The 72,089-nt window shown below is 42.9% G+C and overlaps 2 protein-coding genes across 6 annotated transcripts in view; both read left to right on the forward strand.

The window, feature by feature from the left end:
- Positions 1-9,733: 9,733 nt before the first annotated feature.
- Positions 9,734-22,442, forward strand: krt18a.1 (keratin 18a, tandem duplicate 1; the record flags this gene model as incomplete). Its single annotated transcript, XM_083919311.1, has 15 exons — positions 9,734-10,256; positions 12,380-12,462; positions 12,887-13,043; positions 14,683-14,847; positions 14,956-15,081; positions 15,268-15,488; positions 15,605-15,713; positions 17,183-17,190; positions 18,888-19,242; positions 19,878-19,960; positions 20,044-20,200; positions 20,750-20,914; positions 21,009-21,134; positions 21,295-21,518; positions 22,316-22,442. Exons 1-15 carry the CDS (start codon positions 9,816-9,818, stop codon positions 22,440-22,442), a joined length of 2,547 nt encoding a protein of 848 aa, XP_083775437.1. The 5' UTR covers positions 9,734-9,815.
- Positions 22,443-50,430: 27,988 nt separating this feature from the next.
- tns2a (tensin 2a) overlaps positions 50,431-72,089 on the forward strand; it is a 63,229-nt gene continuing 41,570 nt past the window's right edge. For 4 of the 5 annotated variants that reach the window (XM_083920067.1, XM_083920069.1, XM_083920068.1 and 1 more), the window contains exons 1-3: positions 50,431-50,643; positions 70,670-70,775; positions 71,946-71,983. In XM_083920067.1, coding sequence (XP_083776193.1) covers positions 50,515-50,643; positions 70,670-70,775; positions 71,946-71,983 — 273 coding nt within the window. In that variant the 5' untranslated portion in view covers positions 50,431-50,514. Of the gene's footprint in view, positions 50,644-58,507; positions 58,619-70,669; positions 70,776-71,945; positions 71,984-72,089 lie in introns of those variants that run through there. The other variant, XM_083920071.1, reaches the window with a different exon arrangement.

Below are 72,089 nucleotides of genomic sequence, written 5' to 3' on the forward strand. Positions count from 1 at the left end.
CGTCGCTTTGTTTACAAATTTTTCCGTAGACCTCAGAGTTTTTGTGCGTCTTGTCGACTGTTTTTGAATCTTTTCATCGACCAAATCTCCAGTAAACACTCCTCCTCCGCATCACACCAACGTGAACATTTCGCCGCCATTGTTTTAAATGTCCACGCATGGTCCCTCCTTCTTTTTTCTATGTCCCAACAGGCGCACATAATGACGTCGGAACCGCTGTAGGCCTCGTGCTCGTGCTTGTACACGTGCGCACGCTTGTGCTCATAAATGTGTATGTTGCACTCACACTGGTCAAACGAACTAGACTTTACCCGTGGAACCTGTTTGGGCACGGTACGGATGGACAGTGTGAGTGCGCCCATAGTGCTTTTGTTGGGCAAGATACTGATCCCTAAATTACTTCCAAAGGTGTATAAATAAGAATTGATCCATTACCATGGTCTTGTTGTGCATCAGTTGTGATTGTGACATTTGTGCACACAAGTCTGGCTTTTGCAATCAATGAAGATTCCCTCGCTTCTTTGTGTCAGTGGTTCTATGACTGGATCTCAGTTGCAGAAAACAAAACAAGTGATATTTCCTCTGCAGTTGGCTGAAAAACACACAGGGAACATTTTCACAACAGTCTTCCTGATAGAGCATCCCTTTCCGAACCAAGTCCCTCATTCATAGTTATAACCTCCTGTCTCAATCTTTCAGATTTAAGATGTTAAAGATTTGACGTTAAATCCTGATGTTTATGCCATAAAATTGTTTTTCTTTTACCTTTATTTACTTCTATAAAACATTCCATTCAACTGTGACATACACAACTGTGTTACACACAACATATTTGCAACTTCCCCTTGTTATTTTTTCCAGTGCTCCACCCTAAAGACCACATACCTAATTTCTGATCTCACCCCACCCAGACCAGTGACCTCTGGCCTCACCTTACTGCATCTGTCCACCCCTCCTGTCCATAAACCTAGAGCCTTTCAGCGATGATGACAACCTGACTTAACCTGTGGCCATGGTTCTTTTTAGAAACATTGAAATTGTGGAGCAAGAGTGGGGCATAGTTACAAAAAAGGAGGGCATATTTGAAAATAAAAATACCAATATAGGTGTTATTTATAATGCCAACATTCATGGACAGATTATACGGCCACTGGACACTAGGAGGACACATACATCTCTTTTTCTGTTGTTTTTTGTCTCTTTTTTTAGTTGTGTTGTGTCTCTTTGTAGTTGTTTTGTGTCTCTTTGTAGTGGTTTTGTATCTCGTTTTGGTTGTTTTTGGTCTCTGTGTAGTTGTGTTGCATCTCTTTGTAGTTGTTTTGTATCTCGTTTTGGCCGTTTTTCATCTCTTTGTAGTTGTTTTTCTTCTCTTTGTAGTTTTTTGTGTCTCTGTGTAGTTATGTTGCATCTCTTTTTGGTTGTTTTCCATCTCTTTGTAGTTGTTTTGTATGTCGTTTTGGTTGTTTTTCGTCTCTTTGTAGTTGTTTTGCTTCTCTTTGTAGTTTTTTGCGTCTCTTTGTAGTTGTTTTGAGTGTCTTTTTAGTTGACTTTGTGGTTGGGATTGACTTTCCAACGTGCAATTTTAACAGCTACTTCAGAAGTTTAGTCCAGGGCCCTGGTAAGCCTGTTCCGTAATCCACATATGATACTAAGTTAGCCAATCATGCCCTTTTGACTGTGGTAGGGAGGCACCAGGGGGCTCTGCCACCCCTGACTCCCCCTCTGGTCCCACCTGTACCTGTGGCACTAATGTGCTTATTTGAGTTAACTGTCATACTACTCATATGTCCATAAGAAAAACAATGACTGATTAAAACTCTTTTCTGCCTCTTCTTGGCCCCCTACTGCCTTATCCGCCTCCTGCAGACCTAAACAATTACATGTCTGGCTTCCTGGCATGGAGCAGCAGACATTCCTTTAATCATGAGGACACTTATCCACATTGTTTTGGTTTTACTGGTACAGAAGAAAAACAACCTCGGACAGAACATCTGTTCGTGTCATTTTCTCACACACACACGGGAGCACAGACATTTTCCGATAGTATGATATCAGATCAGTGATTCAGCAGTGTCTGTAATAGGCCACTGCACCTGCAGGAATGTTCCACACACCTGTAAATTGTCTGCACACAAGTGTTTCCCATCTGTGTCCCCAGTGAGTCATTATGAGCTTCTTCATGATGTTACAACCTCTCAACGGCATTGTGAGCTATACGGACAGCTCTGCACGTTCTCACATTCACTCAGAGGTGTCACATAGATACAATGCTGTCAGCTTATATCTTTACACTGAGAGTAAGTGAGTGAGTAGGTTGTGACTGACGGCCTTGTGTCAGTGGGAGTTTTAATGGGAACACCATTGAAATGCTCTATGGTGGTTTGTCCTCCTACTGAATGAGTGATAAACAGCCAAGGGCTTGGTCACTATCTGAACCGAGGTCAGATACTGAACGATCCCTTGGCCGGGCCCGTAAAAGAGACTTCTCAGTGGTCGTTCTCCGCTTCTGTCAGGGTGGCTCTAATTTAGCACTTTCCGTGGGTGTTCTGACCCCTGAGGTTAGCACAGAGAAAGGATGGTCCGCCTGAACAAGAACTCTACAGTCCCGATGAACGGCCTGAGCCAACTGAAGTTTACTTCTTTATTCCAGTAAAGAAGAGTTTCGACACATAATCAGATAATGTCAGTGTATCATCTGATGCAGAACAAACAGAACCCTTGTAACCAGAGCACTGTTCAAACACAGAAATGAGAACCTTGCAGGTGGCGTTCACACTGACAGCATAAATACCATATACAGACGTACACATCTGACCCTTTTGCCCACCCACATATTTACCAAAAGAGAGAGCATTGCCTGGTAGAAACACTGTCATACTGCAGGTGGGACTGTCTTGTGACTTCCCAGACTCAGCGTGCATCACGCTCAATGGCATTATTACACATGGCTGATAAGGGCGGTGACGTAGAGTCAACAGAGGCTTAGCTCGTACCTCCCATGCCCAGCACTACACACACAGACTGGCACGCATATTGAGGTTTCTAATCGGTGTAAAAGGTGCTCTTCCATCTAGAAATCCCTATATCTACAAAATAGATGATTAGTTAAACATTCATACTGTTTCATTTTTCAAACATTGAACTCAATAATATATTTTTTTTCCTTTGTAAATATTTAAAACTCATGGTTTCAGTCTTCATTTTCTATGTAAAAGAACCCTGGTTATTCAGTTTGAGCTGATTTCCCCACACAACTGAAAGTAGTTGTTTTTTTATGCTGTTCATCATAGTTAAGAGAAATGAAGTGTTCTCACAGTACAGTCTGCTGGGAAAATGTTTGCAGTAAACAAAAGAGAAAATGAAAATGAATCAGTGATTATTCGCAACAGTCCCTCAAAGTAAGTTTTAAAAAGGAAAACAATAGATGTAGCATATGAAGAGCTCTTTTCCAAAACGAGATAAAAGCCAAATTCTTAAAAAATTAGTGTGTCATGCCACTTTGCTGTATCCAGAACCTTTTCACTGCTTCATCAGTGTTTCTGCCAAATCTCTATATTTCCTTGTTTAAAATGGTCTCAAGATGCAGTTCCTTTCCAAACCGCGACCAGCGACAAACCTATTTTTAGCCTAAATGCGATACGTCCTCTCGACCAATCAGAATTCAGTGAGCGTTCTATGCGATCCAACATGGCGGCGCTCTGAAGCTGGACAGTTTTTTGTTTCGTCCGTCCGTTCGACATGCTCAGACTGAGCCAATAAACCATTTTGACAAGATACATTAAATATTAACCAAATGTGTGGGTCTGGGTAAAAAATGTAATTTTCCTGAAAACTATTAAAATGGATTTGTAGCGTTTTGGAAAAGAGCTCCTCATATGTTTGTAGTATGTTTATGAACTAGTTTTTACTTATTTTTCCATTTGAAATAAATCACACAATGATAATAACTTCAAAACACAGTAATTATATTTGAAGCCATCCACAGTTTGGTATTATGTGTGGTAACAGGAGCAAACTGAGTTTTGCCCCTTGAAGGAAAAGGGATTAGTGGAGCTGGGAGGGGAACCATTCACGGCGGGTGATGACTATCACTGTAATGACAGACAAGAATTCTTGTTATTGGGCCAAAACCTTTGAGGTAAGTCCTAGGTGGCGTTGCTGCCTGCCAAAACTTGTGACAAAGGTCAGTTTCACATCAAACATTTCTGGAGGGTGTCTGCAAACATATCCTTTAACCCCATAATTTAAAAGCCTTACAGAAATATGGATATGCAATGATAATTCAGGTAAATATGCACATCTTAGGCCGTACATGTCAAAACATTTGTTGTCTTCCTAACACTGTGACCATGTTGATTTTATGTGGAATTAATGCTTCACCAACGTCTGAAATACAATACCATTGAAGTGCTGCCAAGAGGCATCATTAGCAAGGAGGGGAAAAACTGTTTTTCACACACCTGGATGAACGGTGTTCGAGATGTTATTGGATCTTCTGGAACAAAGGCCCATAAGCAAATTATGTTATGTGAAATACTTTTATTCTTTTTTTTCTGAGAGCGAGATGAGAAAATGGAAACCAATATGTGAAGCACTGAGCTGGAGTAAAAATGTGGTTAGCTTAGCAATTAGCATAAATGACTAGAAGAAGAAGAAGAAGAAGAAGAAGAAGAAGAAGAAGAAGAAGAAGGAGAAGAAGAAGAAGAAGAAGAAGAATTATTACTTTATTAATCCCGCAAGGGGAAATTACATTTTTTTCCCACTCTATTATTATTATTATTCAGGTTACACACACACAGGTCCGAAATACACACACATGCACAAACAGGACCTATAAACATGCAATTAATGGAGAGATGTCAGAGCGAGGGGGCTGCCAATGGATCGGGGCCCCAAGCAGTTGGCGGTCCGGTGCCTTGCTCAATAGCACCTCAGCAGTGCCCATGAGATGAATTGGCACCTATCCAGTCCACACTTCATTTATGGTCCACACAGGGACTCGAACGGATGACCCTGCGGTTCCCAGCCGAGTCACCTATGGACTGAGCCGCCCCAAACGCCTAGAAGTAGGGGAACGTTCAAAAGAATGACTACAAATGAAATACCCACCAATTAAAACAGCTGGTTTCCCAAAGTATTTGGTGAGCACAGATTTAAGTATAGGACTCTGCATAATGACTCCATACCAACCTCACCATGTTAGCATGACTTTGTGTTGACACATGGTCACAGAAATGCAAAAAATGTTTGTGGTTTTTAGGTTTTCAGTTTGTACACAAGATCAACTAGCAAGAAATGTGTTAACTGGTGTCCTTAAATCACCTTTACTTATTGTTTCACATTGGGAGCCAGGCTAGCTTTTTTCACCTGCCTCCAGTCCCAAAGCTAAGCTAAGCTAACCACTTCCGGGCTACGGCTCCGTAATGCACAGGTATGATGATGATATATTCTTTTTTTCTGTTCCCAAATTCTGTTTACTAAAAATATTGTTTGGAATAAAATGCTAAACTGGGTGGTCTTTATTTTCTACTTGCTTGCAATTTTAATATTACCCAATTGCCCGATAAATTGTCCAAATTGTATAAACGGGTCCTCCTAGTGTGGAAACTTTGCTACATACATAACTTTCCCCATACATTAATTATAAACCTGTTGATTTTATATAGTATATTTTACTTGCATAAATAAAAAGTAACAAAAGTTCACACCAACTTCATTGCTTTCTCATGTGAATTTTAAAACTACATCAAGTCTCTCACATTCATAACTAACAATAAATAATACCACTGTTGAACTAATAGAATACAATAAATACTATTAGGAATAATATGTAATTTGTTGCCACAGCATAAATGTGTATTATTTAGATGTATTTATCCACATTCTAAGTTTATTATTCATCTTTCTTTTAAATGTAATATATATATATATAATTTAAAAGTCAGATCCCTGGCTCTTTGTATCATTATGTATACAAGTCTGAAATGTACATCTGAATGTTTGTTCAATCATTTCTGTTACCCTTACCAAAATTATAACTTTTCATTTAAAATAATTACTTAATAACCTTGTGTTAGCATTAAAAACAAAGGCTGGCGTCTTCGTTGTTGGGAAAGCATGGGAAAGCCCTGAGACTGAAGCCTACAGTAATCTCCATCATTTATCTCACTCTTGAGTTTGAAACCCCGTACCTTTATCTGCTCTGTGCGGCCATCATCTTTGTAAGGTAATCTTTGTTTTCTTTGCCGGGCGTGGCAGTCATCAGACCAGACAAAACACCGCAGTCATCACTGCCACTGCTATACACACAAAGCCCCTAAAACTCAGCAACCGTGAAAAGACCCTGTGTGTTCGGTGCTGGTTTTGTCTGTATTTGGGATTAGTCACTTTTGGGAAAAAGACTCAGGATGTCTGATAATGATCTGTTTATCAAAAATACATCTTTTTTGTCTTTTGGGACTTGACGTCGATGCTCATGTCTCCTCTGTCATCCCTTTCCCTATTGCTTTTTTCTTTGTTTAGATTACCAGAAATAACTGCCTTGTGCATACAACACAAACTTACAAATTGGCCTAGGTTTATTTATTGGCTTTTGTATCATTAGTATTATTATCGTACATTTTTTGAGGCAGCCTCTTATGAAGCCACTTTATTGCTATGATTAGCAGGAATCCCCTTTGTTTGCCCGCTCAATGACAGTACAAGAGTTGTTTTTTTCATTGGGAGCTCTTTATACTTTAATATCCTGCTGCTTGTTCCTTCCTGGAAAACAAACAAAACCGTGGAGCACGGATGAGACTGAACATGACTACAGACAAACGGAAAAACATTTCGCAGGAATCCTATCTGAGAACAAGGTGACGCTGATACAGACGCCCTGTGGATGGGAATACATAAGATTTCATTGTTGTTGCTTTATGGTTTTAACCCTGGTACACAGGATTTCAAGCTTTGACAGCTTTTTCTTAACTTTAAATGACCAACAAAGGAAAACATTGGATTATTTTCCTTGTTTTAAGCCAAGTAGCTTTAAAGGTACCGTGTGTGGAATGTGCTTGTGTTAAAAACCAGCAAGGGGGCTTCTGGAATATGTTTACTAGTTTAGAGAAGTCATTGTTCCTACATACCTACTGAGGAGTTGCTCCTTTGTTTGACCATATCCTTTATGGGAGGGGGACAATCAGACACATCCGGCTAAGTAGGATAGATAACATGCTGTACTGTACATAATATCTGGAGCTACCTTACACCTTAAAAACCTGCAGCTGATTAGATTTTTTTGTCCAGGTTACTCTCCTTAACTATCATGTATTTTACATGTTTGCTAATCATTCTTTTTAAATACATGCTGTAATGTACTTTGCTGTAATCTTTAGATGTATTTTACCTAGAGTTCCAGGAATCCATTCAAGGTGTCCTCACACAACAGTTCATATAATATGTTATGAAAGGTTATGCACAATTTTCACGTGTAATCCTACATAGATCCAGCAACACGAGTGACCTGAGCAGGTCCCTGCAGTGCAGGACCTGTTTAGGCAACAAAACTACTTAGTTAGGTTTAGAAAAATATTTGGGTTCAAATAAATACACTGCAGAACGTATGTACATGGCATCAAGTTACGCCAAAAACCCAACAAGCAACGGCGATGTGCAAAATGTTAAATGTTGTGGTGAGTGGCAACGAGCCTCGTGAGACCATCCTGATCTCGCAAGCTTCATTATGCTTTACTTGCAGATCAGTCTTGTAACATGCGACGGAGAAAATTTGAAGAACCAATCAGCGTTGGTTTTGAGTTACGAAACGAGAAGTGACTGTTCAGTGTAAACAATATGGCGGCTTTCACAGATGAGATCAGCTCAGCTTTTGGGAAAGCCGCTCGCTAACGCTTTATCCTCTTGGATCCTTCTGTTGGAATATGGACCGGCACCTGGAATTGGGCCTTTTATTTGTGTATTCGCATTTCACAAATGGCAGATATATTTTACCGACATATTGTTTACTTTTTGAGCTTTGCCTCTACACTGTTAGCACGTCATACATTTCATTGATCTGATTGGTTCATTTGGCTCACTAGACAGATGGTTTATCCAATCAGCAACCGGTATCTTCGCCCCTTGCCAAAAGATCTCCAAACGAGAGTCAGGTTACTTCGCAACTGCATGGTGCGTTTTCCGCATTATGTAACAAAAGTATGTTTTGATGCCTAAACCTAACCGTCACCTTTTTTAAATAAACTTAACCATCACAATCCACTTCTGGTCGCAGTTTCACAACTTTAAATATCTCATGTTTGTAAGATATCATACAAATCTGTTCCCGTCCCATTTTGTAAGATATAAGAACCTGTTTGATGGCAATGAAAAGAACGTCATATTTCAAAAGATATCATTTGAATGTTTGTGCATAGGTTTTCAAAAGACATCATACAATACAGATTTTCATAATATACAATTAGAGGAAACCAATACATGCCTGGGCTAAAATATGTTAATCCCCTGGAAAAGCCAATTATTTGTGAGTGTGGGTGTTTCTTTTTCATAAAATGTGTATCTACAATGTGTGTCATCCATAGTTAATCTTTCTATGCAGATACACTTATAAGTTGAAATGTAATGTCACAAGACTACCAGAGTACGCTGATGACGCAATTCCTTCTTTTATTAAATGACCACATGGGAATGAGATGTTTTGACATGACCTGATCTCACACACTGACAAAAGACACTGGTGAAATCATTTGAGCAACCTGACTCAACTGATCCCGAGGCATTCTCGAAAAGTGATGATGCCTTGCTGATACGTTTAAAGGGTGTGGAGTGTGGTGCAACCAATTAAGTGTTTTGACGAGTCCAATGTGGGTAGCAAAATTTGGAATACTTGTTTATGCAACAACTTTTGTTGGATTTTATCGGTATTGTTATCTGTTTCTATTGTCACAGTTAAGCTTCCTACCCAGGTAACAATCTTGAAAGATCAGAATCATCCTAATTGGCCAAGAAGCCTATGTATAGACATACAAGGAATTTGACTCTGGGGCAAGTACAAATAATTCCTTTCCACAGTGTCCTGGGGTTTGAATCTGACCCGGGGTCCCTTGTCTACATGTCATCCCCTCTCTCCCTCCCTTTCATCTCTACCTGTTGTAGCCTATCATAAAGGCATAAAAGCACCAGCAATAAGGAGATACTGTCATACTTTCACTTTCGTCATAGAGCCTTCATTCTTTAATGAATTTATCCTAAAAGCTATTGTCTGTGTAGCTGATATGATTTATGCTTCAGTGCCACACAACTCCATTGTTGTCCAAAAAGTATTAAAACCACATAGAAGACAGGATGTGTTTTTAGCCTGTGTATGTTCTCAAAAAAGTTATTTGGGGATAGATGTGTTGTTGTTTTTAATACTTTTAATACCTTTGTTTGGAATTGTTTAAAGATTTAATGGTGTTCTTGGACTGTACTGAAGAAATGTTTTGTATCAATTAAAAAAAAGTCTATTTTTATTTTACAAAATGCTGCAAATCTCAAAGAAATTGAATTCCTTGAGTCCTTAACTGACCAACTTAGGAAGGTTGTGAGGACAAAGGCATGCTGTGAGTTGTGCGGTTTAGGCTTATGGAAAAGGAGGAGGTGACTCGTGGTGAGGGGGGAGTGGTTTGAGGGGCGGACCTGAGGGCCCACAAGGTTTATATAGTTTAACAGCTTTCCCTCTCGTCCTGCCTGTCTGTGAGCTCCCATTTCAGCCTACCCAGCCCGTGCCGCTCTCTCTTCCTCACAGTCTCTCTCACTGAGCCTTACACTCTCCAGCCACAATGAAAACCTCCCGGCAAAGTACATACTCTGTGCGCTCTTCCACTAGTAGCAGGCCTCCTTCTGCATCACTCACCCGTACCAGTGCTCCTGTCTACAGGGCCTCATCTATCCATGGTGGGGCCGGTGGGTCCCGCATCAGCATCTCCTCTGGCTTCCGCAGTGGGCTGGGAGCCGGGATGGGAATGGGCTCAGGAGCAGGGGGCTTCTCCAACAGCGTCCAGGTGAGCAGCAGTGGGAACAGCGCAGACATCATGGGCAATGAGAAGTTTGCCATGCAGAACCTGAACGACCGCCTGGCCAGCTACCTGGAGACAGTGAGGACCCTGGAGCAGGCCAACCTCAAGCTGGAGATTAAGATCAAGGAGGCCCTGGAGAAGAGCGGACCTGACTTCAGAGACTACAGCAAGTACCAGGCCATCCTGGACGACCTGAGGAGAAAGGTGAGCAAGGGGCTGGGGGGAGTATGGTGAGAGCTGACGGGGGAATGAGCATGTGTTGATGTATTAACTGTTGAGAAAAAGCATATGATGCGGGAGTTGAATCGGAAGAGGGAGGTAATGTAGCTGGGTGAACTGAAAGATAAAACCCAGGGGGAGTTTTGAGATGATACATGTTTTGAGAAGATGTGATGTAAGTGTGATTGAGAAAGAAATCTGTCACAGGCACAATATATAATGAGGGTATTTTCAAAGCAATATATCCTTTACCCCCTGGCCTCACTGAAACCCCATCAGCACTCAGGGTCACTGCTTGGATCCGTGCCTGCTGCTACTCCGGGGGGGCTGGGGGCCAATGGCTGGACCGGAAACAGTATGGTGGAGGAATGTCGGAGCGTCAGGGGTCAGAGAGACAGGAAAGAAGAGAAAAACAAAAAAAAACAAGAATCCAGGGACTTCACAGGCTGTTAAGGGTCAACGTACAGGCCCATACAAGATGAGTTTATTTTGTTTAGCCTAACACAAACACAGTGTGTCGTCAGTAGGACAATAGGACTGAACACGCAGTACAGTCATTGCTTCTGTGTATACAAAAGATAGGAGCTGATAAGGGAGGGAAGGAGGAGAGAAACTTACCTCACTTAATGTGAAAAGGATCTTTCAGGTGGAGCTAATTAGTTCTTTATATTCTGCATTTTATAAGTAATTAATCTGATAAGGCAATTAATTTCAAATTGACCCGGCACACCCTATATAGATACATCGGCTAACTAGTACAGAAATACTTTAGACTGAACTGAAAGTAAATGACGACATTACACAACCTGAAAAATCCTTAAGTTTAAGGTAAATCATTCATTCCCGGCTTTGCCCCTCTGAGTGACCATGAAAGAAAAAAAAAACTGGCTTAAAAAGAGCTGAGCTGTGCAACCTTCACCCTGCTGCCAGTCTTTTATTCAAAGCCGCATTTTTAAAAGAAGTCAAGAGCCGTTTCCAGATGGAACATTCCAGTTGGGCCCAATGGAGCAACTGGATAAACACTTAAATACTGTGTGTGTGTCTACTGAAGCAATTCTTTATTGTATGTTCTCATCGTGGGAAGCCCACAAATAGCATGTCTTTTTCTAAACTTTTTCTTTAGATAGCAGCATCAATCCTTTGAAATGATGACACAAACAAAATGGGCAAATGGGAGGCAAAGGGAGAAGAAGAAGAAGAAGTTTACCATGTGTTCCCACAGTCTTATCACTCTCAAAATATTACATAGTACAAAAAAAAACGAGGTTTTTGTTTTTTCTACTAACAGCCCGGGGTCAAAACAGCCTCATTTTTCTTTTGGAATGCAAAAATCACTCAAAATGGTGCCCTCCACCCTGGCCCGCATCTGAGAAAACACAGACTCTCACAGCAACGTTAAAACCGACGGATCTGGTAAAGCACCAACAGTCAACTACCCATGCAAACGCACACACACACACACACACACACACACACACACACACACACACACACACACACACACACACACACACACACACACACACACACACACACACACACACACACACACACACACACACACACACACACACACACACACACACACACACTTCACCAACTTCCTCATGCAAATCACCTGCCTCAGCCCTGCTGACAGGATAGATCCTGTTCCTCAGCAGCAACAGGACAGTTGCAGCCACTGATTGGCTCCTGGACTTTGTCACCTGGATGCCCCCCCTTCAACCCATCCCAGCCCTTATCTGCCGTGCCGTGACTGCTGACGCAAATACTGCAACCATCTGTTTTTTTGAAGCAGCCCGCTGGCACTGTCCTCATTTACACACATACACATTGACACTTCTTCTCTCTTTGGAATAAACACGTAAAATGCGTATGTATCAGTTCAAAATAAAGACTTTTAACCATATCTGAATATTAACGTTTTATTCAACCTGGGCCAGTTTAAATATAGTTTGTAGAATTCTCACAATATTTGAAAGAAGCTAGTGGCGTCTGCTTAAAGGGGTAATTCGACAGCTCTTTAGTGTAAATGTTCTCCAAACTGTGCTGGCCCATCCTCCGTTTGCAATCTAAACAACCCTCTTTGTTGTGTCAACCTGTTCTAGGTGTTCGATTCCACCACTGACAATGCCCGCCTGGTTCTCAACATCGACAACGCTCGCCTGGCAGCCGATGACTTCAGGGTGAAGTGAGTTCTACCCGCAGTCCTGATGATACTGTAACACTACGCCAGACAGCTGCGGGCACACCTATTTTACTGCTGAATGGGTTGTAGGATGTATACTATCATGATCTGTCCTGTAGTCATAAATCACCACCTTTGCATCGTAGCTGGTGGAGACATTTCAGTTGCGCCATAAATGAAAGGCCATAGAAAACACAGCTGGCAAATAGAGCGCTATTATAAGCTAACCAAATACTGATCATGTATATTTCAACTTAAAGGAAAGATACCTGAAAAAAAGGGGTTGGTGTGTAGGTGTAGGTCCATTCAGTAACTTAGTCAGTGCGATATTCAGTTAGTAAGTCCTGATGAGTAGATTTACAAAGTGATGTGAGCAGCTGTAGCAGGCTTTGAAGTGACCCCCACTGCCCTGCCCTGTGCTGTGTAGATTCGAGTCCGAGCTGGCCATCCGCCAGTCTGTGGAAGCCGACATCGTGGGCCTGAGGAAGCTCATCGACGACACCAACATGAGCCGCATGAACCTGGAAAGCGAGATTGAAACCCTTAAGGAGGAGCTCATCCACCTCAAAAAGAACCATGAAAATGTAAGTATGAGGCCATTCAGATCCAAACCTTTGGGAATCAAAACTGTTTATGTTATTTATGAAGTGTTAAACATTAAAAAAAAGGACTATAGTATATAGTTTAATCACAATTCATTGATGGTACTGCAACCCCCCCCAACTGCCATCACCTGTTGATTCAAACATCACTAAATTCTAATTGGGAAGAAAGCAAAAACAGAAATGCAAAAACCAAAACTGTTCTATCGTTATCAGACATATTTAGAAAAGGTTTTCAGGGCCTTTAGCATAAACTGAAGCTCTGGTTTTGTACATTTTGTCTGTGAAAATCAAAGGTTGTATTCATGCGGCTTTCAACAAAGTCTAATGAATTCCGAACAAAAGCCACTTTTAAAAAAACCCGTGGAATTCATTTCAACAAACAGCCGCACCTTTAGGTCCTGAATAAATATTTGCTTATCTCTCCATAATCCCCTTCAACATCATCGCCATGTATGTTACACACTATGCCACGACTGCAGACGACACATCCTGACAGGCTGCAGGGCGTTCTTGAGTACAGTGGGAAGAGGGAGGTTTGTTAAGAAATCTGAAAAATCTGTATGTGAATTCTGTGGGAAGCCTCATCGTAAAAATGGCGCCATTTCTTATTTGGCAACGGAGAAAACACCGCAAATTTCAAACGTCTGTCATTTAAGTGCAAAAGCCAAAGCACAGCCATTTGTTTACTGAGGGAATTAAGTCTTTATGGTCCCAGATGGAGGTCTAGATACATCCCCTGTGTATTTACCTGACCATAACGTGATTATGGTTGGAAGAGGTTAGGAGTCAGAGCTCAGCTCAATAAAACAAGTCTTAAGTGGTAAAATCATAGACTGTATAATAAAGGTAAAGAAAAGTGAAGTCAGTGGGGAAGTGCCTTAAACCTGCATTTCTTCCTAATCTCCAGAAGGGGGCGACTCCACTGATCGCAAAAAGTAAGCATTTGAGGTAAAATGGACGATTCAAGCAGGGTATGCTTTAGAGTGTTGCTCCGTTGTGATTGACAGGTCGCCGTGCTATTGACAGGAAAGAGTATTAGCGATACAAAGCACTGTGTACATCAATACAAAACAATAGCCGTGGACTTGTTTTGGGTGTTAAATTCTTAGGACTTTGACCTTCTCATGTTGTGTTTTCACTAAATTGTGGTCGCCTGAAATATCTTGTTCAGTGTTTGGTTGCGCCTTGCTTCCAAAGCTAACAATAGCTAGCTAGCATTAGCTGGTAGCATAAGGTAAAATGTCAATCTTCAATCGTTTGTGTAACTACATGAAATAGAGCTCACTGCGCACCCACTAGTTGCCCACTTGATGACTTGCATCAGCTGAAATATCGGAAGTTTCCCTCTTTAGTTTTATGCATAGCACAGCACCATATAAATGATAAACAGCTTGAAGCTGTTTAACGCTCCTCAACAGCCAAAATGCTCCTCTCCTGGCTTCAAAACAATAGTCCACAAACCAATGGGTGATGTACACTAGCTACGTCCATCTCTTATACAGTCTATGGGTAGAATCAAGAAGATCTAAGCTGTGCTCATCCACTTTAACTGACTGAGGTGCACTAGATTTGTGATTATGTCTATTAACTATCCATCTATCCATTTTTATTTCTTTAGGAAGTTATGGAGCTTCGTAACCAGATTGCCCAAGCAGGAGTCCACGTGGATGTCGATGCTCCTAAAGGACAGGACCTGTCCCAGGTCATGTCAGAAATAAGGGCTAAGTACGAGAAGATGGCACTGAAGAACCAGGAGGAACTCAAAGCATGGCACGAATCTCAGGTAAACGATTAACAAGACACTATCAGCTTCATAGTACCTGTTATAAACTGATTAGTGAAGTTTTAAATGTATTTTTAATTTATCTTTTGATTTCACTCCTCATTTCAGATAACAGAAGTGCAGACGCAGGTCAGCCTGAACACAGAGGCCCTGAAGGGTTCCCAGACAGAGGTGAATGACCTGCGCAGACAGTTGCAAACCCTTGAGATCGAGCTGGAGTCACAGAAGAGCATGGTGAGAAGCACTCAGTCAGCACACACTTCATTTACCTCAACACACGCTGCAACAGCTCAGCACTCTCACTTCAAGTCTCTCACACTGACTTTGTTGACACAAGCCTTACACTCCAGTGACCCCTCACTATGGAGCTGTCAGGTTGGGTCCACTGTAAAATATTAACCCCTTTCTTTCCCCTTACAGAAAGCCTCTCTGGAGGGCACACTGAGGGACACAGAGATGCGTTACAACATGGAGATCGAGTCTCTAAACACCATCCTCCTGGGGCTGGAGGCCGAGCTCACACAGCTGCGCAACAACATCCAAATGCAGACACAGGAGTACCAGTCCCTGCTCAACATGAAGATGAAGCTGGAGGCAGAGATCGCTACATACAGACGCCTGCTGGACGGGGAAGACTTCACGTGCGTAGATTCATATTTTGATATATAACCAACCTGCAAATGCAAACTTCTTCATTAAAAAAGTTGTCAATAGAAACTTCCAGATGATTAATTTGTCCACATTTTTTACTGTACAGACTCCAGGACGCTCTGCAAGACCAGAAAACAGTGCGGACCAAGGTGATGACTGTCACACAGACCCTGGTGGACGGCAAAGTGGTTTCTTCCAGCACAGAAACCAAGAACGTCTAAATACCAGAAGCAACCACCTGACACTCCCAACAATAACTGTCACTGCATCATAACACTAACAAACGATTGGCCAATATTGATCTGTTCTCCTTTCTTCTTACAGCACTAACCTTCACAGCTGCAATTAGTTTGACTCCTTGGGTATACAGCTGTTCCACGGACAGGTGGAAAAAAAATACTGGATCAGAGGAAAACTAAATCATCTTTTATTTATTTCATCATGATTTATTTATGTTTGTGTGTTGACCTGCAGATGTTTGCAAAAGTTCAGAATTGGAGAAATATGATCTTTTTTTTCAAAGATAAACAAATTGAAGACATTGAATCTTTCAAATAAATAAGAGTCCAAATAAATGCAAAATGTTTTTTAATCTTTCATCAATTTTGGTTTTCTTTCTGTCCAGTTAACTTGGCCTGTTGTGCTGTTCACGTATTTCAATAAAATCCATTGGAGAAATTTCGCTTGATGTGTTGGTTTTGTTTTTTTAAACTAAACATAATTTAAAGTTGTACTCCGTAAGATTTTCATCAAGTTAATTGTCTTTTAAGTTACTATTTATCAAAGAATGAGTTAAAACAATGGTGACTGATCATATGACCCAATGATAAAAGCACCCGTACTCGCCTTTTTGCTGAGTATTACCATATCTGTGGCGCCATTCCCTCTCTAAATGTAAATAGACATGTTAGTGACACTGCTGACAGCGGTTGGTCTGCCGGTGGATCTCGTCAGTTAGGGGTTAACGGTTATGCTGAGTTCACTTGTAATTAGAAATCGGGAACTTCCAACTTCTGAGTCAGGCTTGTAGTAAGGGCTGAAGTGTATGAACATATAAGGGACGAACTGGAAGTAGAGAGCTGAATGTGTGGCAATAAAGTTTACAAAAGAAAAGTCAACACACATCGTGACCATGAATGTGACAAGATGGAGGGCTCTGAAAGAACAGGCTCACCTGCATCTTACCACCAAAGAGGGCGCTAGAAACAAGTTATCTCATATCTTATGGAGTACAACTTTAAGTCAGATGTATCAGATTATATTATCATGTCATTGACATGACAGAGGAGGAATACACTTCATGAATATTACGACAGGAATAATCTTTCACGCTGACTTCTTGGCTGGTGTCTAAACTATAAATAAATAAATAGGAACACTTAACCCCCTGTCTAAAGTAGTCCCCAGAGTTCATGGATGATGAGCATAAGATCCTCAACTCTTAATTCAATGGTAATTAACCTTTCAAATCACTTTACACTGGACAATGCTGGATAGCTTTGTGAAAAACCAATTACATGCGTGTGCACATTTTGTAACCTAAATTAATTCTTCCGTATCCCTTTACCTTGATAACTTTCCAGAGTTGTAAAATCTGTCTTTATGTATTTATCTATATATTTAATCGTTTTTATTACCTTTTTTATTACCACTCCTGTAACTCTTCCTCAATCATGTTTCCTAGTCTGACAGGTACCTTAAGCGACCCAGTTAAAGGTTAAAGCTCCCTCCACCCAACAATGTGTTTTTCTTCTGTCTATGTCCCCTCAAATGTCTAACCTTTACAACAATGGCTTGAATCTGAGAAAGGTTTATAACTTGAGAGGTGTTTTCAGATTCCTCTCATGAGGGAGGAGATGTCTGTGCACTTCTCTGAAATCCGAGATTTAAATGTTTTTCAGGCAGCTAAGGTTGGTACGTCACTAAACCGTAAAATAATGGTTTTCTAATACGGGAAACTTCGACACAACACTGGCAGAGAAACCTCAAACCTCCGACTCAGAGCATAGTGTCAGTACAGAGAGAAAACACACTGTTATAGCTTGTCAGCCACTGACAGTTACAAGCTAACAAGCTAACAAATAACAGAAACTAATAAAAGATGTTATCTAAACATATCTTTCTGATACATCTGCTGGTCTTTTTTGTACACAACAGACTATTCATCTGAGTCTGACTGACACTGGGTTCAGAATGCCGAAGCTATAGTTAAAGTTCTGGATGCAGGCCACACACCTGTGGAGGGCTCTATGTACAGCCATCCATCCAGAGGGCTCAGTTAGTCTGCCATCATTCTCAATGAGCGCACTGTAGAGTATTCACAACATCAGGATGGTATTGATGCGGAAAAAAAAATCACCCAGTGTGGCTCAATGATGTGTTTTTAATAGTCTTTGGACAACAATGGAGATAGTGTGTCAGGCTTTAGAAGCAGACAATACTTGATTGTCACTCACTCACTCATCTTCAACCGCTTATCCGGGATTGGGTCGCAGGGGCAGAAGCTCTAGCAGGGGACCCCAAACTTCCCTTTCCCGGGCCACATTAACCAGCTCCAACTGGGGGATCCCTAGGGGTTCCCAGGCCAGTGTGGAGATATAATCTCTCCACCCAGATGCCCGAACGTCCTCAACTGGCTCCTTTCAACACAAAGGAGCAGTGACTCTACTCTGAGTTCCTCATGGATGGCTGAACTTCTCACCCTATCTCCAAGGGAGACTCTAGCCACCCTCCTGAGAAAACCCATTTCGGCAGCTTGTACCCACAACCTAGTTCTTTCGGTCATGACCCAGCTTTCATGACCATAGGTGAGGGTAGAAACGAAATGTGACTGGTAGATCGAGATAATAGGATTGTGGGTTTTAGTCTTTTCATAGGTCATAAACCCCGCCCCATCCATGTTAGCAGATGGGACAAACTGAAAAATCGAAGTACATGTCAATTTAGTACATATAATTTATGTTCAAGTAGAGTCTTCACTAAGAGAAATATAGAACATGGCCAGCCTTATCCTTTAAGCTGCTGTTGATATCATGGTTACCATAGATACAGCTCATTTACTACACACTATCCATGTGAAAATGTCAGCATACCTATTTACCTTTGACTGATTTGTTCACGGTGGGTGCTTTAAGGACAAAGTCTAAGCAAGAAGGCAAAAGGTAAAATTGTAATATAGATAGGAGAGGAGCGGCAGGAAGGAGTCACACCTTTCAGAGTGATATATAAGACCTGAGGAGATCCCTCTGTCCTCCACTCTCAGCTGCCAAACCCCTCTGTGTCAGGACACACCGCTTCTTCATCTGATTGATCAGCACACTTCTTTTAGCAATGGAGCCCATGATGAGACGCCAGACTTCTCAAATTCTCGGTGTCCATTCGGCAACCAGACCTCTACAGAAGGATAGGTCCTACGCCCACAGTGTCAGTGGAGGAGCAGGTGGCCATGGGACCAGGATCTCCATGGCCTATGGCACACGGGTTGGCAGCAGCTTCGGGGGTGGGTATGACTACCAGTCCTTGTCCTCTGGGTCCACTTCTGGAACCCTGTCTATCACAAACGAGAAGACAACCATGCAGCACCTGAACGACCGCCTGGCTAGCTACCTAGAGACAGTGAGGAATCTGGAGAAGGCCAACAGCCATCTGGAGATCAAGATCAGAGAGACCATCGAGAAGAGAGGCCCTTTGGAGGGGAGAGACTACAGCAGGTACAACACCATCATCATGGACTTGAGGGCCAAGGTGAGTCATTGAATCAATCAGTCCGTCTTAATGATACTTGACACTTCTTGTTTAGTCTCGACACTTAATGGAAAACAAAAGAAGTGAGAGCATCATATATTTTACAACATACTGCCAAAATGTCAAAAAAGGAGAGCATAAAAAAGATTGCAGGGTGATAAATCTGGGTCTCCTTCAGTGTTCTGGCTTCCCAGTCATTGCAGGGTCTCCAAGTAAAGGAAATGGTAATTTCGCACTGATGCACAAAATATTTTGCTCATATAGCACTGGGTGAGGTAGCGTCGTCTGATAAATTGTAGTTTTGTATAGAACTCTTCACACAGAACTTTTCATCCTGCAAAGTGTCAATCAACTGTCTACTTCCCTTCCTTTGTCACATAATGTTGGCGCTAAAACACATTTTTTATTATCATACATCTCCAAAGTGTTCATGGATCCCATGGATGGACTGATTTCACAATGTTTATTGCCTGTGGTGTAGCTCTTATCTTTACTTCCATGTCGAGCTATGAGTGATAACCGGCTTTTATGACTTACAACGTGTTATCAAAGGCAATAGAACATAAAGCACACAGTGCCGCTGAGTATACAGTTTGTCTACACACACTGAAATTTCAAAAAATTATTTCTTTCAGATATTTGACATGTTCAAGGGCAATTCACATCTTGCTATCGCTCTTGACAATGCAAGCCTGGCTTCAGAGGACTTCAGACTCAAGTGAGTGTTCAGCTTTGCGTACAACATTAAACAGATTCTCCGTCCAGTGTGAACATATTTGATATACAGTATGTTTTTGTTAGGATGGAGTATGAGATGTCCATGCGTCAGACTGTTGAGGCTGATGTGGCCAGACTGAGGAAGCTTCTTGATGACACCAACGTTATTCGCCTGCACCTTGAGAGCGACATTGAGTCTCTGAAGGAAGAGTTGATCAGCCTGAGGAAGAACCATGCGACGGTGAGGGTCACTAGTCAAAAAATATTTGTATGACAACTAACTTTGGCCTTGTTTAACTAAATGAGGAGACAATCTTGTGGTGGGATCACACCAGCCGCAGTGCCATATCGTGCAAGGGGCACAAAAAGTGTAGTGGTAATGGGCCCTCCCTAGTTCGTTACCCCCCTTTCAATGCCCTTGTTCAGGCCACACCCATTTTTGAATATGGCCTTCATTTTGATCTCAACTGCTAACCTGTAAAGTGTACTGACTGTATATTGCACGGCTGCCGCGTGGCGTCAAAATGTGGCCACGGACCAAAACTGCCTCTATTGCCACAGGTAGTTCCATGTACGGTAGGCACCGCATTTTGCCATAATGACACAAACACACAGATTCACAAGGTGAAAAGAATACCGCTGTAGCAGATCGTAATAATCCCAACACTATTGTAAATAGCCCAGTAAAAACATGACTGTGGCAGTCAGTTATACCCTTAACCTCTTTGCACAGAATAACCCCACTAACTTTGTTCAGGAAATCACTCCCTGACTATTTCCCCCTCAACAGGATGTTGCTGAATTACGTGCCCAGATCACCCAGGTTGGTGTCCATGTGGATGTTGACGCTCCTAAAGGACAGGACCTGGCCAGGATCATGGAGGAGATGAGGGCTAAGTATGAAAAGATAGCATTGAAGAACCAGGAGGAGCTCAAAGTATGGCATGAATCTCAGGTAATTTTTCCATGTGAATATTATTCAAATACATTTGGGTTGACCAGCTGTTTTGTTTTGTATGAACTATATGTATTTGAATTGTGTATTTCAGATCACAGAAGTGCAGGTCCAAGTGACTGAGAGCACAACAGCTCTAAAGGAAGCCACAACTGTGATCTCAGATACTAGGAGGAGGTATCAGGGACTGGACATTGAACTGCAGTCTGCTCTTAGTCTGGTAAAAACATTTGTGCTGATTTACATAATTCATGCATAATTATAATACAGACATGACTAGTATCTATCTTCTCTCTCTGTGAGAAAGCCCAGAAATTATTTCTGTTTCACTACTTCATCAATAAAATGTGTAATCAAGCTTTTTCTTCCCCTCTTGACAGAAAGCATCCCTGGAGGCCACCCTCCGTGACATCGAGATGCGTTTCAACATGGAGGTAGAGAAGTACAACATGATCATCCTGCGTCTGCAGGAGGAGCTAACTCAGATCCGCAACGACATCCAGCACAGCACAAGAGAGTACGAGAACCTGCTCAATATCAAGGTGAAACTGGAGGCCGAGATCTCCGAGTACAGGAGGCTGCTGGACGGAGGCACAGAGTTAATGTGAGTATAAGGAGAGGAGGCAGAAAGTTGGTCAAAACGGTAAAAACTGCATGTTCGCACCATACACTGTATAAAGATGGATGAAGTGTCTCCACTTCCTCCCACTGTACACAAATGAAGCTAAAATGCCCCAGACATCTTGTATTTATGCAACCAGAGTCTGCGCAGTAGTTATAGGGCGCCATTGAAGTCCCGCCCATACACCCGTTTGACTAATCGTGAGACAATAACAATACTAATATAATATTTTTAACTTATCAAAAAAATGAATACTTGAACATAAATGATATGAACTTAGTTGACATGTACTTTGATATTTTTGTTTGTCCCATCTGCTAACATGAATAGGGTGGGGTTTATGACCTATACTGCAGACAGCCACCAGGGGGCTAACAAGATGTGTTGCAGTCTTTCTTTATACATAGTCTATAGTCTAAAGTTTATACATTAGCTGAAGGCGAAACATTCAGCGCTTTGCATTGTGAGCTGGCTGATATCATAGCTTTGGTCATCTCAGAGCCGGAGGTTTGAGGTCTGACTTTGCAAATATCATTCAAATTAGCTTCATGCAAACATGTAGCAACGTTGATATGGAAAGTAAAAGTAGTTCCTCTGCGTCATTGCAATGCTCTTCCCATCACTTTCATTTCAACTGCAGAATTGGTGTCAATACCAAAATAACTATGAGACAATATATTTATGAAGGATCTAATTCCAGTGTTTAAACTAGGAAATGTAGCTCTACTCCTAAAGACAAACAACTTGTAGTGACTTTACTCTTTTGTTCCTTTTTCCAGACTAGAGGATGCAGTTGATTCGAAGTTGGTCCAGACCAAAGTGGTGACAGTCACTCAGACTCTGGTGGACGGCAGAGTGGTGTCAGAGAGCAAGGACATCAAGTCGAGTGAAAAGCTTACTAATTAAAACATGGTAAAGAACCCTATGTAACAAAAATAAAGTGAAGCAAGAAAAAGTGTACCATTATGCCTGTGACTGTTTTTTTTAGCATTATGCCAATAAGGAAAAACAATCATTATAATCACAGTTCTGTATCTGTGCCTATCTGCTGATTATTAGACATATCTTATTTTACATTCACAATTCATAATCCCTTAAAGGAATTTGTCAACGTTTCAATGAATGTGCTTATTTGCTTACTTAGATAGTTAGATGACAATATTCATACCTTGTGTCTGTAGGCTACGTTACATCGCTATAGCTAGCAGTTAGCTTAGCATCAACAACTGGAAACAGAGGGGACGGCTCCGTCCAAAGGTAGAAAAATCTGCCTACTAGCATCTTTCAAAGCTCAATAATTAACATATTATGTAATGTTTGTGCATTCACACAAAACAGCATAAAACATCAAGTTGTATTGAATTAGTTTGTGCCTGACTATTTATTGGAGTCACCGGCGGTTGCCTGGCTCCCTCACAGTGATGACAAGACTCCAGGAAGAAAGAAGAAATAGTCCCACACATAATGCCGAATAGAACCCCCATTTGTTATTTTTACGCTAGCTGCTCCCCCTGCTTCCAGTCTTTGTGCTCAGCCAAGTGGCTGCTGGCAGTCTTCTCATTTAACTTATAGGCCAATACTCCTTCAAGGCCGATATCAATTGTAGACTCAAATTGAATCTGATAATAAAACAGAAATAGTAAATCTGAAAATGATTATATACATCATTGTACAACTTCAACTTAGTCAACTTCCCTGTTATGCATGTAGACCCTGACGGCTGTCTGGCCTCCTGCCATCATCCCCCCACGCACCAAAGTCTGCTGTGTGTGCGGGAAATTCTTCCAGCCTCTGAGAATTTCACATTCTGACCTGCAGTTCCTTAGCCTTGTCCCATGATAGGCAGAAGTCATTCCCATGCCATGTCCAAACAGCCCGGTGTCTCTGCTTTCTGCTTATTTACATTCACATTAGTCATTCAGTCTCATTCCTTGTTTGCTCTTTGATATAAACTGAACTCTTTGGGTCTGAGTTGCATCGCTGCATGACTTGCAGCTATGGTAATAGTCAGCTCTAAGTTGCTAATACAGACGTGGGGAGGAACAGTTTTGGTAATTGGCTGGGACAATTTTTGGACAGTAGGGGATGATTTAACAGCTTGAACTCAACCTTTACCAATCAATCCACTATTCATCCCCACAGTGTTTTTTTGAAACATTCACTGGGCCAGACAGCATCATTAATCATTCTGCCAGAAGACCCAACTGCATCGGACAACAAGTAATAGTTCCCTAATGTGTGCCAGTTTCCAGTGCAATTCTGTATGCCCTACAGCTGTAATTGTCTAAAGTGTGTGTGACAGTGTGTGTGCTGTGAGCAGCTCCTTGTGCCAGGCTCACTATCTGTTGTTATGGGTGAAGTCATAAATCTGTCCTCCCTAACACTGAGTCTTTGTTGCAGCTGGACTCTGCCACCCCCTTCAGCCCGACGCTTCGTATTCTGGCCTTGCTGACAGAAGGTGGGCAGACGTACCAGAGAGACAGGGAATTCTAGAGAAAGAGTAGAAAAGAAGGGATGGTGGGACTGATGGACATAGGAGATGAAGGGATAGATAGAGGGGGGGAAAAAAGACAAGTGCATGTTTCTTCTGCATGCCTGTAATTCCTGAGGATCCAGAGCTGGCTGAACAATATCTCTCTGCACGGAGAGAGGAGGCCCTCTGAGGATTCCCGTTGCTTAGTCATTAATCTCCAAAGAATCTAAATGACACGCTGCATTTGCCAAGTTAGCCTACACAGATATTCTTGCCCTAACCTTCACCAATCTAACCTACCAAGCAGAGGTGGGTCACAGATGCGCCTGTCCCTCCGGATCATCCATTCTAGTATCAACGGAGAGATAGCCATGCTCACAAATCACCTTGATCATAGCCTACACAAAGAAAGATTGGCTGGATAGAGGTCACGTGAGACGAGATGTGTAAACACAGATGTAGGAACCATATTTAGCTATTATGAATATATTGGGAGATGAATTAGAATGAAACAGCACAGAATAAAACCAACTACTACTGTATTATGTAAAAATCCTCATATTGTCACATTATGGTACATGAATGCACCTTTGTCATTATTAATTGCATATCGTACAGAGGTGAAATTATTGTACAAAATACAATAATTACCATACAACGGCTGTTAAGTCTGACGTAAAACCCTTTCAAAACACGTATTCCGGGTCCAAACGCTCCGTTGTAATAAAACAGACACAACGGCCGAACATGTGAGCAATTACAATCACCTCTAACATCAGCTAGACACCTTTTTCATCCATCAGAAAGAGGTAAAATGATAATTACGTTGGGGTTTTTTAAATTCAGATCTGTTCAAACAACAGGGAACATGGCACTGTGGCGTTGTAACAATACGGTTTGGACCCGGAAATCACATTTTGAGAGGGCGTTACATCACGACTTAACAGCCGGATAGAACAGTTTTATGATGAACTTAACTACTTGCCCTTCAATCTGACAGTGTGTGTGTGTGTGACCCTAAAGAGTGAGCTTATTGCAAGGAATTGTATTTCAAATCTCTCGTGCATAACTTTAAGTGATGATTTACCAAATCGTTTACCAAATGCTATTCTTACTACATGTATGTTAAGAAGTAACTGGTAACTGTGATTGTTTGTCCTCTCCATGCTCACCCTTAAGTGACCCCTTCCTTAAAAGGATTACCTAGTGGACAAAGGTTGACAAAATCCACAGTCCTCATTCAGTCCACACATGAATATGGAACATTATCATTAAAAGGCCTCATCAGAAGACCTCACATCTATCAAACTTTTCCACTTCTCCAATTCAAAAGGACAGTAATCTTGTGATCTTTAAGGGTGGTGCCATGTGCTTCTCAATGTGCCGCCCATGTGTTTGTCCCTGGGTGTCTGCAGCCTAGTCTCACATAAATGTTGCAATCCCCAAAAAATGTGATTACATTTCACATGTTAAAGAACGCCACATACCAAGTGTTGCAAGAGCCTTACATCACCCGGAGTGTAGAAACAAATATAGACAGAAATATAGATCCATTTATTTAATGTTAACAAGAGGAGGCCTGTAAAAAGCACTATCAGCAGCTATGATGAGTTAAGATAAACAGTGTTCGCTAGAACGTAGGAGTTCATTCAGAACAGAGTTAGCCAAAATGGGCCAGAGGCCACTGTTTAATCTTCCTCTCTCCCTTTTCCCTTGTAAAACCGTTAACAGGCTTCACATGGATAAACCATGAATCATCTCTCACTCTCTCTGTCGCACGTAAACACACATTCTTAAAGTTTTCCCTCTACCCCACACAGCTGCTGGGTGTGTCGGGGGTGAGTCAGTCAGCCAGTGCTCCCAAATGGCTGGGCCTCCTCCCACTGGGAGCAAAGAAAAGGGGGGAAAGTGAGGGACCAGGGGTGGAAGGAGAAGGGTGTGGTGTGTGTATGTGTGTGTGCAGGACACATGAGGACAGCAAGACTGAAGGGCAGAACGAAGGAAGAGAGACGTTGATGCAGTGAGAAAAGAGAAAGGAAGTACACCAGTGGAAATATAATAATAGATTAAAGCTGCAGCAGATTTACTCTAATTGGCGGAATAAATACTGTATGTTGGATACAAAACAGACCGCCCACAGGAAGGGTTCATAATCAAGAGCTGCAATCGAAATCCAAACAGTGGCAAGTAAATACTCTGATCACTGACATCCTGACTCACCAAAGTGATCTGAGGCCACTCACAGCAACACAGACATGGCAGACAAGCAAACATACTAATTTAACCGTGATTGACTTCTGGGAACAGAAAACAGTTACTGGAAGTCTCGCTAGTCTATTTTGAGCTGCCAATGTGCTTAGAGTTGTGGAGGTCGAGGGCAGTGAAGATGTGACAGAAAAGAAGTTGCAAGAGAGGGTGGGAAAAAAGTGAACGTGAGAGAGAACAGAAGAAAGAGATAGATGAAAAGAGGGGAAACAGGAGTGTGGGAGAGCAGAGATGCGGAGGAGGCAGAGAAAGAGGAGGCGCAGAGGGCAAATTAAGTAAGGACAGAACTGGGCAGAGCGCCACCATCCAGCCACCGTTTTTCTCTCTCCACATTTTCATTTTCCAGTCCGGTTGCGTGGAGGGAGGAAGAGAGGGAGAACTGGATATCCAATCCCAAAGTGAAGCCGAATTGGCTGAACTTGGCTCAATGACTCATTCGTCTGGTTTCCGTGGAAACTACCCAAAGGAACTTGGGTGACCAGAAAGTTGCAAACTGTACACCCAAGGGAGTACGATGATTACCGCCTTTGCTCTGCTAAAAATACAGCGGTGCAGCGCTCTAGTGTGGACGAATCCAGTCTGAATCAACTCTTGAGGAGAAATGAGTTCAACAAGTTGAACGCATCCAGCTATGCCCAAGATAGAGCAAATACGTTATCTTTATGGAACAGCAGAGTGGATTTATTCACAGCGCAGTTTCATTAACCTTGACATTTTTTTCAATGAGTAACTAACTCACATTCCAGAGCAAAGGGTAAATGATTAAAACTGCAAGTGGCTATGCGGCTGAGGTAAATGATAGGACAGTTTAGAGGATACAGTGAAAGATTTCTGATTTCACATGGGCTTATTCCCCCCTATTCCATACATATTATCACAAGGGTATGCTACATTTCATTGTCATGGTCTACTGCGTACAAAAGACAAAAGGAAGATAAGTTAACTTTAAAGAGATCACTACAAAACTTAGATTTTTGTTTTTTTATAGCTGTGTCACTTTACTGTATGTTTACGTTCTTATCTTTTTTTAAAGCAAAGTTTACAACAAAGTATACAAAATGAAGTATAAGCAAGCTTTACACTATAACAAGTACAAGGTCTAAAATCAGCCATGTGTAGTTTTTAGCAGCACTCAGGGGCCAGAAGGAGCTATAAACTTCTCCTCAAAGACCGCAGACCCAGCTCCAGCTCCTGCCTAACTTTTCCCTCCCACGATCTCTCTCACACACCCTCCCGTACACAAGATTCAGGGAGGCCTACAGTTTTGAGGCGTGAGTGAAAGAACGTGCCAGACTGCATTTTCACACATTACAAGCTGTACATGTTGAGGACATGATAGGGTAATAGGCTACACGCTTAGCTATCAGCGAAGTCAGTAATCTGGTCTGACGAGCTGCCGTCACTCACTGTTCGTACATAAACCAACGAGAACTAATACACTGCAATTTGTATGTAATCCATGTGTTTATTATTGGAGAAATTACATCCTGGGTAAAGCAGGAAATCAGCTGATGTAGTATAAGGGCGCACTCACACTGTCCTTCCGCACCGCGCCCCGGGCTTTAGGGTACTTGCCCCCCCTCCCTCTCCCCCCGCGGCCCAGGCCCGTTTGTACTCACACTACCTGGGCCACGCGCAGATGCTTCTTGCCTGTCCATACAACATCACGCCGTAACTCTTCACACGCCTTGATGACGTCATCGCGATGCGTCGCTTTGTTTACAAATCTTTCCATAGACCTCAGATTTTTTGTGCGTCTTGTCGACTGTTTTTGAATATTTTCATCCGACCACATCTGCAGTAAACACTCCACCTCCGCATCACACCAACGTGACCTTTTCACCGCCATTGTTGTTGTCCGCGCATGGTCCCTCCTTCTATTTTCTATGTCCGAACAGGCGCACATAAATGACGTCAGAACCGCAGTAGGCGTCGTGCTCGTGCTCGTACATGTGCAAACGCGCTCTACAAAAGCCCACCTAAAAACGCTAAACTTCGTACAGGGAGTGGTGGTGGGTCTCAAAACATAAGACTCACCCAGGAGACTGGTGATTGTGTCCTTGAAGTATTAAGTCAAACCACAACATATCCTCCAATCTTAACCAAGTTATTGTATTTTCCTAAACTTAACTGGTCACGTAACGGTCGTTTTGGTACCTTTTGGTACCTAATCTCAACCATCATGCTCCATTTTGGTCGCCGTTTCACAACATTAAATATAATGTGATCTTTCCGTAAAGTATCATACGGACAAAACGTTACAAAACATCATATTTGTAAGATATCATGGGAATTGTTGTGCATAACCTTTCGTCAGATATCATACAAACCTCTTGATGAGAATATGTTGCTCACTGACTTTATCTATTAAAATACCATAGCTCTTTATGAGTAGTTGTAAAGTACATTATCTTATCTTCATTCATCTTCAACCGCTTATCCCGGGGTCGGGGTCGCAGGGGATGCTGGAGCCGATCCCAGCTGACATCGGGCGTGAGGCGGGGTCCACCCTGGACAGGACGCCGGTCTATCGCAGGGCACATGGAGACGAACAGAAACAGACAACCATTCACACCTACAGGCAATTCAGAGTCATCAATTAACCCATTAATTGGTTTTATATCTAGTTTAACTCAAGTGTTTTATGACATAGCCTGAATGAATGTCCTTACAATATAACTGGTTTTGAAGCCATGGTTTTTGTTGTTTTTGTACTGCGGAAATGTAACATTGCATTCCATGAAGTAAAAAAAAAAAAGTCAAAATGAAAGAAGCAGACAGCCCTGGTGAAGAGAGTTGAAGTGAATCAGGAATTCCCCAGCTCTGTTCCAGAAGCAGGAAGAACTCATTTAAAATCCCATTAGCATTTGTAATCACTAACTGTTCACTCCATATGTTTAAATAAGTCTGCTCTTCTTTTAAACAATCTACTATTATTCTTATCCAATATTTATGTTGTAGCTGCCTGTAATGAACACCATTTCCCAAAAGCCTAACACTGTTTCAGGTCCAGCTAGAAAAAAAAGAGCTGACTCCATTGGCAAAGTGAGGGGACGCGGCTAGTTCACACACGTCTTTGATAACAGAAGCAGACAGCAGAGATTACATATTAACATTTGAGAAAATGAAACTCTGGTCCCTAAGCCAAGTCCCAACAGACTGAGTTATGAAGTCTGACTCCAAAATAAAGTAAAAGGTTGTATTGGGTATTTCTTAGACTGGGTATCCCCATCCCCATCTGCTGGCGATTTGAGTTCGCCCTGCACCTGGGTCTGGAAGAGCAGGTCTATGCTTCCTGTTTCCTATCCCCTTTTTTGGATCCAATTACCAAGCTGGCTTTTTTTCACCTGGCCCGCTATTGGCTGGTTAAACATGATGACAATAGAGAGGCGTCACAAGCAGCTTTGTGTTTACAATTTACATTCAACATGGCGACCACCATAGCGCAGGAACCACTACCCGTTGAATGATTTCTACCAGTTTTAAATGATTTCATTGGCAAGTGTTCTTTGAAAACTGAGCAGAAACTTTCCCTGGAGCAATTCCTCTAAAGAGAGGATCTATTTTGTTCACTGCTGACTGGTTTTGGTAAAAGTTTCATCTACCAGTTAGCCCCGCTGGTGGCCGAACGATTCGAGCCATCCGGATCGTTGGTCTGATTGGTTGAAGGTCCAATTGGGTGCAACCATTTGAACTACGCCCGCCTCTTGTGCTGAAGAAAATGACACCAGCTCTCAACGTGCAATCTACGATTGAACTTGGTCTGGCAATAGCCAGGCTAGGTATTTCTTGGAACTCTGATCTAACTTCAGACTACAGGTGTTGATTTGGATTCTGTGGATGTTTTTTGTGTAGCTGGACACAATTTGAGTGGAAGTGCCTGTCAGAGTTCGTCTCCCACCTTGTGTGTCATTTGTGTCTTTACATGCTTGTATGTCGTACTAACTCTTGCGAAGGATAACTTCCATCTTTGTAGAGTTAAAGCTGCTGTGGGTAACATTTGTGCATGATTCTAATTGAAAACCACAACCTTAATCAAATGAGTCTTAGGGCATTTGTCACAATAACACAAAATACCAGTGTAAACTGGCACAGTCTGTGTTGCTTTCAGCCCTTTCATCTCTGTCCTCTGGGGGGCAGAAATAAAGGAATCTGACGGGGCCTTTGACAGATACCTTCTCTCTCATATCCTCTCTCAAATTAAATTATAACTTTTAAAACAATCGTTTTTTGAAACGTAGGAAGTCGTACCACCAGATTCTGATGCGTTTTCTTGATGGAAGCCATGGCACTTTGTACAAAGATCTCTTTCATTCATTCATCTTCAACCGCTTATCCCAGGGTCGGGGTCGCGGGGGGCTCGAGCCGATCCCAGCTGACATCGGGCATGAGGCGGGGTACACCCTGGACAGGACGCCAATCTATCACAGGGCACATAGAGACGAACAGAGACAGACAACCATTTACACCTACGGGCAATTTTAGAGTCATCATTAGAAAACCCACGCAGACACGGGGAGAACATGCTAACTCCGTGCTAACCACTACAACACTCTGTAGCCCAAGATCTCTTTGTTTCCTTATTCATTATTTTTATCTAACCCCAGATAATCCACCTACAGCAGGATGCTACTCAAGAGGGAGCTCTAATTATAAAGATTGTTTGGAGATTTTTTTTGACTGGAGGAATTACATCACAGGAAGGGAGGGTTTGTGTTTAAAAAAGCTGCAAAGGTTTGAATGACCCACTGTCCGTCATGCCGTGAGAGGTGACACAAAGACAAATACACACGTACAGTCTATAGACACACACAGGCACACCTGCGTGCTTCATTTTCATTCACCTCGCTAAGATACAAAAGGCCTGTGTAACATAATCCTGACAAAGCTTCGGCCTGTTTCCTCATGTGTAATCTAAATCTAAGTAAATGAGGCACAGAGTGAAAATGAGGAACACATGGGGTGTGACTCTGGAAACTAGACTACTGAGGCTTCGGGTTAGTAGTAAACCCAGGAGGATTTTAGACTGGGAGAGGGAGCGATCTAATGGTTTCCCACATGATAAAATGTTTTTGTTAGTTTGTTACATCCATAACCAGCTGGATAGGAATATACCCCATGCTGTCTTTACGCAGGATGTGGTATAAATGTTAAGCATAAAGATAAATATTCTAAATTGGGGCTCACCAAACTTCCCGCAGCTCATTTGAAAACTGAAAATCTTCTGCAGCCCACACGAACCTTTGATCACAACACATGAGACACAGATGAAGTGTTTCCAGATATACAGCATGTGTGTTGTTTCATGAACAGAACGGTGCTGTGCAGTGCAAATGAATACCACATACATGTAACAAATCGTAAAGCAGCAAATGTAAGCCAGTGATGAGATAAGTTATGTTGGGGATCAAAAATGGGTCGGCTAAATGAAGAATAACACATCATATAAATCCCATGGCTTCGTTTTATTCGTTCTCATTGTGTTTTAAATTTAAATATTGAAAAGTTGTCTGTCTCTGTTCGTCTCCATGTGCCCTGTGATAGACTGGCGTCCTGTCCAGGGTGTACCCCGCCTCACGCCCGATGTCATCTGGGATCGACTCCAGCCACCCGCGACCCCGACTATATTCTATATTAAATGGGAAATTTGAAAATTGATCTTTTTATTATTTGTATTGCAGCCCGCCTGCAGTACCTTCACGACCCACACTGCTGTTAATGGTTTTGCTATTTTCTTACAGTAGAATTGGTACAGTAGGAATTAAAGCAACATTGTTTAACTAGTTGACCTTAAAATAACAACTTCAAATTCATTTAAATGCTACATTGACCTGCAATAGAGAGAATGGTGAGTCTGTCACTCTCACACTATGTAAATGTAAGTGGGATGAAGTCTTAAGGGCACTAAAAGGCCTTTTCCATTGCCAAACCAGCTTCTCTCCTCTCTGTCTGTATCACTCATGTCTCATCAATGCATGTTACTAATTCAACTTCTTCCCCAAAGTTGTTTGTGCTTTGTCGTCTCGCAGGTCTCTGCTGATCGTGGTGGTGCCTGCTGCCGTGGTCCTGCATGACGTTCCTGCTGCTATTATAATCTATCACCTTAGCTGTGCCTGTTTCTACTGTTCTGCTGTATTAACTGCCATAACATATAAGTCATATTCACATTACTATAGATATTATTATAGTTACTTGAAGTGTGTCTGTCTTTGTCTCTCTGTGTCCATCTGTCTGTCTTTTCTCTCTCCCTTTCTTCCTCTCTCTGGTGCAGACAGATGTCCGGCCTCCACAGAGCTGGGTCTGTCTGACGTTCCTGTCTGTTATAGTGAAGGTTTACGTTGCCACCGTACTCTACGGGGGAATTGTTGGGTCTATGTAAATCATAAATAAGTCATAGAGTGTGGTCTTTACCTACTCTGTAAAGTGTCCTGAGATAACGTTTGTTATGATTCGGCACTATAAATTAAATTTAATGGAAATTGAGTTAGATCCCATTCTCACTGTGTACTGGTGTTGTGGGCTCTTTCGTTGTTGTCTTTTAGTCTTCACAAAAGGCTGTTAAATACAGGTAAGTATACCAACACAGTTACCCCCCCGCCCCCCCAAAAAAAAAATATACGTCTGTTCCCATGTCAGTGTGATAAAGCACACTGTAGGTCTCAGCAACATTATGAGGCGTTGCTGACATTGGTGGTCGAGAGAGAGATTAGAGAGACAATAGGTTTGGCCTCTTATCCCCAGCATTAAAACACTCTGAGCAGCTCATTGTTTGTTGTCCTTTGTAAGTCCTTGGTCTCCTCTGCATTCCTCTCATGGAGACGTATCTCTTTCAAACCTTTTTACTTGCTCATATATTCTCAGAGGAGAAAAAGGCCGTCACCTGACAATATTTGCACAGGATGTTTTTTCGGGGTCTACTGAGAGGGAACGAGCTCAAAGACGCAGAGAAGAAAAACGAGCAGCAATTCCTCTTACTGGCCGCTTGTTGTACAGTTGTGGGTCAAAGGTTAGGTTCATACAAGGATCCGGTTACACTCGGTTGCCATGGTAACAGTGACTACAGAACACGGACATATCGTATGGGGATTTGTTTCCTTTTTGCAGTGAGAAAAATCAGCTGGACGGTATAAGGAGAAGTGAATGTGCTACTCTTCTAAGTAACTGAATTTATTTATGTACGTGTGTGTCGTCCTATCATGTCTTTTTGTGTCTGCATTTGTATCCAATGAAGGTCCATCTAAGGTGTTAACAGAGGCCAGCCTGTGTCTGTCATCACACCAACACCTCCCCGTAACCTCAAAGTGTGTGAGCGTCACAAAACCGTCACAGTCCTCTGCGGATCAGTCATGCAGGAGAGCTGCATTACTCCTGAAGTGCACACACACAAACACACACACACACAAGCACGCAGACACCGACATATGCCCTTAACTCCTGTAATTAGGTCCCAGTTTATCTAATGTTCTAGGTTCTAGCCTGATGTGGAATCGTACTTTTGTGATTTGTGTGACCTGCGTGGGACTACCTCAGCTAGGTCAAATATTAATATCAACGTTTTGTGGTAAATTTCCATCCTTTCCTCCATTCTTTAGCACATCCTCTCCAGTGGAAGTGTCGTCCCCGAGGGAGCCACTTTTAGCAATGACTAACAGACAGGAAGTGCCACAGTCTGTTCCTTTTATTCTGTAAGTGCTCGACAGGATGTGCCGCTGGAATCCAACAAGTGCTACAGGGCAACGCACTTTTCTCTATCATGACTTTCATTTCCGAGACTGATGATGGTCAGTTACTGTGAATAATAGAACTCTGTCGTTAAAAGTTTACATAGTTATTTATCATTTGCAAATTTTAGCACTTGACTCCCCCCTTGTGTCTGTGAAGTTCAGAAGAGAACAGCAGAAGTTTGGTCATATCTATTTCCCCAAGGACATTACACAAGACACAGGATTTATAAAACAGGGGCTTTTCTCTACAGGGCATGATATTATAAGAGTTTTATTTGCTTTCTTAACTTAATCATCAGGATCTAAACTATTTCCTTGATCCAAATCTCCAGAACAGTCAGTGCATGCTGAGGAATTTCACCACTAGGTCGAGCAGCAATAATGCAGCTCAGCGCTAAGTCTACAGAGTTCTTCCCAGCAGCTGGCTTATTTGGCCTCCGATTGCTGTGATATGACCAAAAAAGGTTGTTCACTGCTCGCTGCTACTGGGAATCCGGCCTTTATCTCTCACCCACATGGAGTTAGACTGTTGCAAAATGCTGCTGAAGGTCACTACAGGAGCTTTGGAAAGAGCTGTGACAAACCAGAGCGAGACGGGATGGGTCGGACGGACGGAAGGTTATAGCGACTGCATTTAAGTGCACGTACATGTGAGCGTGTGACCTTTGGAAGCAGTTATGTAAACGATGAGACCTCTCGGTCTTCTTAAACATATGTAATTATTAACTAATCCAACTGATACAGGGCAGGTATGAGGGAACAAAAAAACACTCTCAAACAAGTTATTTTATCTGTCCAGGCAAACATTTATAGCCCTGGAGATTACCTTGACATTACAGCAGTGGAGCAGAAGAGTTACAGGGCTTAACTGAGGTAACGCGGAAACCAGGCCCTGATCTATTCCTCTGGTCAATGCCCTCTCTAATCGCAATGTGTAAACAAGTCCTTACAATAATGAGGAACAACTGTGTGAGAGGAAAGCACAATAGAGCTCGATCACAGCCTTGTATAGAGCATTAAACTTTTAGTCTTGGCCCAAATGCAGTGTTCTTATGTAAGCAGCTTGTTTTCCTGTGGTCCCTTGGGGCCTACGCGTAAAGGATTGAGGCTATGTAGGGGGGACTCCTGCAGTGATCTCATCTTCAAGGCATCTTTTTTTTTTTGGCGAGTGAGCTCTCGAAACTGACCATTTAATGTTCTGTCCTGACTTCACCTAATCTGGTGAGCGTCTGCATAGTTGGCTCTCTGCATATCCACAGATCATCCCATCCTCCCCTTTGCTCCAGGATGCCGACGTTAACAACACGTCTTCCTTATAAGAGCAGAGAGGAGAGTCAGCGCCGCGGTGCTTCCCACTGGGAGGGTGTGAAAGCAATAACTACTTGTTTTGTTCAAAACTGACGCAAATTGTGATTCCGACTGTGAAACAGATATGACAGCACTGACATTTTAACTTTCCGGTTCGATGTACAGCGACAGGCGTTCTGACCCATTTCAGACCACCAAAACAAGAACCAGATGTGTGATGCAAGAAAAAGACAAAGAAGAAGAAGAAGAAAAACACTTATCCACCCATTATAGTAATGCTGCCACTGTTTTTGGCAAACCACTATTCAGAGTGAATTATCTCAATAACTATGTGATGGTCCCAGGAGTATGAATCCGGATTACTTTTCATCTAGTGCCACCATGAGTTCGCCATAAAGAGCTCAGTGAAATTAACAGTATCTCAACAGCCATTGTGCCTCATTGAGGATCTCAACCATTCTCTGTATTTTTTGCCATATTGCCACAAATCCATTGTATTGGTTTTCACATCATTCAATATCAAAACTTGATTCCAGCTCAAAGTGAACAAAAGTAATTGTGAACGTGATCGCCTTTGTTCCTGCAGTTGACAGTTTACAACAATTAATGGTTGCACTGAAAACAGGAATATTGAATATAAAAGGTGGTTTATTGAACATAAATGTACATTTTGTTATTGAACTTATAGAATAAAACTCAAATCAAGGGAAAGCATCTTTCAGTCATTATGCAACAAACAGCTGCAATAAACTTCCTGAAGATGTGAGACTTTCACCCGCTCTGACCACTTTTAAAACTAGACTGAAAACATTTATGTTCACCTTAGCGTGCTGCTAAATCTTTGCACTTCTAACGTCCGCACTGTTTTTATTATTGTCTGTGTTTTTATTCTCTTTGTCTTTCTGTAATGCTTTTTAATTCATGACATGTTGTGCTGTGAAGCACTTTGAGTCTGCCTTCTGTATGAAAAGTGCTATACAAATAAAGTTGCCTTGCCTTGCCTATAATTATTTAAGAAATGCATGTGCATGAGCCTCATGTATCCCCTTCCTGCAGTAGGGTATCCCCATTTGAGAAACACTTTCTCTGTTTTCTATCTTTACTTGAACTACAGTAAAACAGCGAGGAGCCACTTAAAGTCTTTCCGGCTGCTTGTGTCATTAAGTGTTAAGTGCCTGTTGTTGATTATGTTACCACCTTGTCTGGCGTTTCCCCATTCATCTTCCTCACTGGACGGGATTATCCGGAGAACATTTCTTTAAGTCAGTCACTCCCACATGGAAACCCTTTTAATCCCCAAATTGGTACACACGGCTCCCTTATCCCATGGACTGTGGAGATAGCAGGACATCTGTCTAAACCTAAGACACACAGAGTTACGGGACCTCACCCAAGCTAGATCATGCCGATCCAGCTGTAAGATGAGATCACTGTCTGCAGTCTCCAAATAGCAGAGAAGAAGGCCTGTCCAAAGTCTGGGCACGTCAGACAACAACAAAGTGTCATGTCAAATAAATGAGGGGTATAAAACAAAATCAGCTGGGTCTCACTACTGCGTCTCATGGCAACAACTGGAGGATTTATAGTTTGATGATCTGTATTGCACGACGTACACCTGTCTACACCTGAAACCTGTTAGTTTGACACTTAATGAAACAATAACAAGAGTGTTTGGGAAATCTTTCCAAAATGATGAGGTCAGTTTGTATAAGCCGGCATCTTCCTCCCAGTGACATCACCGTGTGATACTATAATCCAACAGGCTTTCCATCACCGGAGGGGTTCACACGGTATGTGTACGTGCACAAGTGATGCAATCTAAGCTTTAAAAATATTTAAACTTACCACTTTTAACTTACCGGGGATAATAGAATGCCTTATCTGGTTAAGACATTTGTTATGGCCAAACTTTCATTTGAGGATAGTCAGGAATAGTCGGTATTATACTCAAATCATGGATAAATAAATACCAGGCTATAAATGGGACAACTAAGTCCTCCTTTCTCTGATTCATGGATTTCCTCACTTCAAGCAGAATATGAACCGAACTGACATTTCCGTGAGCCAGACCTCTGGAAAACCTCATGAGACCTGTTTGCTTGCCAGGTTTATGTAAAAAAAAAAAAAAGAGCAGAGAAATAAGTTTGGAGTTGAAAACAGAGGTGAGAGAGGCGAGGAGGAAGGAGGGGAGAGAGTTTGAGAAAGTGTTGAGACAATGGAAGATATAATTATAACCATAGCTGCTAATTAAAATGACTCAGTGCTACGGTAAGCCTTTCACTTGAACAGCTTCAGATGATGCATGATGAACGGGCAAACAAGTTGTATCTCTGTGGGGAACCACTGTAAAGACAATCAGCACTATGATAACGCTGTCAGAGTATGTGGAGGTTCATGTTTATTTCACCAGATACTTGTATTGATATATAAAAATGATAGTTTGACATTTGCTTGTACCCATTACAAGCGGCCGAAATGGGTTTTCTCAGGGGGGGGGGGCTGGAGTCTCCCTTAGAGATAGGGTGAGACGTTCAGCCGTCCGTGAGGAACTCGGAGTAGAGCCGCTGCTCCTTTGCGTTGAAAGGAGCCAGTTGAGGTGGTTCGGGCATCTAGTAAGGTTGCCCCCTGGGCACTACCCTAGGGAGGTGTTCCAGGCACATCCAGCTGGGAGGAGGCCTCGGGGAAGACCCAGGACTAGGTGGAGGCTTAATAGATGCCCGAACCACCTCAACTGGCTCCTTTCAACGGAAAGGAGCCGCGGCTCTACTCGGAGTTCCTCACGGATGGCTGAACTTCTCCCGCTATTTCTAAGGGAGACTCATACTAAACATGTTCTAGTTGAAACCACAAATACAAGCATTAACCTGAAAATAAGTATATGTCCCCTTTAAAAAGAGAAAAGTACAAGGACAATATTTCATGCAGCTGTCCTTTGCATTGTATCCTTATTGAACTTGATGTTAGTGTATGTGTCACATTGCGTTGTGACACTCATTACCTTAATCCTTTTGTTTGTCAGAGCTCTCGGTAACTCATAATCTTGCATTTAGAGGCTGACAGCGAAACTACTGAGTGCCTCTTTCAGTCAGTTTTATGTGGTGATAAATCAGCTGGAGTTTGTTTGCCTGTGCAGGAGGATAAATCTTCTCTCAGTCATGCTCCCTGGCAACTCTGTAAAACGTAGGATACATGCAGCTTTAAAGGTCTTAATGTATACACACACATAAATGTCCACATTCACACAGGAAGTTGGATCACAAGCAAGAGGCTTGAAGGGCCAAAGTTAATTGAGCCTGTTTCCATAAATCTAACAATACAAAGACCACACTGTATTCTAGCCTGTTTCCATAAATCTAACAATACAAAGACCACACTGTATTCTCCCAACCAAACTCTAATACAGTGATATTCAATAAAACCTTTAGTACAATTTCGCTGATTCATTTGTTCTGAACGTACTGTCAAAGGACGCAGACAATATGGTTCTTTCACTGCCTCGACCAGAGCGCAGCCCTGCTTGGGTTATTGTGGTCTGGGTGAATCTGAATTTCTGAAAGCCCTTCAGTTCGAGTTCAGCAAAGAGACTGGGAGACTCCGCGCTGAGGAATCCGAGAGATGATTTTGCCAAGAACCGCACAGAGATCTTACTCAGATCAAGCCGTGTTTCGCTCCAGAGGGATAATCGCACTGGCATCGGCGATCAGTACTGGATGCAAGAAGTAATGTGTCCTTAGGTGTACCGCAGTAAATGATGCATATTCCAACACCAAGTAGAGGTCGGTCCAACAGACGGAGCAGGCTGAGCTAACAAGACAGACTCACTCTTCACCTACCAACTAACTGACGTCACTGACGGCCTCTATTTTCCACCCTGCGCGTTGCAAGTTTCAGACCGATGCAGTTGTCATTTTGGATTTTGGGGCGACTGTGGCTCAGTGTTAGAATGGGTCATCCCTTTGAGAGATCAGAGGTTCTATCCCCACCTCCCCCGGTCCGCATGTCGAAGTGTCCTTGAGCAAGACACTGAACCCCCGAATTGCTCCCCCTGCTGTGCATGGGTATGTAAATGTGGTGTGAATGGTTAGATTAGATGGTATGTGGATGTCCACTGCCATCAGTGTGAATTGGTGAATGTGATAAGTAGTGTGAAAGCGCCTTGAGTACTCCGAAGACTAGAAAGGCGCTATATAAGTATAAGTCCATTTACCATTAATTTTTACGCCCTGCATCCATGTTGTGTAAGTACTTGCACCCATCTGTGTGCCCATAGGTGTGTTCAGGTGCATTGTTGGAGCATTGCTATCTTCAGGAAGCAGGAAGCGATTGCTCAGTTGACATGCAAAACCCGGTTTTAAACTCAAAAGCGCTTTTTTTTTTCTGCTACACAAAGGGTGCATTACTCAGATAGTAAGATTAGTGAGTCATGGACTGCAGTTATATCCACAGACCCTCAGTTCATTAATAGTGGATGGTTTATTTCACAAGCTGAAAGTTTAGCTCTGTTTCCTCTGTCAAGTTTATAACTACAGTTTTTGTTTTGCTGCATAAATGTCCCACGATATTTGCTGCAGTAACATGACTGCGCTCACGGAGACAGAGGGCGATTCGCCACTTCGCCCACAAACTGCTCGCTTCTCCAATTACCAGAATCTGCCATATAAATACCATTTCACCAGCTACATGCTTTTAAAGGGAATGGGATGTGACACTCTGAACTGATTGATTTAATTTATGTTACACCCAAGACACACCCATAACTAATGAAGAGACTAAATACAACCCCTTTTGACCCTTGCATGATACTTTGCACCCAGAATACATGCCATCTAACTATCAAAGGTGTAGTTAGACACACTTAAATGCACTTGTGCCCTGCAGTTTAGGGTTTAACCAAGCGTTTCAGTTGCCTAACCATGACCATGCATTAAAAGGATGAATAGTGCAGCGTGTGTTTACTAAGAGTACACACAGCCGAGCTGACAGTTCCTGCACCTGCTGCCACCATAACATCAACACATCGTTATTTTGTTTATTCCCATCATCATTACATCCTATAAAACACACTGCCACTTATTGTGTAGCTTTTACGCCAGGGTCCGAATACAGATGAGCCGATGAGCTTTAATAAGAACCTAATTATGAGCTGATGTTGGAAGAGTCTCAAATTCAATGAGGAAGCGACGACTGAAGCTTTGTCACTGATAAAGCACGGCTGCCTTTTTAAATCTACTGCTACTAAAGAAGCCTTTGGTATTTAGTTTAGTCTGGGTTCATGGACTGGACTTGTACTTATATAGCGCCTTTCTAGTCTTCTGACTACTCAAGGCGCTTTCACAGTGTTTGTCACATTCACCCATTCACACAGACATTCACACTGATGGCAGTGGACATCTACATACCATCTAATCTAATGTAACCATTCACACCACGTTCACACACCCATGCGCAGCACGGGGAGCAATTCGGGGTTCAGTGTCTTGCCCAAGGACACTTCGACATGTGGACCGAGGGAGGAGGGGATCGAACTGCCTGGATCTCTCGAATGGAGGACAACCCACTATTCCTCTGAGCCACAGTCACCCTGTCTCATCTAAATAAGGTTTCTGAGCGAGTCTTACAACGTAACAGGCCTCTGCAAAAGTTACATTTTGGAAAAAAGAGCGCGGGGGAAAAATGACAGAGTCGAAACCGCACTGGGAAAATTTCCGAAAGAAAGTAGACACAGCCTCCCCACACACACACACACGGTCTATTCATAGTACAATCATTTATGTCTTTCCAAACTCCATATGTGTTTGGGTTGGACAGCGCACTGGCAAATGAGAGCTAAAGAAACAAAAAGGATCATCCCTGTAATGAACACTGATACAGATTAGTTTTACAAACAGAGCAGTGTACAGAGTTAAAGTGGTAACGCCTGACTTCTTCGTCATCGCAGCATTAAAGAAGTGCTTTCCATCTCCAGAAACACTGACAAAAGCTTTACACGCAGTCATTCAGAACTGCTCGCAGAAATCGGACCGGGAACAGTGTTCAAAGAGCGATCGAGCTTGACAAAGTCGCCTTCTGTGCAGTGTAAATATCAGCATTGTCAGGCTGACTAATGAGTTTGTCTTATTATCTGTCTTGTTATCTGTTAAAATACACTTTCATGTGTATTAGTGTCAAAGCTCGCTCTCTCTCTCTCTCTCTCTCTCTCTCTCTCTCTCTCTCTCTCTCTCTCTCTCTCTCTCTCTCTCTCTCTCTCTCTCTCTCTCTCTCTCTCTCTCTCTCTCTCTCTCTCTCTCTCTCTCTCTCTCTCTCTCTCTCTCTCTCTCTCTCTCTCTCTCTCTCTCTCTCTCTGCTGTACATATGACTGTCCTGACTACAGGACTTGGTGGAAAATTGATTTCTTTCTCAATACAGTAGCATTTTTCAGTCTGCTGATCGTGGTGTTGCCTGCTGCCGTGGTCCTGCGTGACACTTCCTGCTGCTATTATTACTATAATTCATACATGTTTCATAAATTAGAAAATGTTATCCGCCGTATTCCTCATTGTGTCACAGCTGTTATTACTACTACTCATATCTTATCAGACTTACCACCATGTCATCACAATAGTATATCACCTTAGCTGTAGTTGTATCTACTATTTATATCACTCTGCTGTATTAACTGCCATAACACGTAAGTCATTGTCAATTTACTATAGGTATTATTATAGTTACTGTTACTTTTGTGGTTGCTTGCATCTCTGGGACTGACTGTCTGTCTGTCTGTTTGTTTGTCTGCCTGTCTTTGTGGGGTGGGGTGGGGGTGGGGGGTTACTGCTGGTGATGTGCCCAGTTTATGAGTAGCCAGACCGAAAGTGTAATGTCCAGGAGCGAGCACTGAATGCAGTCATGTTGTAGAAAAATGTCCTTGGTGATGGATTAATGAAAAACTTATCTACTGTAGTTCAGGTCCAGCAGCTACTGCTGGAATGTGTGGGGGAGTCACTGTTGTCAAAACAATGTTTAAGCTGTTTGAGAGTTACTAAGACTTTCAGGCTTCAGTTTTGATGACAAGCAGGAAAAAAGTATGTGAGGCGTCAGAAACTCATCCTGAGCTGGTGTTCTTTTCTCGTCTGGGACTCCTCCGTCGGGCTTTACCCACATATTCTGGCCCCTATAAACACACTTTCTTAGACTTCCCCATTCAGAAGCGTATTTGCATGAACGCACCTTCTCTTTCAGGAAAAACTGCCAAAGCTGTTGCCAAACAGATAATTAGGTTTTGGGCAAAACAGAGCAGTCGTTGAACCAGATGGATGTGGTAATGAGCGACCAACAGTGGCACATAAAATAGCGATGTGATGGATCTATTAATATACAGAAACATAAGCATCATGAGGAAGTGAAATGAACCTGACAGTCCTGTGACACATTGACTCAGCAGCTGGTGTCACCTCAGTCCAGTATCACTGCAGCACATTAGAGACACGACACTTCAAAATGTCCTTCTCTCCTATAACAACAGATCATAAGATTCAGAGCATAATGCAGCAGTCAGTGGTTTATTACACTGGACTGTGTTGACGGTGAGTGACTGTAAATGTAACTTTAAAGAATCAAATGATGTGGAGGACAAACACTCCAAGTCCAAAGCAGTCCAAAGCCGAGCACACATCAGATTCATCCCACAGTCCAAAGATATGGTCATGTTAATTGATGACTCTAAAATTGCCCGTAGGTGTGAGTGGTTGTCTCTGTTTGTCTCTATGTGCCCTGTGATAGACTGGCGCCTCACGCCCGATGTCAGCTGGGATCGGCTCCAGCCCCCCGCAACCCTGACAGGGACAAGCGGTTGAAGATGAATGAATGAATGTCACACATGACCATTGAATGGAATTTGCAGATATATGTATTTTAGACATAAAACACACAAAGCCTAATAATAATAATTATACTGAATTAATGCAGTGGGTTCAGACAGAGGAATCTAGTTGAATGGGAAGCAGGAGAAGAGTTACTCTGCTGATGCCTTTGCCTGCACTGCTCCCTAGTGATCTTTGAGTCAAACAGTTCGACGTCACAGAGCGTGCAGGGGTATTTCGTTTCCAGTTCAGCCACATGATGCCGCTGTTACACACCTATTCGTATGGTCTCAGCTTAGGAGGGGAGTTGATAAGATTGTGTTCAAGATTCAAGAAGCTTGATTTATCCCGAGGGAAATGACTGTGCAACAGTTTCAATCCAAAGATGGGAAAGGGTCAGAGTGACAATAAGCATAAAAACATAAATCAAATAAAAGTAAAGCTTACATAAAATAAATCAAACAATAACTAATGTGACAGAGTGCAACAGACATTGTGGTTAAACGTAGGTTTATACAATATAAAACAAAAGGCAGCGTGCAGTTTAGCAGCAGATTAAGATAAAATAAGTACAAAGTAAATAAGTGATAAGTGGTAACAGTGTTAAAAATGTAGCAGCAATGCCGATATTGTGATTATTAGTCCAACTCTTTATTGATTCCTGGTAAATTTGATGTGTGGGGAAAGTGGACCTACACTGGTTGTATTACCTCCCAGTCTGAATACAGTGATTAAATATGAGATTATTTGAACAGCATTTGTTTTCATTTAGGTTTTCATAGTGAAAAAAAATAAATGTGCCTGCCTGTGTGGCACTGATGTTATTGTATTTACCCTTTGTAAGGTTCATGACTCTCAGGTCAAACATGAATGGTAATTCTGCTTATTTATCACTTTTCAGAAACACATTTTAGTGTACTGTTGGAGGTTGCAGACGTATAAGCTTGGTATCATAGTTTTGCTATGTGCAGAAGCATGCGGAAACCGATGATAGCGATTGATTAGCTCAGAGTTGTATGATTACGGTGATTTGGCACTATAAATAAAATTGAATTGAATTCCAGTTTGTTACCAGTTTGCCTCCCTCGTGTCGGCATATGCTGCAAGAACAAAATTCCCCGACCCGTTCGTGCATTCAGGTCAAAATCGGGGTTTTTTTTACCTTGAAAAAATGTGTTTATTATTTTATTTTTTGTTTTGTTTTTATTTGGTTTGATTTTAAAATGAACTTTAATGAAAATTTGGTTGTCAAAATACTACAGCTTATTATTTAGTTCTGTCTCAGAGCTCTTCAGGCAGTTGCATTGTGAGCTTTCAGGTCTTATAGCCACAGGTGTGTGCCTTTCCTAATCAAGTCCAACCAATTGAATCAAACGCAGCTGGACTCCATTAAAGGTGAAGAGCCATCTCAGGGATGATCAGAGGAAATTGACAGCACCTGAGTTAAATATACGAGTGTCACAGAAAAGGGTTTGAATCTTTATGGCCATGTGATATTTCACTTTTTGTTTTTTAATACATTCATTCTGTTTTCCTGTCAAAATGGGATGCTGTGTGTGCATCAATGAGGAAAAACATACTACTAATTACTATATGATTTAAGCAATGGCTGGAAAATAAAGAATGAAACATTTAAGAGGGTCTAAATACTTTCCATACCCCCCCTACTGTATATTCACAGACCTGATGTCTCTCCTTCTCAATAGTTGAGCAGTGCTGTGAAGTGTGTAGAGAGAACTTTCTACCACATGGTGGTGGTCTCTCCATACAGAATAGTCCTTTAGTCAGTCAAATGTTACTGCTCAAAAGATAAATAAATGTGACTACACACGAAGCATCACCTTCTGCTACGCTATCACTTACTCACTTCCTGTGAAAAAAGGAAGGAAGGCAAGCATTTGCCGTATAAACAGGAATCTGATGTGCAATTAGCACAATGAAAAAACAGCACTTAAAGCATAATATTAAAGGAGTTTTACTTTGAAAAATCTGTCACACATATGAGGCGACACGGTGTGGTGGTTAGCACTGTCGTCTCACAGCGAGGCTGGAGACAGATATCCGTCCTCGATAGAGCTGGGTCTGTCTGACGTTCCTGTCTGTTAAAGGGAAGGTTTTCGTTGCCACCGTACTCTACGGGGGAATTGTTGGGTCTATGTAAATCATAAATAAGTCATAGAGTGTGGTCTTTACCTACTCTGTAAAGTGTCCTGAGATAACTTTAGTTATGATTAGGCAGTAACCTCCCGACGGTTGAGGACTTTGGCGTCATCAAGCAGAATGCTACCACAGAACTGTAACTGTACGGTTACAGTGCACATTTAAAATGTACTCAAAGACATTTTTTTACTTGGCTTTCTAAAATCTCTAAGACAAGCGAATGCAGCAATGGACACTTTTTTTTTGTTTTTTAATCCGCTCAGTTTAGCTTGTATTTCAGATCCCTCTCATGTTTTCCATGATGACTAAGCTAGAAGCCTCTCAGACCTAGACACTCTGTTTCCGGCTTTTGTATTCACTGTGTGCTCCGTGTCAAATCTGACGTCAATTTGCAAAGATGAAAATAAATAATCCTGACCTAATGTATGATATGCAAAAGTCTGTACACAGTATATCACAATGTTTTTAAGCCACTATCTATCAACCATGTTTGCCTTCTTGTAGCCTTCTTTTCCATTTCAAATATCAATGTGTTTTATATTTTTCTCCAATTTTTTTAAACCCTGTATTTGCTCTTTCCTGTTCATGCGTCTGCGGTGCCAAAGAGGGCAGCACAGGTGTGGAAGGCTTTATCCTGTCTAACTTGATCCCATAACTTTTTATTGTTTTCAGTTATGTCCTGTGCTGACTATTTTACTTTCAGTCCTGAATCCATTTATATCAGGGGCAGGTAATTCCAGTCCTGGAGGGCCACTGTCCTGCATGTTTTAGGTTTCTCCCTACCCTAACACATCTGAGTCTAACAATAATCAAACTGTGACCAGCTTCAGCTGCTTGATATCAAGCAGATCATTAGACTCAGGTGTGTTAGAGCGGAGAGAAACCTAAAACATGCAGGATAGTGGCCCTCAAGGACCGGAATTGCCCACCCGTGATTTATATCCTGATCAATTGGGATTTAACTTCTACCTAAAGTTTTCTTATTAGCAACAAATACAATGAAAAACACTAATACCAACAATGCTCAAGACCATCTCAATATTTTCTGACTTCCCTACCTTAACGTAGATTTACCATGTAAAGAATAAGGATGGTCATGTTTTCCTTATTGTCAAAAGAATCCCAAGGAAAAACAAAAACCCCTGACTATTGAGTATCCAAAGCCTGATATACTGTATCTTAATCCTTTTTACCACAGCCCTAAATTATGTAAATAAAGACGCATCACTGTTACTAATTCCTTCTTTACCATGAACACGCTCTGTAGTTTGTTTGAGTTGATCCCTCATACACAGACCTGCTGTTGGAAAAACTTACTGGTGCAACAATTGTGTATTTATATGCTGTTATGGTCCTGAACAAATGCAGTTAGTTACTTATGTATCATTATATATTGTAAAGCAGTTTGTAAAAATGTAGATTTTTAGTAGAGACCAGTGGGCTTGGGCCTGAGTGCCACAGGTAAAGGTTAATGCCCAAGGACGTCTTCATTATGAGGAATTAATGGATGACCGGGTAAAAAATAAGACCATTAATAATATTTTCATGTGTTTTGCAATAAATTCTAAAATGTTTCACAAGCCTGATTCATTTATAATTACCATCCCATACGGTTCTTATGTATTGGAAACAGTGTTCTCTTCTTCAATAAATTAAATGAAATTAAAACTGTCATCATGGAGATCTTTTTAATATATGTAGCTAATTCATATTTGTTATAAACCTATATCTTCATACTTCGAGAGGATCCATGTATATATGTGATAAAAAAAAAAGCATGACCTTATATGTAACATTTTAGACAATATTGGAATTTCCCGGGGCGGCAGTGGCTCAGTCCATAGGTGACTTGGCTGGGAACTGGAGGGTCGCCAGTTCCAGTCCCTGTGTGGACCATGAATGGAGCCCGGACTGGTGCCTGTAGAGGTGCCAGTTCATCTCCTGGGCACTGCCGAGGTGCTGTTGAGCAAGACACAGAATCCCCAACTGCTCGGGGTGCTGAATCATTGGCAGCCCCCTCGCTCTGACATCTCTCCATTAATTGCATGTATATAGGTCCTGTCTGTGCATGTGTGTGTATTTCGGGCCTGTGTGTGTGTAACACGTATAACAATGATAGAGTGAAAAAATTTAATTTCCCTGTTGCGGGACGAATAAAGGAATTCTTCTTCTTCTATATTAGATTTCTAAATGGGTAGTCTGCTCAGTTCGTAGAACCCCAGCTCAGCTAGAAAGCTAACGCTAATGCAATGCTAGCAAGATTCCAAGTCAATAACATTGCATACTCTTGACAAACAGTAAATGCGATGTAACAGCTTGTATAATATCAAGACTAGTTAGCTATACGACCATGTATGCTCCCCAAATTTAAATTAAATCAAGATTTTGACGAACAAATGATACACCACATGTGCTGTCGGCCACAGCCTGAAGTAGCGAGTTGAACGGTGAAAGGGATGTGAGGTGATTGCTTCTGTGATACAAAGGAAGTTCAGAGAGGCAGTGTCGCTTACTTTTTGCAGCTTGTGTGTTAGTCACCATCCTGTGGTGTTCAGAGTTTTGGCACTGAGGACTACCCTAGGTCTTGTAAATGAGATGCAGGCTTGTTTTGTTGCTAATAAATTGCAATCGGAGGCAGATCCATTTAAAACGGTCAACAGACAGGTTTCACTGGACCTACTTTGGAGATGTCCATTAACACCTTTTAATGGGCAACCTGTAGACAATCAAATCGGAGTTATATTTTACCCCTAGGGGGCAGACAAACTCTAAAACCACCAAGCTCAAAGCCCACATGTTTTATCAGAATTGTAAGCGTCTGTCTGTGACATTGCCATAGAGGTGTCCTTTGGAACCTGTGCGTCTCACACTTTATTGTGTGCACATTATTGTCATGCACATTTAACATAAACCCCTGAAGTTCTGGTGTATTCAAGGCTGGACCACAAAAAGCAGATGCTTGGACACGGCAAAGGGGCCAAAGGGATGAGAGGTGGTTGTTTAGCATCATGTTAACGTGTGCACACTTTGACTTATGACTTCTCAGTCAAAGATGCTCTGATATGGAAGAAGGCGTGGGCAGCGTCATCCCTGACATCATCACAACTTTGTCTATTTCTGTACTCTGTTTTGTTTTTCTTAAGCTTTTGTTTCTTCAGATTACAATCTCTTCTCTTGCTCTCTGGTTTTCCATATTTGGACATTGCGATGGTTTATCTTGTCTTTCTAAACTCCTCTCTAAGATGTGATCCTTTCTCTCCCTCCTTTCTTTCTCATCAAAAACTCTTGGAAATCTGCCGTTAATCTTTGCTGATCCAGACTGAAACTGACCTCTGCCAAGACTCCTACCAAGAGCCAAGAATGCTGAAACAGGAGGTAGCCACATCTTCTCTGAAAAACACTCAGTATTAAATATTGGGCTTTGAAATAAGCAAATAATGGCTCAGTCTGCAAACTACCTGTTTTTTCTCCATATTTTCCAGATGCAAAACCTGTTTTTTTGCAGGATCTGAGTTGATTAGAAGGAGTTAATTTCATGGCATGTAAAACCGATGGGGGGAGGGGGGGGGGGGTGCTTGTTGTAAGTAGTGTCTGCAGACTGAGCTCATGTCTGAGACTTTGCCTGAAAGAGGGGAGAGGCGAGGGGAAAGGTGGGGCTGGGGTCGACTGGAAAGAGGCTTAAGAGAAACAGGACTGGGGGAGAGGGTGAGTTGGATGGATGGATGGCTGGATGGATAGATGGATGATAGGGTTAAGGGAGGAAAGGAAGGACACCTGGAAGGCTTGTCTGGGGCAAAATGCCTGCAACAACAAGCCTGCCTCACCCACTGGTTTCTGTCTGAAGAGAGATAACAGAAAGTTGAGGGAGAGAGAAATAAAGAAGAGGAAAACAAATGAGAAAAAAGAGGGAATGTCGAGAGTAAATACAAAGAAGGGGTGGGATTTTGGAGGCGCATCAAGAATTTGCCTTTTAAGGGGTACAGTCTCACTCTTCCAAGCCTTGTGAGCTCTCGCGTAGCAGCCAGAACACTCTAGGGAGAAGAAATAAACAACAGCATAGAGACCGTGAGGCAAAGAAACGTGAGCTATGCTAAAGTTTTTCACACTTTAGCCATATGAAAAATGCACAGGGCCTCTTTGTGCTTGAATGGTCCTTGATTATCCAGGCAGAACTCATCAAAACAATGACATGGATACGTCTGACGTGCCGTAATACATTTTCTCACATCATCTGTTACATGTTAGGTATGGATTCTGGGGTGAAAGAGACCTTGTTTAGCAATCCCAACAAACAGGCTATTGCCTAGTAAACAAGGGAAGGCTCAGTCCACTCTGAATCACTGCTTTGCCCAGCATCCTTACAGTTGCCCTCACTGTTTGGTTTTCTTGGTTGTTTTCTAGACAATACCAACAATGTGTTGCAAGGGCTTAGGAGAGACTGCCTGTATCTGGGAGCAGGAAACCGCCGAGGAGGAGAGGAGGGTGGGGGTGAGAACAGAGAGGTAATTGTATATGTAAGAGTGAGGCAACCTTAGCGGAGAGGTAGAAGCCGGAGGAAAGGGAGAGAGGTGGAAGGGTATCAAGGACTCAAGGATGGGAGGACTGGGACGGAGGAAGAGGAGCAACAACAAGAGGAGAGAAAAGAAGTGAAGGGAATGAAGAAATAAAGAAGAGCTTCTCAGGATCCTTGAGCATTTGCATCTGAGTCGAGGGTCGTGTGTGAGAGTCCAGGGGACGGGGATGTAGCAAGAGGGACCGAATGATTTATTAGAAAAAGAGGGAAAAAGTAAGGTAGGAGTGTGTGTCTAAGAAAGTTTGGGTATTTGTAAAAGTGTGTGTGAAACAAAGAAGAGCAGTGTGAGGGGGTGGAGGCAGAAAAATGGGGAGTCCACATGTGACTGCAGCAGGACTGAGTTGGCGAGAGAGGTGTTTTTAAAGAGTGTATAGAAAGAAGGCGGGGTGTGAGGTGTGGGGGGGTGGGGAGGGAGCGAGAGCATGCAGAGTGTATCCTTCCCTCTGTCCCTGTAGCAGGGCTGAACGAGAGCCAGGAAAAGGGGAAGGGCCTCCCTGTCCTTTCCAGCTGACAAAAACAGCTGCCCAGGCTGGAGCTCGTCTAAAGGACAGAGAGGGTGAGAACTGGAGAGAGGACGGAGGGAGAGAAGAGAGAAAGGAGGAGGAGGAAAAAGTCCAGAGGCCAGGACCCGTCCATCTATATGGGTTGCGTCCTGAGTTCAGACTGGTGCGCGGAGGAAGAGGTGCGACCGGTGCCGGTGGTCAGAAACTCGTCTCTGAAGAGAAGGAGTCTGGAGAGGAGCGAGAGTGGCAGGATGAGGCTGACAAAGGTCAGTGTGTGATGACATTCTAGATAAACATGTTCACTATCATTGTGCATGCATATGTTGATATGCACCCACTTGGGTATCCATGAGGAGTGTTTGTGTTTGTAGTCAGGGTTTTATTATTAGTTATTTATTGATCAGAGGCACATTACAGGGAACTATGTGTATTATTTTGCTGTTCATCTAATCCAAAGTAATTAACAAGGAATATAATGCCACAATAAAACCAAGACTTTTTATATATATATGTACAGTATATACAGGTATATATATATATATATATATATATATATATATATATATATATATATATATATATATGATGGACATGTGGTATTCTTTTATGGAGTCTCTGATGGCTTCCACATTAATACTATCAATAGCTTAATTAAAGGGGGACTCCACAGTTTTGTGGGCAATACGGTGTTGTAGTGGTAAGCACCTCAGGTTCCAGCTTCACATCCCGGCCGGGGCCCTTCTGTGTGGAGTTTGCATGTTCTCCCCGTGTCTGCGTGGGTTTTCTCCGGGTTCTCCGGTTCCCTCCCACAATCCAAAAGACATGCACGTGTTGGTTAATTAATTATTATAAATTGCCCGTAGGTGTGAATGGTTGTCTGTCCCTGTTCGTCTCTATGTGCCCTGTTTCTGTTTACAGGAGTTGGTGGGGGGGGGGGGGGGGGGGGGGGGGCACCCTTGCTGGATTAGTTCTGACGTAGTGAACATCTCTTACATGACTTAGGAGCTGTTTCTGCTGATGGAGTCTTCCCAGATATTGCCATAACGCACTTCATATATATATATAAATGTTGGTTTTATTCTGGCATTATATTCATTGTTATCCGCTGGCTGGTTGGTCTGGTACCCTGTTGCGAAACTGCGGTTTCTCAACTGAAAACACATTCAAGCCAACAAGCGGGACTATCCATTAGGGCAATGTAGTTATTTTTATCGCCATTCAAGTTAGTCGTCTCTGACAGGAAGCCTGTTGTGATTGGTTACAAAAAATGTAATTCGCCTACCCCATGGAAAGCGTTTAGAGTGCAGACAATGTTGGACTGAAGATGTAAACAAAGTGTAACTAGCTGACGATTCTGTCTGATATCGGGCAACGTTTGGGGTGTTAGTGGTACATGCATTTTGAATTCCCCAGCCAAACATCTTTCATTGTGTTGCATTCCCACAGAAGGTGTATGATGCCTTGGCAGTGTCACGTATTAGACAACATATGCACTGTGACCAGATCTGCAGGCCTATACAGTACGGTTGAGTGTTTTGAGTTGCTACTTTTGCATGAAACAAAAGGATGTCGGTGGTCGTGTTATACGAAAATAAATAAGCATACCTCCCATTCTTCTTTGGGCACATTTCTATGTGGTATTAGTGCTGCTCTAATCAACTTGTGTAGGAGGGCTGAAGTTTAAAGAAGCGATTGTTTGTATTCGTGTGTGTGTGTGTGTGTGTGTGTGTGTGTGTGTGTGTGTGTGTGTGTGTGTGTGTGTGTGTGTGTGTGTGTGTGTGTGTGTGTGTGTGTGTGTGTGTGTGCGTGTGTGTGTGTGTGCGTGTGTGTGTGTTTTGTCTGGCCTTAATTTGTAAGATGATGTGGATGACGATGGCATCTCCGAGCTCCGAGATCACATCTGTGCGGACACAATGGCACTGTTGTGATGGTCTCAGCACTGCCGGGGGAATGAGCATCATGTAAACAGAGGCGGGATAGCCGTCTGTCTTAAACTGCTGTCAGCCGTCGAGAAGAGAACACTGAGAACTTTGACCTCTGTCCACCAGTTTACATCACACCGGATTACACACGGACTTGAGTCTCTGTGGCTTTTGGATCCAGATGTGTGAAGTATCCAAGTGTGTTTACATGCATTTTTCAAAATGAGCATGTGTGCCGTCTTCCATCTGCGCTTGTTCTCGAGTATGTGTGTGTGTGTGTGTGTGCACATGCATGCTTGGTTGCACCACAGTCCCAGTGGCTCCATATCACATGCTGAGCAGCGTGGGAATGTGGAGCCCTCTGGACGACGTCATCCTGCAGTGACCGACCCCTCCGCAGGGGTGTGGGAACCAGTTCCATCCCACTGATTATCCTAGAGGAGGACATGTCATCTCCTCTACTTATGGTCATTTTTTATTAACTTGTTTGTCACTTTATATGGTTGGAATGAAAAGATGCACCATCTAGTGAGAACCCGACCAGAATATGGCTTGGATTTATATCCTGGCATACACCAAACATACACATACCCATATGCCATACATACTGAGTCAGGCTCATGCCAAGGACTTACTGGAAATACTTGGCAACAGAAAATAATGTTCCGCATGCTTCACTCAGTGATTGCATAACTTGCTGATAATATGTAGAGAAAACAGGAACGTTTTTTCATCGTTTGACTTTTTTCATTTACTGTTTTTTTACTTATGAGAGGGGATATTAGCCATTTTACAGCTAGGCTACTCCTAATGATTAGGCATGGGACACAAGCTAAGGCTTGATCACCCTGTAGCTGGCCACCATTGATGAGGGCGTATAGTGTTTAAAGGCCGAAACACCCGTCGACTCAAAGGAACACTACTGAGGATGTGTCCCGAAATTATACATCTAACCCCACCCTTAGGAACAGATCTCCCATGCCACTCTTAACATCACGGCACATCTCATGTGAGTGCACACCATCTATTGGCACAATGGACAGTCTCAACATCACGTCCCGTGTTTTATGAGTCCGAATCAGAGAATTTCATCATCCTGAGGCATTTTTCAAAGAGTAGGATGCGGTATCCTCAAAGCAATTTCAGTCAAAAGCAACTGGACTTGGTTATTTGTCTAGGAAGATGTTTCACCTCTCATCCAAGAGGCTTCATCAGTTCATGTACACATCTAACCAGGCTGGGACTGGACCAGGACCAGGACCAGGCTGGGACTTTGAGGATAACGATGACCTGGACAAATGAGAACATTCACAGGCAGGATGCAGTTATATTTACTGCAGTTAGTTATCAGGGTGGGGTCGAAACACATCCTCAAGTGTCCTTAATGGTTTCTGTGAGTTATTTTACAAATCATGGATTTATCATTATTCAATTGTTGCTAATGACTGGATTACACACGGCCTTTTATGATTTCATGTTGTCATTCTGCACGCTCAGAACGCGCCCCGCTGCTTCACTGTCCAATGATTCTTGGACAGTTGTTGGTGGAGAGTAAGTGAGAATCAATAAACAGCTTTTTAAAAATGGATTCTTGGAATAAACAGTGTCTGCCGGAGAGACTCGACAGCTCACATGGTATTATTTAAAAAAACAAAGCAGCGAGCCCCGGAGAATGATGCGGCATTCATGTGGGACAGAAGAAAGTAGACAAGCCTCAGACAGAAGTAATGAAACAGCCACCCTCAATGTTGTGTTCTTCTCATAAAATGATTTTTTTCTGGTCTTTTCCATTTTCGTGCTATGATCACAAACAGACCATACTGGCATTGAAAGTTAAGCGTTTGAATATTTTTGGCAGGCATCTTGATAAATGTGTTTTTAATTCACCTACATCCAAAGCCAAGCGTGGTTCGAGTCTGAGAGTCATTAATGAAATATCTCGGTTGATGTGTTTTAATATAAAGATTATTCTCTCACCGACTCCAGGAATGGAGGGATTGAATCAATGCTATACTGTACCCTAGAATATGGACGTTTAGCTAGCTGGCCTGTTAGGTTACGTTTCAAGGCTGGTAACGTTAAACGTTGGCTGCGCTGTTTCTTACCTTGCTCTACTTTGACTTTACTAGTCCCAGCTTCACCGTCACCACCTTTTTTTTTAGATATTTGTTTAGAAAATCTCCAAGTCCTCTAGATTCTTCTTCTCTTCTTCTCTTTTCTTTTCTTTTCTGAGCACCAGACCTGTGCTGACCGGACATTTTGAGCGCACTGAAGTTCAAATCAAATGACAAAATCAAATTTTGATCAGTGGCCAAACCATTTTTGTGTTGGGGGGGGGGGGGCTTCTTGACCACTATTTCAAGGACAATCAGGAAGAAAGCTTTTATGTAACTCAAATATTACATTTTTTCCCCCCACAAATAGGCCTATTTAAAAATAATTATAATAATAATTCCATAATTTAATGAGGAAACCCCCCCCACCGACCCTGGGCCCGGGACAACAGACCCGTTTGTCCCCCCCTATCGGCGGGCGTGCCCTAGAAGGTTAATCCCAATGACTTTGGCGACCCTCTGACTTTTCCTTTAGTTGACATCTTTGATTTAGAAGTTTAATTTCATCCTACGACGCTCCATCTGTCACCACCGAGGATACAAAGTGACATGTTTAATCCCCCTAGTTCTGCTCTTTTCTGTAAATGTTGTTGACTAGAAATACATAGAGACCTGGCGTTGTGACAGCGGTTTTATACGTATTTGTCTAGCTTCTCTGTAATTTCTCCGAAAACAACAAAGTTTAGATTGGCCATGACCGATACTGAGGCCTTGAGCCACAGGCATTCACTACAAACACACACCCAACACAGGAAGGAACACTGACGGTTTCGTTTAAACATAGACCGCCCCCCCACCAACATCCAGAACAAACCTGAGTAGAAGAGCATAGAAACATAAGTAATTCCCACACGCCTGCACATCAGGGGGAAAAAAATGAATCCCTTGAAAACTCAAGACACGGGAGGTGCTGACCAGATTCCTGCGGCTTGAAAACAATGATCTGTCCCAAACTCTGGGTAGGATTTGAGGAATGCTTGTTGTTGTGCGTGGCGGGCACGCAGATGAAAGCTGATCAAGGGAAATGGGAAAGACATAAACCATTTCCTCCCTCAGTAGGCTAAGTCTGCAAAAACCCCCGACAAATCCCTGCACCGCCCTTAAAAGAAACACCTCACAGCAAACTATGATACTTTATCGTCCTACACTAAAAAATGTCGAGCTTTAACGTTTGCCCAAGTTTTAAAACTCGTCTTTGGGACTGAAAGGATTTCATCGAACTCATCGGCACAGCTAATGCGCTCAACGGTGTCATCGCTATCTCACCCACTGCTTTTCTCACTCTCTCGCTCCTTCAACAGCTGCACCTTATCAGTGTGTGGCGTAGCGCTGTCTCACACAATCCTTCGTCAAACTACACAGCCCCCTTCTCCAGCCTCCTCCTCCTCCTCCTCCCCTCATTTCCTCTTGGCCCTGGTCCCCACTCTGCCCCCCCCCCCTCCTCATTTACCTCCAAGTGTGATCCAAGTTCTTCCACTTCCTCAAAGCTCTAGATTCGAGACGGACTAGAAAAAAAGCCACCTGGCATCCCAGCAAGCACCTTGCATTATGGGTTCCACCGCGGCCATTTGATGCGGGTCTAAGTGCAGAGAAATGCTTGATTCAGGATTCATTCCATGTGTCTGCAAAAGAGTCCCCCTCTTTCCTCATCCCCATCTTTCTTCCAACATGACCCTCCCCCACTTTACTCCTCGACTCAACCCCTCATTCCAATCCCAAGCACCAGCTTCCTGCCTCACATGGTCCCTCTGTATTTTCTTAGTCTCACATGTGGCCTCCCCCGCCCCTCCTTTTACCTTTTTCACCTTACTATTTTGTTCTCCGCTTCCTAATCCATCCCTCCCCTTCCTCAACACCCTCCCGTTCCCCCCTCACCCTGCTTGTTCCAAAAGAAAGGGAGACGAGAGTTTCACAAAAAAATTCAAGTTCCCAAAGTCCCGTCCCCCCCCATCTATCAATCCCCTTTTTTTGTCATGAACCGGAAATTCTTGGGTTATGAGAGAAAGGAATGGACTGCATTACCGCACGTGTTGCTCAGGGAGAATTACCGCATACGCCGTGACTCACAGTCACGTTTCGCGCTGATTTTTGGGGGATACACTGTACGGCCTTCGTACCTGTACATCAATCTAACACATGTGGAAGCGACTAAGAGATTGAGGCAGCACACAGAAAAAACTACTCTGTGAATTCGGAGTCTGGGGCTGGGGAAAATTACGGGCTAACAATTTAAGACGGGCAAATCAAAACGCATGAACGTCTATGCACACATGGGCATACAGAGAGTTTAATCACAACCATAAGCATGTACAGAACGTTTGGCAAAGAATCAAAGATTTATATCACCATGTTGGATGTAAGAGACGTTTCGCTTGTTTTGATTATAATTAACATCTCAGAGTGGGTTTTTTTAAGTAAATGCAAATATGCTTTATTCACGTTTTCAGTCTAATTTGTAACACTGCATCCGAACAGACAATATAAGAGAAGAAGCGTAAAAGGTGATCAGTATGATGAGATACCGTTTAGGTAGGTCCTGTTTGTGCATGTGTGTGTGTGTGTGTGTGTGTTCGTGTGTGTGTGTGTGTGTGTGTGTGTGTGTGTGTGTGTGTGTGTGTGTGTGTGTGTGTGTGTGTGTGTGTGTGTGTGTGTGTGTGTGTGTGTGTGTGTGTGTGTGTAAAATTGAATTTCCCCATTTCTTATGTTTCACCACTAGATGCTGCTCTCAACCCACATCTCAGCAGCAGTGTCAATACACATGTTAAAGTCCCCCTCCACTCGAAAATGTACTTTACTTTTCTTCCTCTAAATCAGGGATGTCCAATTCCTGGAGGGCCACTGTCCTGCATGTTTTAGGTTTCTCCCTGAAGCTCGTCACAGGTTTGATAACCATTAGACTCAGGTGTGTTAGAGCAGGGAGAAACCTAAAACATGCAGGGCAGTGGCCCTCCAGGAGCAGGACTGGACACCCCAGCTCTAAATTGTCTAATTTCTCAATGAGGGAGAGAGAGCAGATGTGCTTCCAAACCCTTCTTTTATTGTCTATGGGACACTCATTTGAAAGAAAATATTAATTATCATCATATTATCATAGCATAGCATACTTTCAAACATGTCTGGAGTGGGACTTTAATCTGTTTGTGTGTGTTGGGGGTATATTGTGAGAGATGAGGGGGTACTGAGACTTAGATGAGGTGGAGACTTTTGAACAGTTATTCACAACCAAGGTACTCATGATAATGAAATGATAATGTGTGTGTGTGTGTGTGTGTGTGTGTGTGTGTGTGTGTGTGTGTGTGGTCAAATGTAATGGTCTAATTCTTTAGAAGAGAGTAAGTAAAAGAAATCAACCACTTTTCTTTCTCATGCCTAAACTGTATTGTCACATGTTTCATTGTGTGTGTGTACATCAGTGTGTGTGTGTGTGTGTGTGTGTGTGTGTGTGTGTGTGTGTGTGTGTGTGTGTGTGTGTGTGTGTGTGTTTACATGCTAAGGTTTCAAATGCCTCTCATACTATATTTCTTGTTTCTTTGAGAAAGTAACACCCAGATCCACCTATCATACCGTAATTTCGACCTTGCTGTAAAGGATATGACTGATTCTGTGGTTATTTGATTACAGTAATTAACATTTTTATTTGACTACTAAAGTGTCCATCATTTTTGCACAGCCACATCATGAATTTATTTAGGAATTCTCTAAAGGTATGTGATCCTAAAACACATTATGCATTCATCACCTCCCCACCAGGGAAGGTATCCTCTGCCACCGTGCTCACCGGGGGAATTATTGGGTCTATTTAAATCATAAATAAGTCATAGAGTGTGGTCTTTACCTGCTCTGTAAAGTGCCCTGAGATGACTTTTGTTATGATTTTAAACTATAAATAAAATTGAATTGAACCTCAATAACACCAGAAGTTTTTTTTCTAAGAACATTACAGTGTTTAATCCAGCCAATCCAGAGGGAGTATCCCTCCGCTCCCCTCCAGAAACCGACCAATCAGGGGGGGGAGGGACTCCAGTAACAGCACCCCACACACACTTTTAGTTTAGTGTGGCTCCGCCTCTGAGCCCCTGTGCGGAGGGTGGACCGGAGCAAAGAAAACAAGTGATCTCAGTGGCAGGCCGTGTTATTGATGGTCTTCCTCAGAATGAAGGGCAGCGTTTAAACCAGGGAATATGATAAGCGGGAAAACGAACAAGGTAAGATCACAAAGTTTACAAGCCTGGGAGGAAAGTTAGTGCCCACCGGGTTCTTCTCGGATACAGTATTTGCAGTGAGCGTGTGTGTGCGTGCGTGTGTGTGGAGGATTTTGAAAGTATGCGGACTTATTATGATGCTGAGTTCTCATGTGTCGGCTGTGCGGTTGCGCACTTAGTGAATGCGCCTTGTGTAGTGACGCCATAACTTTAAACCATGTCTGCTGTGACTTGTGCTGCTCCCTTTAGAGAACATACTACATATATACTATATATGACAGATTTAATGTGCAGGTAACATTGACTCTTTTAGTTGTTGTTTCACTGTAGGTCTAAAATGAAACCTACAGACTTGCTGGGTCTATGTAAGAGTCTGTAAAGTGTCTTTGGCACTATAAATAATATTTAATTGTTGTGGGAGAGTTTGCTCGCTGCGTCGCTCTCCATTAAAGTGACACAAGTGCGGTGAATAGAGTCATATGATCCTCAAAGCAATTTCAGTCAAAAACAACTGGACTGGTTGTTTGTCTAGGAAGACGTTTCACCTCTCCCGACCAGTCCCAGCCTGGTCAGATGCGTACATGAACTGATGAAGCCTCTTGGATGAGAGGTGAAACGTCTTCCTAGACAAACAACCAGTCCAGTTGTTTTTGACTGAAATTGCTTTGAGGATAACGATGACCTGGACGAATGAGAACATTCACAGGAGTCATATGATGCATTAAGCACCCCCCCCCCCCTTAGTGCGTCAGCGCCCCTCACTTACTGTTAATGTCGCAAAGTCATGTTAGAGGGAAGAGCGTGTTTCTCACGAGCACGTGTGCGCGTGAAAGGTTTATTTATTTTTTAATTGTTTTAGTTTAGTTTAGTTTATTCACAAATACCACTTCAAACATGTTATAATATGATACAGCTGGTATTACAAAGTTAATTGGGTAAAGTGAATGGGTCGCCCAAAGGAAGCTAGAAAAGCTTATAGGCGGGGACCACATGGTTCATGGAAAGGTAGTGGTACTTTCAAAAGAAGAAGAAGAAGAAGAATTACTTTATTTATCCTGCAAAGGGGAAATTAATTTTTTTTTCACTCTTATTATTAATCATACACAGGCACCTATACATGCAATTAAGGAGAGATGTTAGAGCGAGGGGGCTGCCAGTGAGTGGCGCCCCGAGCAGTTGGGGGTGCGGTGCCTTGCTCAACAGCACCTCTGCAGTGCCCAGGAGATGAACTGGCACCTCTCCAGCCACCAGTTCAAGCTCCATACATGGTCCACAAAGGGACTTGAACCAGCGACCCTACGGTTCCCAGCCAAGTCACCTATGGACTGAGCTACCGCCACCCCCCAATAAAAATAAAAACATTTGAAGGAAAATAGTGTTTTGTGGACATATTCATATATTCATTTGTTTTCACATCCTATGGTCATGAAAGCTGGGTCGTGACCCAAAGAACGAGGTCGCGGGTACAAGCCACCGAAATGGGTTCTGCTATGAAAGGAGCCAGTTGAGGTAGTTCAGGATCATCTAGTAAGGATGCCCCCTGGGCGCCTCCCTAGGAAGTTGTTCCGGGCACGTCCAGCTGGGAGGAGGCCTCGGGGAAGACCCAGGACCAGGTTGAGAGGTTATATCTCCACACTGGCCTGGGAACACCTCTGGCTCCCCCAGTTAGAGCTGGTTAATGTGGCCAGGGAAAGGGAAGTTTGGGGTCCCATGCTAAACCCTAACCCCGGATAAGAGGCTGAAGATGAGATGAGACAATGATGATGATGGCTTACCTGTATGCTTGATATGTGGTGAGAAATAAGCCTTATAGGAATAAAATATCAACAGTGACTATATATAAACCTTTATAAGCTGTGACATCAAATATGTTTTGCGGCTCCAGACACATTGTATCTGGTGGAAGAGGGGGCAAAACGACTCTATTGATAGTAAAGGTTTCAGACCCCTGGTTTAGACGGTAGGTTGTGACACACTTGCCTACGTGTACGTGTAAGTTAGAAGCCTATTCAGCTGCTAACAGGCATTGGTCTGAACTGAAGTCACCTTGTCCAAACTTTCCACCCCATTAAAGAAACAGAAGTCTCTGTCTGTGAACCAAACTCTCCATCACTGCGTTCAAACAAAATGCATTCAGTGACCACATTTCCCCCAAATTCAAGAAATTCTCCCCCATTCATCCTCCACCACCTGCACACAACTTTGTAATTACATCTGAATTAGAAGTAATACGATGTGTGTAGATGAGAACTTGTGGCTAAATGCAGGAGAGAGGGAGTACTACCGTCACTGTACTGCACTGTATGAGTGACTATACTTACTATAGGCCTACATGTTGGTGATGGATGGAATTTCTAAAGCAACTTGCTGCATTTCTATTCAATTCAATTTTATTTATAGTGCCAAATCACAACATAAGTCATCTCAGGACACTTTACAGAGTAGGTAAAGACCACACTCTATGACTTATTTATGATTTACATAGACCCAACAATTCCCCCGTAGAGTACGGTGGCAACGAAAACCTTCCCTATAACAGACAGGAACGTCAGACAGACCCAGCTCTGTGGAGGACGGACATCTGTCTGCACCGGTTTCTCAAGTAACATTCTCAGTGAAATCCCAGCTGTATCCCAGCTGTATCTGAGTAGGCCAAAGTCAGTGACAAGAGCCAGAGAGGTGATTTGGATCAGCTGCACTGACTCCCCTGGCCATTATTTCCTTAACACATCGCTTTGTCGTGCAATGGACACATGTCGAACAAACTTGGTCCGATACCATTATCAGGTATGCTTCAGATTACGTCTGAAATGCTGATATTTAGCAGTGATTTAGCCCGGAAAGAAATCTACTTTAAAAGTAGTGCCTCTGCCTTCTGTGTGGAGTTTGCATGTTCTCCCTGTGTCTGCGCGGGTGTTCTCCGGTTTCCTCCCTCAGTCCAAAGACATGCATGTGTTAGGTTAATTGATGACTCTAAAAATTGCCCGTAGGTGTGAATGGTTGTCTGTCTCTTTTCGTCTCTATGTGTCCTGTGATAGACTGGCATCCTGTCCAGGGTGTACCCCGCCTCACGCCCGATGTCAGCTGTGATCGGCTCCGACCCCGACAGGGATAAGCGGTTGAAGATGAATGAATGTATTTTTTTAACACACTGTATCGGACCAGTACTCAATAGTGGCAGATAACCAAGTTTTGGTGTCGGAAACGGTATCGGGAAGGAAAAAAATGCAACAGGACCATCTCTAGCTGAGTTATAGTGCAATGTGATCAAATACTGGTGCCATGTTATAGAAAAGTAGTAACACAAACCTGCTGTTGATTTCAGCCTTCTCAGATTGTGATGACAAGCTATGGTTGAGTGTGTGAATGTGTGTGTTTCAATGTACACTTTTCCCACCATACTGGAGGTGTGTGTATTCAGGCCTACACTGATTGATGGCTGTTGCGTGGTTCATACATCCGACAATTAGTGTTGGCTCTGTATCATGACCCCCTGTCGGAGTTCCTATCCTGCTTTGTAACATGAGGAAAACAGCTATGCATTAACAACAAGATAACATTGTGTAACCTCTGGGACCTTTCCTTTCTTGATAACAGTGTGGTCATTAGCAGTTTTTCTCCTATGTGAACTATAATGCAGATAGCATAGGCGGTGGTCAGCCGGCATTGGGATCAGATTTGAAAAGGAGTTTGTGATTTAAAAAAAACTGTTTTTCTGGGAAAAACCTGGGCGACAACAAACACTGTTGCCTTTGAGCAAGGCACTGAGGTGCTCCACTGGAGATGCTTAATCTGGTCCTAAAGTCAAAGTACTACATCCAGGTCCCAGCCGGTCCAAGCCCAGTATTTCTACAATGCTGCAGTGCTGTGTTTGAACAGATCTTAGTTTTACCACTTTTCTGTCTGAAGAAGATCTCATCTCATCTCATCTTCAACCGCTTATCCGGGGTCGGGTCGCGGGGGCAGCAGCTTTAGCAGGGGACCCCAAACTTCCCTTTCCCAGGCCACATTAACCAGCTCTAACTGGGGGATCACAAGGTGTTCCCAGGCCAGTGTGGAGATATAATCTCTCCACCTGGTCCTGGGTCATCCCCGAGGCCTCCTGTTCATGTCATAAAAAAAAGAAGACTCAGGGCATTTGAATTGAAACTGAGGGTTACAGAGCGTCTGTAAATTATTTAAGGACCAAATAATGTCCCCTGTTATTGCAGTCTACTAAGTATGAGATCCACCTAGCTCCACCTAGTCCTGGGTCTTCCGTGAGGCCTCCTTCCAGCTGGACGTGCCTGGAACACCTCCCTAGGGAGTCGCCCAGGGAGCATCCTTACTAGATGGCCGAACCACCTCAACTGGCTCCTTTCAACGCAAAGTTCCTCACGGATGGCTGAACCCTCTCTCTAAGGGAGACTCCAGCCACCCTCCTGAGAAAACCCATTTCGGCCGCTTGTACTCGCGACCTCGCTCTTTCGGATTGTAAAATGTTCACAGGTTCGGTTTTGTTCGACGGAGCATTTCGACCCGGAAATAGTTTTTTAAAAGGGGTGTAACGTCAGTCTTAAAAGCCGGATACCTAGCAGTACAATCCTGTTGTTCTATTCAGTGTACTGTACGTATTCTATAGTTCTAATTATTGGGTGTAACTAAGAGGTTTGATGGTCCAGAAATGGTCCACGATGTGCTTTTTCACATGCTGTGTTTACTTGGGACGCCCCCTGTTCACTGCCAAGCTGAGAGGCTGAAACAGAGCCTGGTTCACATTCCCCTGTGCCAGATGCAATTACACTGAGTCCAGATCTACAGTAGCAGTCATTCACTCTCACCTGGAAAATCCTGCAGCAATAAAACCAGAATGGATGCAAATGATTGGCATCTTCTCCTGTGAGGCATGTGTCTGAGGCTGCAGTGTGATCTGGTCTTAACTAACACGCTGAACCATCACTTAATCATCACCGCCGGATGATGTCATCCACTCACTGAGGCCGCTTCACAGTACATGGGTAACATTATAAGGCAAAACAGATGGTGCTTTTTGCCAGTAAATATCAACAACTGCAGCAGGGGATGTTGACGGTGCTGCTGGACCAATGAGTCCATTCTGTGTGTTTGTGTGTGTGTGTGTGTGTGTGTGTGTGTGTGTGTGTGTGTGTGTGTGTGTGTGTGTGTGTGTGTGTGTGTGTGTGTGTGTGTGTGTGTGTGTGTGTGTGTGTGTGTGTGTGTGTGTGTGTGTGTGTGTGTGTGTGTGTGTGTGTGTGTGTCAGCAGGAGTCCTAGCGAACGGAAGTGTATCACGGCGGCACGCTGACTTCACCTCGGGAACAGGCAGTCTCTGTTCCTTCCACTGCCTGTCCCACCCTCTGGACACACACGTACACTCACATACAAATGAACGGACACACATTTCTTACTACACGCACACACACACACACAAACACACACACACTGGCCTTGATGCCAACAAATGATGCAGGAACCCATACCCAGACCCATGTGAGACACTCTCAATGGAGGGTGGGATTTAAGTACACAAGGGGTCTCAAACACACCACCACTGAATGGCTGTTTGTGTAGTAATGAGTAAAACCAAGTGTAATAAGCAGATATTACAAACTTTTGGCTTGTTCTGATGGATATTAAACGTTCATGTCATAAAAAAAAAGAAGACTCAGGGCATTTGAATTGAAACTGAGGGTTACAGAGCGTCTGTAAATTGTTTAAGGACCAAATAATGTCCCCTGTTATTGCAGTCCACTAAGTATGAGATCCACCTAGCTCCACCTAGTCCTGGGTCTTCCTCGAGGCCTCCTTCCAGCTGGACGTGCCTGGAACACCTCCCCAGGGAGGAGCCCAGGGGGCATCCTTACTAGATGGCCGAACCACCTCAACTGGCTCCTTTCAACGCAAAGGAGCAGCGGCTCTACTCCGAGTTCCTCACGGATGCTGAACTTCTCACCCTATCTCTAAGGGAGACGCCAGCCACCCTCCTGAGAAAACCCATTTCAGCCGCTTGTACCCGCGACCTCGTTCTTTGGGTCATGACAGGCAGTATCTACCGATGTGACGTATGATTCATCCCATGTTACACATGAGGGTTAGGCAGTTACTGATAACATGTAATCTGGATTACTGATTACCTTATCAGATTGGAAAAAAATAGGTGACTACTGTATAATCGACCTAGATTGCATTTGATAAATATGACGACAAACATTTTTGATTACATCTTTAAAATGTGGCAATTTCAAAAAATGATGAAACTTCAAAGTACACCTGTAGGTGTTCGGGTAGGGGTGTAAGTATATGTGTTTTTGTTTTCATGTCATGCGGTTTGCCCCACACTCACAATCGCATTCAAGCAATAGAAAATGAATGACATAGAGAAAAGAAGGTCAAATGATCAGACTTGTGGTTGTGCAGAACTGATGTGAAGCGAAGTGACTGTGCTTGGCCTGAAAATAATGACCTAAAGATCCGAGAACAAAGTTCCATTATGAGACAACCGCTGAGTTCTTCCAATGACAAAATCAGCATGAACGAAGAGTTTCCCCTCGAGGCTTCTTTGGATGCGTGCCCTCACTGACCATCTGCAGCTGAGGCTGAGGTCACAGCGTCCAGGCCCGCAGTGGGTAATGTGCCCCTCCCACACAATGCTCATCATTGTCTAAATATCAGGACTATTTTTAGACAGAAAAAACAGGGAAGGAGCAAGAGAGTTTCCAGGGATGTGTGTGTGTGTGTGTGTGTGTCTGCGTGAATGCTTTCTGTGTATTTGTTATTACATTTGTATGCATACATCTCTGCCCGTGTGTGCATCTCTTGTATGTGTGTCCAACCCCTCCCTCATTCAATCCAGCTACTGTTCTGTGACGGCTGGCAGACGTGCATCGAGGAAGGGGAGGGATCTCTGGTTAGAAAGCATTTCTTTGACTCCAGAATCCTCTGGTTCCCTTTTTATGCCAGAAAGCTAAAAATATTAGAAAAAGGACCTTCTTGTGCGTAGCAGATGTTGTAGGGGAGGTGGGGTCTGCCCTGGCATAAGGGGGGACACAGGGACGGGAGGAGGCTGTCTGCTCCCATCGACTGTCTGCAGGGATACACGTTTGCACGTGAGTGAGTGTTTGTGTTCAGTTTGTGTGTGTGTAGTGTGAGTTTCTCTTCCTGAGGTCTCAGGTAGCTGTTTACAACTTGTGTCACTTGTGTGGAAATTTCGGCAGGTCCCAGCTGGTGGAGGCTTTGTAGCCTGAATGGTCACATGTACTGTATGCTTGTGAGGGTTTTCACTTGGTATGAGTCAGTGATGGCAGATGGATCCGTTTGTTTAACTTGTGCAGACGTGCATCTACAGTATGAATGAACAAATCAATTTGTCCATTTCTCGCTAAATGGATAAGAATTGTTTAATTCCTTTGAACATTTTGTTCTGTTTTCCTCCTCTTCTCTCACGCAGCAGAGATTATCTAACCAGTATATTTATTAGCTCACTCAACACCAAATGACACATGTTTTACCAAGGGAAGATGTTTTTTATCCATTACAGTGGTGAGGGTAATGACTATCCTGGGGACCGAGCTCAGCATCGCACGTTGTTTTTAGTGCTTATACACTCTTCCAGCTGTTGTAAACCTCCTTCTCTGAGGGTTACTTTGCTGGACTCCCAAGTTGAGCAGAGTTGTCTCAATCATTATGCATGAACATGCATTACTGTAGTACTGTAGGTTTCCCATGATATAGGACCAAAGTCCTGTCGAGGCTGCAGAGTTGAAAATTGTAGGGAACTTTTTCTGTTTGCTGTGCATGTGAATGTTAAAATGTACCTATTCCTTGATAGTCTCCCATAGCCAGACCTATCTCAATGTGCTGTCAGCGTTAGAGTATGGTCATTCAAGGAAAATATGACTTATTTTCATTTGGTTAAACCAATCGTCTTGCGCGGCACTAAGCTCCTGATGCAGCAATGGTGCATCTGCCATGCGTGCATATCAGGCTTTATCCCAGCACTGTACATACGGTGAACATGGTGCCGCATGGTGGCAGTTTTGTGATTATGCGACAGTAATACGTTGACTGTTGGATTCAATGTTGTGAAATTGCAACATACGTTAGGGCAACGAAACTACATAGTTAAAAAACACATGCTTAGCTTAGAGAAGGATCATGGATTGGCTTAAATTTAGTCACAACCGGAACTATGTCACAAGCAGAAGTTGGTTAACTTAAGAAAATGTCACCATGGACTTTTGGTTTCACACAGGACACAAACTCTGGTCACCTGGGTGACAGTCCTGTGTTTGTGTGACTCATCCACCATCCCAACCTTTCTCCTTACGCAAAGTTTGGGGCTCTTGTAACTATGTCTCCTTACTTCCTCATTTGCTCGAGAGGTAATTGCTGCGGCAATTAGCGGTCAGAGCCTAACAACAAATGTAAATATAGGACTTTAGGAGCTGCTTGCACAGTCCTATAAGGTTGTTTTTTGTTTGAGGACAGGTTTATTACCCTTTACGACAGCACAAGCTAGTTGAAATGACCAGAAAGAACACTGAGCTTAATTCTTATGCTGTCATTTCAATTAGCTACATTGATAACAGAACGTAAAAAAAGGCTTAGTGACTCTGTAGGATAAAGCCAAGTGGCTAGCTGAGCTGGCTAACAATATGGCTAGCACATACTTTTTAGCATATGGGTCATTTATGTAACTGAACAAATAGCCACAGATTTGCTCATTGACTTCTATTTTTTTTGTATCTTTGAAAGTTTGTGCTTCTTTTTCTTTCTAGCATCGTGCTAACACTTCTGAACTAACTAACTTGATAACTGTCAACATAAAAATGTCACTAGCTCTGGTTTGAACAGAATATTGTGTCTCAACACTCAACCAAGTAGATAAATTTACTTCTTTTGAACTTTTGACGTCATCAAGTTTGCTTGGACGTAAAATAGACCTACTGTTTGGACCTCAACAACATGATTATTTCTTTTTAAAACTAAAAAAAGTATTTTTTTTTAGTTCTTTAGCTAGATATTTCTTTATACAACACACTTATTCTGGATGTGGTATTGAAGAGATCAACCCTGCAGTCTTTTGGAAAAATCAGTGGTAATGCTAAACACTATTCAAGTTGCCTTTGACAGAGAAAATATATATATTAATATAATTATTTCTTTTCAACATGCCTTTAGTGGATAGCCAAATAGAGAGGTGACAGTTAATAAGGAAAGCAGCAACCTCACCCGAAAACAAACCAGGGATATTGCGGTTCATGGTCAGCGCCTTTACCCCGAGGCCCCCAGGGTGCTGCAGAACTCCAACTGCTGTCAGCTGCATGAAATATAAAGTGGTTTTATCAGTGAAGATTTACCATCCAGTCCCGTCACATGGACCAGAGTATAACAGCTTATATTGGTGTCAATCCATGAGAGCCTATAGAGCATTCAGTAGCAGAGTGGTGTATCGCTGTCTGACCATGATTGCCTGTGGTTGGACCATATAGAGGTCTTGATTGTGTCTGAAACAGGAAGAATGCTGCCAACCTCTCATCTGAATGTTTATCTCTCAGCCCACATCACCACTGCGGTTTAGCTGACAGTAACCGGTTGCTTTTTTTAAACTCACCGTGGGCCCCGTGTGTATACACATGCATGCCTATACACACACGCTTCAGAAGATTATTGCAGTTCATAGTAGTGTTGTCACTATAACAAAACTATGACTTTAGAGCGAGGGGGCTGCCAGTGACCAGCACCCCGAGCAGTTGGGGGTTCGGTACCTTGCTCAACAGCACCTCGGAAGTGCCCAGGAGATGAAATGGCACCTCTCCAGCCACCAGTCCACGCTCCATACATGGTCCACACAGGGACTTGAACCAGCGACCCTACGGTTGCCGCCCCAAAACTATAACATCATTGAAAGAAATTGAATAAAATATTAGATGACAGAATGTGGAATTTACAATTATTTCTTTCTTTGTATTAATTAAAACACTTATATATGTTTGTGGACTGGGTATCCCCACCCCCATCTGCAGGCGATTTGAGTTCGCCTACACCGGGGTCTTGAAAAGAGCAGGTCTATTCCTCCTGTTTCCTATCCCTTTCTTCTGGATCCAATCACCAAGCTGTCTTTTCTCACCTGGCACGCTATTGGCTGGTTAAACACGGTGACGACAGAGAAGTAGCTTTGTGTGGACAATTTACATTCAACATGGCGGCCACCGAAGTGCAGCAACCACTACCCGTTGATGCAGCTGTCACTGCAGTTGTAAAAAAATGATTTCAATGGCAAGTTTACTTCAAAAAAAGGATGTATTTGCTTTACTGCCGACTGGTTTTGGTAAAAAATCTAAAATCTAAAATCTACCAGTTTTCCCCGCTGTCGGCCAAACAAAAGGAGCACGTCATCCGGAGCTAATGACCAAGTTACACATGAGGTAGTTAAATTGGTCATGAGGTGAGGCAGCATTATTATGCTTAGGGTTGAGGAAAGGGTGGACGTGGAGTAAGGAAGCAGAGCCATATACAAGATTTATCAACACAGGATCAAGATGAGATAAGAAACTGTGGAGAAATATTAAATATCATTACTGTGAGAAAAGTCTGAACGAGAATAGGCCAAGTCGTACTGACTCAAACAGAAATTAAATGACTACACAGCTTTAGGGAGAGATGTCAATCCCCCGACCACACCGTATTATATAACAGCCCACCACCACCACCACCACCAGCCCCTGAGCCACCCACCCAGTCTGCTTCCACCATCCAGGGTGCTGCGGTCGTGATACACTTGTACTGGAGCTGGCCAGCAGCCGCTTAACACGACTGGCAGAGGGTGATGCCAGGCAGGCAGCTGTCCAAACACTGTCCAGTCCCTAGAACAGAGTCAGAGCAGCGGGATAATGGAAAAAAGTGTGTAAACAGCACCATTTCTTTGTTACCAAGGGGAAAGGCACAAAGAGAAAACAAAAATACCCTCCGTGTGTGTATGAGTTTAAGTATCCAAAGCTATGGAAACGTGGACACTGAGTAGCCTGAGCATTATGATGCTCACATTTAGCTGTTTTCTCACGGTGATAAAGTTGTGTTAAAGGTGTGTGTGCTCATATTTGTTCACAGATTTCTCACATAGAGACACAAATGCTCCACTTTTGACTGGACACCCACCACTTTCCACAATATGTGTGCTTCCTCTCAGCATGACATTGCACACACTGTATGTTCACATGCCCACCCCCCACGTATGTTCCTCCTCCTGTTATGTATCCAGGCAAGCAAAATTGCCAGGCAATCCCCATACTTAGCCCTGGGTTGTTTCTCTTCTCATGTTCAAAGCCTCCGCAGAGTCGCATCAGGCCCAGTCATCTGTGGATGTGATCCCATGTTGGGAAACAAAGAGGCACTGGGCGGGAATGGCTACTGCGCACACACACACACACACACACACACACACACACACACACACACACACACACACACTGATGTACACTACACACACAATGAAACATGTGACAATACAGTTTAGGCATGAGAAAGAAAAGTGGTTGATTTCTTTTACTTACTCTCGACCAAAACATTTGCTCTTTTTGCTCTTTCCCAAACCTTCACACACACACACACACACACACACACACACACACACACACACACACACACACACACACACACACACACATTAAGGATTACAGTGTGGTATGGGCGGGAACCACAAAGACTGTTACACAACCAGAAGAGAAGTTCAAGAGGCAAAGGGAGTAGAGAATGGATGTAGCCACAGTGCACATACATACTATACACCCTGGTTTGTCTTACACACATGGTAAAGCTGACATGGTAAAGCTAACTCACATGCCATTACTTTGTTTTCTTCTTTGGGAAGTCCACTTTCTTGTCAGATGGAAGTGTACAGAGGGTTAACCAAATCAAACTCTTGGATGGAGGTCAAAGGATTCTGGCATTGTTTCTGAGACCGGGCAGCTCCACAGACTGCGTTGCCACGTCTGGTCCTGTATCGAGTTTCTGAGTGTGAATCTCATTTTCCCTTATGTGTTTGTGTGTGTGTATGCAGGGGGGGAAGGGAGAGCCCCACGTCTTCAAGGAAAAGACCTTCAAGAAGAAGCGTCAGTGCAGCGTGTGCCGTCAGAACGTCGACAACGTCGGCTCCTTCTGCAGAGGTAAATGTTGCAAGCAGGTGTTGTAGTTAGTGGTACTGTTTGACCAGCACACACCAGCTGTGTCACGTAGCGAGTGTCATTGGATCGCTGAAGCGTGCAGCGGACAGCACACTGTCACAAAAGAAGTGCAGGTGCCAAATATGTGCAAAATTGACAGAGTAACTGCTTTTCTAGAGTTTCATCACGCGTTGACACAAAGTAGGATATTTGCATATCCTGATGTGTTTTCATTGTAAGCCCACAAAAACAGGCACTAATGTTTTCACAGAATCTCGGTGTGTGTTTACCTTTAGGATGTAAGCAATAGGATGCAATGATTACTTGCAAGGTAATACAGAAGGATGATATTAAGTTGAATTGATGAATTGATTCGCATGATTCTCATTTGCTCAGCATATCAATCTGGAAACTCTCGTTTGGAGATCTTTTGGGAAGGGGCGAAAATACTGGTTGCTGATTGAATAAACCATTTGTCTATCCCCAACATACGGGCCAAATCGACCAATCAGATCAACAAAGCTTATCACGTACTAACAGCGATTAGGCAAAGCTCAGAAAGTCAGTTCACAATTACAAGTGCCCGGTCCATATTCCAGCAGAAGGATCCAATAGAAAAAAGCATTAGTGAGCGGCTTGCTTGATAGCTACGCTCATGTCATCCGCGGAAGCCGCCATGTTGTTTACACTGAACAGTCACTTCTTGTTTCTTCACACTTAAATCTGCCTCCAAACCAACGTTGATTGGTTCGTGGCAAACTTCTCCAAATTTTCTCCGCATGTTACCAGACTGATCTGCGAGTAAAATACAATGGAGCTTGTGAGATCAGGATGGTCAAGGCTACTGTAGACATGCAATAACATCAAATAAAGATTATTGTTGCGTACACAAAGCAGTGTGGTTGAGTTGAGATCTGTTCGTTACACTTGAGCAGTAGGAAATGAAATAACTAAGAACACGCTACTGACGTGGATGACACAACTATTACAATGTAGTGTCAACCAGACTACATTTAAGGATTGTGTCTGCAGTGGAAATACACAACAGATCTAGTGTTTAAGTATGGTCCTACAGATGGGGACCTTAATACTTCATGTGTACACTAAATTCATGTGCTCATTTGATGTCTTTCTTTACTTCCCTCCCTCCTTCCCTACTCTCATTCCTTTTAGTTTGCAAGACAGCCACCCACAGGAAGTGTGAGGCCAAGGTAAGGGTCCACCTCACACACACACCTTCTGAGCACGGCCTCAAAATAAAAAGAAGAAGCAGTTGCAATAGAGTCAGTAAATTTGCCAGCTCCGGAAAAGAAAATA

Source organism: Echiichthys vipera (genome assembly GCF_963691815.1).
Source record: "Echiichthys vipera genome assembly, chromosome: 9".
Classification (NCBI taxonomy): domain Eukaryota; kingdom Metazoa; phylum Chordata; class Actinopteri; order Perciformes; family Trachinidae; genus Echiichthys; species Echiichthys vipera.